General features: G+C 40.0%; 2 protein-coding genes across 3 annotated transcripts in view; one reads left to right on the top strand and one right to left on the bottom strand.

Moving 5' to 3' along the window:
- Positions 1–17,645, bottom strand: part of LOC118827352 (solute carrier family 2, facilitated glucose transporter member 11-like) — a 22,849-nt gene extending 5,204 nt beyond the window's left edge. The window contains exons 1-8 of one of the 2 annotated variants that reach the window (XM_036598680.1): positions 17,517–17,645; positions 14,956–15,054; positions 8,172–8,332; positions 6,652–6,776; positions 4,350–4,479; positions 2,856–3,004; positions 849–1,036; positions 583–693 (exon numbers count right to left, since the gene is read on the bottom strand). In XM_036598680.1, the coding sequence (XP_036454573.1) occupies positions 583–693; positions 849–1,036; positions 2,856–3,004; positions 4,350–4,479; positions 6,652–6,776; positions 8,172–8,332; positions 14,956–15,054; positions 17,517–17,555 (1,002 nt within the window). In that variant the 5' untranslated portion in view covers positions 17,556–17,645. Of the gene's footprint in view, positions 1–582; positions 694–848; positions 1,037–2,855; positions 3,005–4,349; positions 4,480–6,651; positions 6,777–8,171; positions 8,333–14,955; positions 15,055–17,081; positions 17,169–17,516 lie in introns of those variants that run through there. The other variant, XM_036598679.1, reaches the window with a different exon arrangement.
- Positions 17,646–22,343: 4,698 nt separating this feature from the next.
- Positions 22,344–57,994, top strand: LOC118827411 (protein HIRA). The gene is made up of 25 exons (XM_036598764.1): positions 22,344–22,625; positions 23,720–23,782; positions 24,025–24,135; positions 25,641–25,731; positions 26,983–27,077; positions 27,608–27,703; positions 29,218–29,378; positions 30,301–30,468; positions 30,736–30,849; positions 31,072–31,142; positions 32,977–33,082; positions 33,427–33,642; positions 35,160–35,245; positions 37,253–37,426; positions 38,182–38,349; positions 39,213–39,414; positions 41,595–41,693; positions 43,429–43,577; positions 45,602–45,763; positions 46,086–46,144; positions 47,386–47,491; positions 49,542–49,664; positions 51,399–51,562; positions 54,041–54,129; positions 55,680–57,994. The coding sequence occupies exons 1-25, from the start codon at positions 22,589–22,591 to the stop codon at positions 55,794–55,796; spliced, it is 3,027 nt and encodes a 1,008-aa protein (XP_036454657.1). The 5' UTR covers positions 22,344–22,588; the 3' UTR covers positions 55,797–57,994.
- The last annotated feature ends 14,095 nt before the right edge of the window (positions 57,995–72,089 follow it).

Raw genomic sequence — 72,089 nt, 5'->3', positions numbered from 1 at the left:
TACCAAGAGTAAGAGCCCTAAAGACTGCCACTACCAAGAGTAAGAACCCTAAAGACAGCCACTACCAAGAGTAAGAACCCTAAAGACAGCCACTACCAAGAGTAAGAGCCCTAAAGATTGCCACTACCAAGAGTAAGAACCCTAAAGACAGCCACTACCAAGAGTAAGAACCCTAAAGACTGCCACTACCAAGAGTAAGAACCCTAAAGACTGCCACTACCAAGAGTAAGAACCCTAAAGACAGCCACTACCAAGAGTAAGAACCCTAAAGACTGCCACTACTAAGAGTAAGAACCCTAAAGACAGCCACTACCAAGAGTAAGAACCCTAAAGACAGCCACTACCAAGAGTAAGAGCCCTAAAGACTGACACTACCAAAAGTCAGAGGCATAAAGACTGGGACTACCAGCAGTGAAAGCCCTAAAGACTGAGACTACCAAGAGGAAGAGCTTTAGAGAGTGGAGGTTACTGTGGCTGTTAGGTTGTTACTGTTAAAGCCTAACCACTTTACAGTATAAGTACTGCTGTTTATCTGGTGTAGAGCATTGTTGTTGTGGGTCAGTGTGGGTGTTAGGGACTTACACAGGTCAGCGCTGTGATGCACTCACACGCTCCAGTCCCCACAGTAGCATATGGAATTTTTTCAAATGGAATTCCAGCTTCAGCAAATACATACTCTGCATAGAAATAAATCTGAAAAGAGGAAACATGTACCTCAGCTCAGCGTTAGCATTAGCACAAGACAACGAGACACTGAACTATGTAAACCGACTCATCTGACTCATGGTTTATATCAGTTTTGTGTTTAGTTCTGAGAGAGACTGAGAGAGACTGCATATGTAGCGTACAGCGTTAATGCCGTTTAGCTGCTGTGCAGTGCTGATGATGATGATGGCGAAGAGCGGCCAGCGCAGGTTTTTGTCAGCGAAGAGCTCCCACGGTTTCAGCGGTTTGACTCCCGTAGCGCTCGCTCGCTCTCGCTCCATGTCCTCTCTCTCTCCATGATAGTTTTCTCCACCGTGAAGCTGCTTCAGAGCTGAGGGCAAAAACACACACACACACACACACACACACACACACACACACACACACACACACGAGGCAAAGATCAGAACATTCCTCAGCTCACAAGATCATTTTTGTTCATTATGCTTCAGTGAATCTGCAGAATTCAGACAGATCACACCAGGCCTTCTGCTCAACCTCAAGCCGTTAAACAAAAATACAAGGCACTCCATCTAATCCCACACTGACCTTCACTGACCTTCACTGATCATTAGTCATGCATGTAATGTTGAGAGGATGCACATCAAACACGACTAACCAACATGGCCAGTGAGTATTGACCCTGGACGTTCACTACACTATCCAGTTCAGTTCAAGTGTAATATATGTTTAAATAAATATACGTTTAATAGTGTACATTCACTCCCTCATCCATTCATCCCCTACTCATCAATTCATCCTCCCACTTATCCATTCTGTCCCCATTCATCCCCCCAACTCACCCATTGATGCCCCACTCAGTCATTCATTCACTCAAACATTCATTCCTTTCATCCATTTGTGCAACAATCCACCCATTCATTCACCCATTCATCCATCTATTCATCCTATAATCCACCCACTCATCCACTCATTCCCCCACTCTTCCACTCATCTATCCATCCAGCCCCCCTTACCCCAAATGTTGTAGATCACTTAAGACATGTCTGGTATCTGAAGTTTTTTGAGTTTTAGCGCTGGAGCTCAAGGCTAATGTACTTAAGGAGGAATGGAAGATTTATCTGTATGACATTGTTATACATAACAGGGAATCCCAAACTATGCTGTACTGTATGTTAAACAGTGAGCTGTACTGTAAATTGTACTGTATGTTAAACATTGAGCTGTACTGTAAATTGTACTGTAAGATAAACAATGAGGTATACGGTAAACTGTAGTGTAAGATAAATGGTGAGCTGTACTGCAGTGAGATGTACTGTAAACTATACTGTGAGATAAAAAGCTAGCTATAGTGTAAACGGTTCTGTAAGATACACAGTGAGCTCATAATCAATAAACTGTATTGAGAGATGAACAGTGAGATAAACAATCAGCTGCACTGTAAACTGTTGTAAAATAAACAGTAAGCTTTGCTGTAAACAGTACTGTAAGATAAACAGTGAGATACAGTGAGCTGTACTCTTATCTTTAAATAAATAAGACAGCGAGCTGTACTGTAAAGTGTACTGTGAGATAAACAGTGAGCTATATTGTAAACTTTACTATAAAATAAACAGTGAGCTTTACTGTAAACTGCGTTGTAAGGCAAACAATGAGCTGTACTGTAAACTGTTCTGTAAGTTAAACAGTGAGCTCTGCTGTAAACTGCACTGTAAACTGTACTGCAATATAAACAGCAAGCTTTACTGTAAAATGTACTGTGAGTTAAACACTGAGCTCTACGGTAAACTGTACTGTAAACTACTATAAGATAAACAGCAAGCTTTACTGTAAACTGTACTGAAAACTGTACTGTAAGATAAACAGTGAGCTGTACTGTAAACTGTACTGTAAATTGTGCTGTAAGATAAACAGTGAGCCATACTATAAACTGTACTGTAAGATAAAAAGCAAGCTTTATTGTAAACCGTACTGTAAACTGTACTGTAAGATAAACAGTGAGCTGTACTGTAAACTGAACTGTAAATTGTGCTGTAAGATAAACAGTGAGCTGTACTATACACTGCACTGTAAAATGGTACTGTAAGATAAACAGTGAGCTGTACTGTAAACTGTACTGTAAACTGTACTGTAAGATAAACAGTGAGCTGTACTGTAAACTGTACTGTAAAATAAACAGTGAGCCATACCCAGGCTGCAGGCATGGTCATCACTGCGGTCAATCAGCAGGTAGCGTGGACTCTCGGGGAACCAGGGCAGGATCAGGAGCTGCAGCAGTGCTGGAATGCACGTGGTGGAGAGGAGGAGGGGCCAGTAGTCTCCCTTGCCCAACAGCTCACTGTCAATCAAACAGATTTTCTATGCATTTGTCCAAAGCCTTCAGTGCGTAAGATCTACAGCTACATTGAACAAAATCACATACAAGAACAGCAGCGATTCAGATTCAGAATCAAATTCAGATTCAGCCTCAGATTCAGAATCAGACTGAGATTCAGATTCAGAATTACATTAATCGCTGAGTACGTATATGAAATTTGACAGGAAAGAGACAAAATTAAATAAAAAAAAATTCCATTCACACTAAAGTGCTGAGACAATAGAAAAACAGTCATATGGAAAAGTGGCGCTCTGCACATTTTAATGCACAAGTACTGTTTTTTGCTGAATTAAACATTTTGGATAAAACAGAATTTGCAAAAACAGAAACTGTGCACTCAAATTGGCAGAAATGCCATCTTTATCTCATGAGGATGTGCTAACTTATTTGCATATATATATATATATATATATATATATATATATATATATATATATATAATTTCACCAGGGGTATTCAAACTCATATTCGTTGTATACTGAGCATGCACACACTACACCATGGGTGTCAAATTCAACCACATATTAAAAAATCTCAACAAAGCCATGGGCCAGAGAAAAAAATGTTTTTAATTAATGCTGTGCTAAGACCCAAACTGGCCACTGTTTATTCAAAATACGCAAAAACCTCAGCAGTAAAGTAGAGGCACTTGTAGTAGACCTTAAATAATACATGAGTACTTGAAATATTCAATATTTGAATGTCCCCAGGAGCTCAGTCTTTTACACCTAACTCTCTGCTTGATCTAGACACCTGACATCCTTTCTTTACTGTAAGTCCATTAAGACTTGGGCTCAGTTTCTGAGCTGCTGAGCTGGCATTAAGTGTTGGTTGAACTGCAGCTGAAATGAAGCTAGTGTGTTTGGTGATATCACTGGTGTAGAACTGTGTAGAATTGAGGTGTAACTGCTGTCCCATAGATTGTTGTTGGGGTAGGAGAGTCAGAGAGCACATTGTGTTGCAGTGCATGCTGGGAACTGTAGTTTAGAGCATTGTAAAACAGGCTACTACTAATATAAAAACAGGCTAATACTAATATAAAGAGCGTTCTGAAGAGCAGTGCAGTTTGAGTGGTTTAAAATATGATTTTAGTGTGGATGAAAATCCAGAACAGAGGAAAAATACACAACTACATGAGATACATCATTCGTAGTACTTAATAATTCATAATAGTTATTGATTCATTCATAGTAGATACTGAATAATTCACAGTAGGCTAATTACTGCAAAATTCATAATAAGTCTGCAATTTAAGGCATAATATCTGCTTATAAAGGTTTATAATAATTTTAGGAACTTTACTGACGTGAGTCCCATCACCTGTCCCGTTAGAATTCCCCCTGTGATGAAAATGGACGTGCCCATTGCCATGGCGCCCCGCAGAGCCCGGGGGGCGATCTCACCCAGATAGAGGGGCTGCACACAGATTGCTACACCTGCCAATCAATCACAGTAAACCCATCAGAAAACTCTTGAATGTATGATTTTACACGGTTCACGCAGGTGTAAAAGTGCAGCTGCAGAACAAATAACACAGAAAAAACAGAACGCAGAGAGAGAAAGAGGTTTTAGGTGTGTGTTCGGCGTTTGATGATATGACCACACATGCAGTATTAGTGTCGTAGGAATAAATAACTGAATGAAGGAATAAATGAATGAATGAACACTAACAAACAGGAATGGTAATAGAGCAATAGATAATAACACAGTCAAGCCCACAGTGAAGGTTCTAGGTTCTTTTTTTACCCTTAAAGAGTTAAAAAGTTTCTTCAGGCCTCCTAGCGCCCTGGAAATTGGGTATTTTTATCAATAACCAAATAAAAAAGTTAAATTCCAAATATGATTAAGATTTAATTGGAATATTTTTAACTTTTTTGTCACTGTGCAGAGTGTAGCTACAAAGCCAATGCAGTACTGTTTACAGATAAGTGCAAGAAAAGTAGTACCTTAGCAAGCAATGCTATATCTTACAATATGTACAGTTAGGAACAGTGGAAAGTTACAATATACAAATATTACATGTGGAAATATTTGAATGCATATATACAGAGGGGAAGTGGACAGAGTTAGGAATAGAGAGTGCAAATGTATGACTGTATATACAGTACAAACAGCATATGTAAATTTGATTATGTATGCAGAGTATGAAGAACATGTACAGTAGGTTAGATTTAAAGTAACAGATTGTGCAAACTGCATGGTCCTTAAAGTATTGTACACAGTAATTATGCAGTGATGCTATACAGTGGCAGTGTGGAGTTTGGCAGAGTCACAGCTTCAGGGAAGCTCTTCCTGAGCAACATCCTGGATGATGTTTCTCGCCCTTGTGTGGTGTTCAGGTCTGTGGGACCCATTTTCAATGTTTACCAAAATAGAAAATGATGTGATTTATTATTATTTCAACCTCAGATTCTTGTTCTTTGCTCATTTTCTGTGAAGAACATATAAAATAACCCATTTTCAGTGTCTTCACTCTGTTCACCCCCCACACATTTATATTACACATGTGGTGTTGGGTGAACCTGTGGGGAGTAAAAGTGTGGAGGTGCTGTGTCCTTCACTCTGTTCTCCTCCTACATGGCCTGCTGTTAGTGTGTGTGTGTGTTTGTGTGTGTATGTGTTTGTATATGTGTGTGTGAGGGTGGACAACATGGACAGGCTGCTGACTGGCTACAGCTGCTAAAGGAGAACCCCTATTTTAAACATTTGGTATTTTTACATAAATTGTTATGGCTGTATTGATTAAAAAAAAAACAATAATGCGGTGATTCGACCAGACCACTGAGTAACAAACACATCAACACCACATAGGGGTTAAAATAAAAGGCAGAATTGATGGACCTCCAAAACAGGATGGAATCACATTTTATGGTTACCGTGAGACTGGTTGATATGAAGGGTTTAAAGTGATGTATAATATTGCTTTTGTTCATGTAAACTAAATTTTAACTTTGCATTGTTTCATTCAAAGTATATATTTGAGTTGAATTAAACCAGATTGTTACCACATGAAGTGCTCAACTATCTAACAGGCTAAATGGACCCTCAGAGCTACAGCAGTGGGCCTTAAGGTCTAACTTTGTACTTTAAAATGATTTGTAAAGGCACATTATTCAGTTTTTACTATGAGAAAGGTGCACACTTGTACTGTTTTAGCTTTTTAAAAAGGAAAATAAATGAAAAGCCTGGTATGAGGACAGCCTATATGGAGTCAATGCAGCGTAAAAATACAACTTTAACAGAATGTAGTTGTATAATAATGGTATTATGTTCCTTAAGTAAAGGTACTGAAGATGTAAACTTGAGGGAACCACCCCAGTGTTTGCACCTTGTAAAGTAAAATTTCTCCTTATTCTCTCTGACAGCTTTATTTTAAGATAGCAATTGTTAAAAGGCTAGAGTCGAGATACTGGATGGTTAGTTACCATTAGACAAACATTATCCTTATTTAATCCATCATATCAAGACATTATTAGAAACATTATGTATTGGCTGCTTAGGAAAAGACAAGTTGACCAAAGAACTACAGGTAATGCACATCACACACTGCTAACATAATATAAAATATTGTAGAAACTGTAGTTAATTTTTAATATGCTTGAATTTACCTGCATTTACTCCGGACAGAAAGCGTCCGAGAATGAGCAGCTCAAACGCGCTGGCATAATAACTCATCCCCATCAGCAGAGCAGCCAGCAGTGCAAAACTGTTATTAAATAATAAAGTCCCTTTCCTGGAATAAAAAAGAGAGAGAAAGACAAAGAAAAAAAACAAAATTTGAACAAGACAACTTCATGGCAAAAAGAAAAGGCGAAACAAAATTATATATATTTGACATGTAATTGCGCTTTATGTGTGTTATGTGTTAGTCCATTTGAAAATATCATTAGATATTTTGGTAGAGCAATCGGGATATTAAAAAAAGGCATTTGTACTTTGGGATCATGTAGAATAAATATGAAATCAAACCATGCGTGTGATGTTGAACCACAGGGAAGTTTGGGACATAAGCAACTGATATTGTGCCTCTGCCATTTATCTCATGCTTAGAGAATTGGCAGACCTAAATAGCGCAATATATGAAAAACATTAACATGACAAATCTGCACAGTGTAATTTGTGTGAGTTCTGAAGGTCAGATAGTAGTACTGTTAAATTACATCAGCTTAAAATGGCTATAACTAATGCTCTCCGCAAGGGGAAGCTTGCACTTAACTAGGTTTATGTGCATTACTGAAAGAGAGGAAACCGGCTCCTTCGCTAAATGCAGGCTTTAAGCTGCAGTGTTTACTGAAAGACTCACTGTAAAGCCATAGCGGCTGTAAATGGTATTAAAAACATTTGCAAAATCCCTAGAGCTTTTATTATATAGAATTATATAACGTTATAGAACACCATTACATGCATTCTGTAACTGTCCATGTCTGTCTATGCATTAGAATTAAAGAAATAGACTGATGACTGATTTCCACATTTACCCCCCCTTCTCCAAAAAGCAGCTGATCAGCCAATGACACTGTATGAAATGCTGTTATCTATCCAAATGGAAAAAGGTCAAATCATGTAGCTAATAATCACAAAATAATATTGATAATGATAGTAATAATAATAAAAAATAATGTGCTTTATTTGTATAGCACTTTGCTTCACAGACACAGGCAGACAATACAATTGTATAAAAAATAAAATCAGACAAAAACATTAGATCAGTTTATAAAAAATAAGAAAAAATAAAATAATAAAACAATTAAAAGTGAAAATGACATAACAGATAGAAATAATAGTGATAAAAGGTAATTAGCAACAGTAAGAGAATTAAAATAGTAGCAATAATAATAATAATAATAATAATAATAATAATAAAGGAACCACATAATCAAGCCTATTAGAGATACTGAACAAATTACTGAACACACGGTTTGAGGTGAATGTATTGATGATTTAGGTTTGCAGTTAGCACCATGCTAATTGGTGGGCTACAAGATCCAATCCCTGTTTGCTACATTAGCCTCGTAGCTCCAGTGTTAAAACACCAAACATGCCCTGGCTGATCAACTACATTTGGGGTGAGAGAGGGAACTGTTCTGTTTTACTGATAAGCAGTTCAATAATAGAAACATGTCCTCACCTCCCAAACCTGATGGCGAGCGTTCCTCCCACAGACGCCCCGATGAGTCCACCGATAGTGAAGATGGAGACGATGGAAGACCAGAGGAACGTGAGGAGCTGTTCTGGGATTTCATCACCGTAACGCTCCAACCACGTCTCATTAATGAACTCCTGCACCGCCTGATAACCCAAACAAGGAGCACAATGATGCTTTTCATTTTTGTCCCCTTTGCTTTATAGCTCACTTATGTCTATTGCCTAATTATAATATTAGTAATATCTAATAATAATGAACATTATTTACAGAGCACCATTCATTCAGGTAGCAGTTCAAAGAGCTTTATAACCAACTGATTCAAATTCAATAACAGTATTAAAATTACATAGTTAAAATTAAAAGATAAATACAAAAACAAGGTGAAACTTTAATTAAAAGCTAAATTAAACATGTGTTTTAAATTCTTTCCTAAAAGTTTGTTCTAACACTGTGAAAAATTATATCTTCAATGTAATTCGCAAAAGTTATGTGGTAACAAGCAACTGAAGTAGTTTCATTTAACTCAAATACATACTTTGAATGAATGTACAGTGAAGCTTGGTGGCCTAATAGAAGATAATTATTTATGCAGTGCTGCACAAAAGTCTTATGATAAAAAATAATATGTGGCATAATTTTTAAAATGTTCATTTTAAAAGTACATTTGAGAAAAGTCCATTATAATACTTCTAAAAAGTGTTCATCCCAGTAAGTGAAACAGTTTGTCATTTTGTCTTCTGTGTGACTTCACTGTGAAATTTAACTGTGTAAAACAGAAGCCGTAGGTAAAGGGTTTGAACATTAATGTTGGTCCTGTGAAATGTGAAATTTAATTTTCTCTACAATAATTCTGGTTTTCCACAAGGGAGCACTATTAGCATTTATGTAGTTTTTGTGTATCGTTGAGAGGGAGGAAACCCACACCAGCAGGAGCTCACAAATATGTGTATGGTGGCACACATTTCAAAACAGAAAGTAAAAATTATTTATTACCTAAAAGTATGACTCAGTGTCATTTAATGTGCTTTTTTAATTTAAGCAGTTAATTAACTGACACGCTAGTAGCAAACTAACTAGATAACTAATAGACTGCCTAACTATCTACTGCTAGTTAATTATCTCCTTAAAATCCCAGGCTTATTACATACTAAGGCCTGCTATTTAGTAACTACAAGGACTTCAATGCAAACTGGCTGAGCTATTCTTAGGTTATAGAAGTGTGTATTAAAACTTTGGGCCTGTTGGGGGGACCCTGGCCATTTAGGGGGTTAATTGACTACTAATGCTTCACTAGCTAACAAATCAACTAACTAAGTGAACGGCTAACTAACCTACTAACTAACAAATTAACTAACTAGCTACCTACAGAACTAGCCTACTAAATAATAAATAAACTGACTGACTGGATTTAAAATCATAAAAAATGTTGCTGGCTTTATACATAGCATTTCAGTCAATCTGAATTAGTTCTTTTGTGTTCATTACCTGATGGACTACAACTGCCATAAACACTAGAACACTAGAGTTGCAGTTTGCTTGACTATGTTGAGGAGATGGAGATGTTTGATACTGTTCACTACGCAGACCTGATTTATGTATGTTTTTTGTACACTCGTTTATTTCTAATAAGTTTAGGTCTTTAAAATGAGCTGTATAAATAATGTCATGCTCTATTGACCTGATTGAAGGTGCTACTCTACCCAAGTCATACGTTTATCCTCTTACACAAGAGGAGGAGAGAGCAATGGAGGAATACATTCAAAAAGAATTAGCCCAGGGTTTCATTTGCCCTTCAACTTCACCGGTAGCCTCTATTTTTTTCTCTGTTAAGAAGAAAGATGGAGGTTTTTGCACTTGCATTGATTAGCGACCTCTGAACAAACAAAGAAATACCATTACCATCTGCCGCTTATTCCATTTGCCCTAGAACAGTTAAGTGGAGCCAAGGCTTTCACCAGGCTAGATCTCAGGAGTGCCTATAACTTGCGAGAGGGAAATAAATGGAAAACCACTTTTATCACCGCTAGGGGGCACTACGAATACATGGTCATGCCATTCGGGCTCTCTAACGCCCCCTCCGTCTTTCAAGCATACATTAATGACATTCTGAGAGATATGATAGGCCAGTTTGTGATAGCCAATATAGATGATATCCTAATCTACTCCCTGTAGATTAGGATATCATGTAGGTAAACATCAGAAACTTCATTCAGTAGCATTCTGTTCTCATAAACTCCTGCCGGCTGAGAGGAACTATGGCACAGGTGATCATGAACCTTTGGCGTTGAAACTAGAACTGGAGGAGTGGAGGCACTGGCTAGGGGGAGCGAATCATCTGATCTTGGTTTGAACCAATCACAAGAAACTAGAATACTTATGTAACGCAGAGCATCTAAACCCCCGCCAGGGCTGTTGATCCCTATTCTTTTCCAGATTTCATTTTAATATCTTTTATCACCCTGATTCTAGGAATACCAAAGCTGATGTCCTATCTTGGGTTTCTCAGCAAGATGAGGGAGAGGATAGAGACATAGAACCTGAAAACATTCTTCCCCCAAATGTTCAGATTGCTTCGATTCGCTGGGAGATTGATGAGGAAATTGAGAAAGCCCTAACAAACCAAACAATACATAGTCATTGCCCTCCTGATAAAACCTATGTCCCTGAAACATCCCATGATCGACTCAAACATGGGCCCATTCCTCACTCACTACTGGTAACCTGGGGGTGACATGTACATTCCAATTACTTTCTATCAATTACTGGTGGGAATCCGTGAGCCAGGACATACACAAATTAGTTTCTTCTTGTACTGTCTGCTCCCAGTGTAAGACCCCTAAAACTCTGCCCACTATTAAACTTATGCCCTTGCCTATATCTGCTTGCCCCTGGTCTCATATAGCTGTAGACTTTGTAACACAGTCCTCACTATAGTGGACAGGTTTTCTAGAATTGTTTGATTTATTTCTTTTCCTTCTATCCCTACAGCTTTTCAAACTGCAGAAACAATTTATAATTAGGTGTACAGAAATTTCGGCATTCCTGAGGACACACTGTCTGATCGAGGTCCACAATTTACTTCTTGTGTGTGGTCAGCTTTTTTTGAGCATATTGGAGTGACTGTAAGCCTCACCTCTGGCTATCATCCACAATCAAATGGACAGTGTGAAAGAGCTAATCAGGAACTTGGAAAGTTTCTCAGACTATTCTGCCCATAACAACACTTCTGAACTGGACTTGTTTTTCTGGTACGGGCAGAAATTGCACAAAACTCTTCTGCGAGCTCCGCTACTGGTATAAAACCATTCCAGTGTGTTTTAGGTTTTCAACCTCCTGTGGCTCCATGGACAGCTGTGGTGTCTGATGTTCCAGCAGTGGACGAGTGGATGCAATGCATTGAGGAGGTCTGGGAGGAGACACATCAGCACATCCAGACAGCACTCCAGAGGGAACAAGGAGTTTGCTCACCGTCGCCAAGGAGAGACCCACTCTTACCAGCCTGGACATCAAGTCTGGCTTTCAACCCTCAAGTACTTTGGTCCATTTTAAGTTTCTTATAAAGATAAGTGATGTCACTTACCAATTAGACTTACCTCCTCAGTATCATGTGTCCCATTCATTTCATGTGTCCCTTCTCAAGCCTGTGGTTCCAGGTCTATAGGATGAGGTTAAAGCCGATGAGATACCTCCCTCTCCGGTGGAGATTGACAGCACCCCAGTTTATGCTGTTCATTGGTTGCTGGACCTTAGAAGGCATGGAGGTGTTCTTCAGTATCTCGTGGACTGGAAGGGTTATGGCCCAGAAAAACAGTGCTGGGTTCCTGCCAGTAATATACTAGATCCTGGACTGGTTGCCAGTTTTCATAATCGGTACCCAGAGAAGCCTCCTCCTCATTCTAGAGGTCATTCTAGGAGACAAGGTCCCAGTCCACTTCCCGGTTGTTCCCATGGTTGTCGTGGAAGTACCTTTTCGGTCCAGTGCCGCAGCAGTTGAAGAGCCTTGCCTCAAGCTGCGTGGGTGGTGGTCGTGGTGGTCGTCCTCATCCCTCAGCCATCCTGGACTCCTTGCAGGGGTTACTGTCATGCCTCCCTCCAGCTTTGTATGGACACTGATCCTAGACTCCAACTCCCAGAATCCCCCAGGAGAGCAAATAATGCTAACCCAACTGCATCAGCTAATCACTCTCCAGATCCCGGTCACCTGAATTCTAACCGGCCACATGTGATTGTCATCACTGTACCCTATAAAGACTGGTTCGCTTTGTTCTGTACTTTGCAGAGTATTGCCAGTTTGTTCTTGTTCACACTGAGCGTTCTCGCTTTCTGCTACTCTGTGTTTGACTTGGCTACATTTTTTAGCTCATTTTTGTATTTGTCCTTTTTGGCTTGGTCTATTTTTTCTCGTGTTTTGCCTCACAATTTCGACCTCTGTTTGGCCCCTGACTATCATTCTAATGTCTCTAATGATTGTTAGTAGACTCTCTCTGGTTTTGATCATTGCCTGTTTTACCACTTCGTGTTTGATTGATCCTTGTTACATTAAAGCCCACAATTTTCGCATTTTACAGATAAAATCTATTATTATTCCTTCTGTACTTTGTTTAAATGTGTATATAATTTCCATGTCAATAAAACATATCTTGTTAACTCTATTATTAACAGTCAGGGTACTTACTTTAGGCTGTAATCATGTTGATGTCATATATTTGATTAAGGCGGAATCAATGTAGGCGTTTGAATTGAGTAACTTTTTTTTTAAGAGCAGACACAGCACGTGTGTGTCACACTGGAGCAGCCGCATTTGTAGTTGTGGATAATAAGATTAAAAATGTTAATAAAACTCATGATTTATAATGCCATCTCTGTGCACAAGCCTGTGCCTAAGAGTGAGTGTGAGTTATTCATGCCAAATTTCTTCTGGTCACACCTTGCGGGTGTGACGGAGCTGCAGATTCAGTCTGAGATTAAAGCGCATGTGACTGTTTGGCATAAAAGCTCTTAAACCACAGCCTTCACCACACCAGCCTTTTGTGCTCTTAATCCACACTGAATTGTGGGTAAAATCCACTGCAGACATATTCTCATTTTAATTACAATCACGTGGCCCAGATTCAGAAATGTTCCCTATTTATTACATAGAACACTATTATACTGAACACAACTTTCCCCCAATCATGGTTCCCTACATTAGAACACTATTCTTCACCATGCGCACAATTATTCCCTACTCCTTAAACTGGAGAACACTATTATTCCAAGCAAGCAAGCAAAGTTTATTTATATATTATATTACATGTTAATGTCATATATATTTGATTAAGGTGAAACTGATACAGACGTTTGAATCGAGTAACTTTTTTTTTTGGCGCAGGCATAGCACGTGTGTGTCACACTGGGGCAGACGCATTTGTAGTTGTGGATAATGACATTAAAAATGTTAATAGTACTCATGATTTATAATGCTATCTGCGTGCACGTGCCTGTGCATGTGAGTGAGTGAGTGTAATTCATGCCAAATTTTTCACATTATGAAAATAATTATATTATTAACACTGTAATTCCCTATTCCCTACATTGAACAGCACTGTTACTTTCAATATCCATTATTATTCTGTATTCCCTACATCGAAGAATACTGTTACTCTCAATATACATTATTATGTCCCATTACCTACATTGAAGAATACTGTAACTCCCAATATCCATTATTATTTCCCATTACCTATATTGAAGAACACCGTTACACCCAATATCCACTATTATTCCACATTCCCTACATTGGAGAACACTGTTACACCCAATTCCCATTATTATTCATTATTCTGCACACTGGAGAACACTATTACTCCCAATTCCCATTATTATTCCATATTCCCTCTACATTGGAGAACACTATTACTCCCAGTTCCCATTATTATTCCATATTCACTACATTAGAGAACACTATTACACCCAATTCCCATTATTATTCCCTATTCCCTACATTGGAGAACACTATTACACCCAATTACAATTATTATTCCATATTCCCTACATTGGAAAACACTATTACTCCCAGTTCCCATTATTATTCCATATTCCCTACATTGGAGAGCACTATTACTCCCAATTACCATTATTATTCCATATTCCCTACATTGGGGAACAGTATTACTCCCAATTCCCATTATTATTCCATATTCCACACATTGGAAAACACTATTACTCCCAATTACCTTTATTATTCCATGTTCCACACATTGGAAAACACTATTACTCCCAATTCCCAATATTATTCCACTTTTCCCTACTTTGGAGAACACTATTACACTCAATTACCATTATTATTCCATATTCCCTATATTGGAGAACAGTGTTACTCCCAATTCCCATTATTATTCCATATTCCCTACATTGGAGAACACTATTAGTCCCAATTCCCATTATTATTCCATATTCTCTACATTGGACACTATTTTCTACAGTATAGCACTGAATAGAGCACTGCTATACAGACCAGAATTCATTACTAAAGTAAACGATTTCATATGCTGATGTAGCATGTTTGTCCATCACTCTCTAACTGTAGCCACATTCCACTGCATTTGACACTGCATTTTGGGCATTCCATGCCTGCTCGGACACCTATTGCAGTGCATTGTGGGACTGTAGGAGTGCGTTGCATTTTCTCTGGTATGTTTTCAGACCACTACAAAATGGTAGCCTCCCAACATAGTATGCCATACAGTGAATAGGATGCAGTTTAGAGTGAGTGAATAGTTCTTGCCTTGGTTGGAGCATTTATGATGGACACGTTGTAGCCGTACTGGAATGTTCCTCCTATACATGCAGCCCACACAGCCATCAGCAGGGTTTTACTGGGCACCTGCAAATAACACACGACATCAACAAACACGATGACCAAATTTCAGGTGTTTTCGAGAAAAATACAATAAAACACTGCAGCCACAGAACATCTGACAAACACTGAGTCATTTACACAGAGTCTATATCCGTAATATTTCACTGAACATTGAATTATGTCTTGTCGTGTGGTGTGAGCCACAGCACAAACACATACATTTACAGAAAGAGAAAATCATATAAGGTTATATTCCAAAAACACAACAGTGAGTGACTCTGTCAGCAGTGTTATTGAGTTAATTCAGCTGCCCCAAGTTGATTGCTAAACCTCATTATAGAAATGCATTTAACTATTTTTTGAATGGTTAACAAGCTAACTAACCAACTGACAAGCTAGCTAGGCACCTGACTAATTAGCTAACGGGCTCACTAGTCTAGCGAACAGATTAACTAACTAGCTACCCCAGCTAACTGACTGACTAACTAACTACACAACTGGCCTACTAAATAACACAAGAATTAACTGACTGACTACTAGCCAACTACATAACTAGCCTACTAACAAATTAATTAACAATCTAACTTCCTTGCTAACTAGCCTACCAACTGCCAAGTGGATTAACTGACTAACAAGCTAATTAGATTACTAGCCACACGTGTAAACTAGCAACCCAGATAGCAGACAGGTTTGGGCCGATTCTGGCCTCCCTATGTGAGTGTTGGTTGACTACCGGGTAGATGTTAGGCATGTGGGCCAGAATAGGGTAAAATCCTGGACAGCTTCGTACCGTTTTGGCTTGTGTGTACATTTGTGGGACAATTCTGGCATGAATGTTGTGAACCAACAGTGTAGTTAGGCCAGATTAGGACCAGATTTGGTCCATATCCTTTAGTTCTACTCACTTTGCAGAGGACCCAGCCGTATACTGGGCCAGAACAAACCAAGGATGTGGCCCACAAGTGAGGCAGACACATTTTGCTAACTGGGAAATTGCCTCAATGACTGACTAACTTTATAATTACATAACTAGGCTACTAACACATGAACAAACTCACTACTAGTTAATTAACTTCACATAAAATCTTTAGAGTAATACAGTAATTTCTGTGAGCGCTAATGAGCAGTGTTGCCAAGACATGGCCAACCAACCTTTACAAATGGGGTAAGTGTGTGTGTGTAGGGTCAACTGGAATAAAACTGATTAGTATCCGTTGTCAGAAATGTTTTAATGTTATTATTATTATTATTGTTATTATTATTATTGTTATTATTATTATTATTATTATTAATGTTGTTGTCATTCCCTTAAACTGCTTTACAAAGATCATTAGAGCCATTAGGATTAAAACCAGATGGTTTTGCATGGAACTGGCTTAATGGTTACTGTTAACATCAACTAGTTCTCTGCAGAACAGTTTTAGAACCTGTAAGGAAACCATGAAATGCATCTAGCATCAGACTATGAATGGACATTGCAGGCCAAAAGTTTCTCTCAAAACTATCATAGAACAGTGTCTCAGACCTCAGGCAGCGTATTCGTAACCATTTCATGTAGTAACTTTCTGTGAGGGAGCTTTTAGAGGTGGACGTCTGGTTCCTATCACCACCATTGTGAACAATTCTGACTTGGTATGTTTTTCTATAACAGAGCATTTTTGCAGCAAACCACTCTGAATGACTTTATTTACATCTTAACAACTGACTTATGGAGATATTTAGAAAAAAATGGTGGAATTCCTCTTTAAGACATTAGGACACTTTACCCATCAAGAAAAGCTAAAAAAGCACATTACAAAACCACCAGGAACCAATAGAAATGGTTTAATGGTTTCTGTTTTTTTCAGCCAGGGTGGGTCTACATCACTGATAACTACATTCAAACTACATAATGTTGTCTTCTGTACTTATGTACATTGTATTAATTTCAATAACAGTATTAATATTACTCACTGAACCACATGTTGAATAACTAACTGAATAATAGGCAGTTTAAAATAATAATTAGTATTATTATTATTTATTATAATGCCCATTATTTCAGATCCTACCTTTATCTGATGAACTTGCTCTGGTTCTTTGATGTCTTTTAGTAAAGGCTGATATTCCGACAGAGTTCCGTTTTCTTTACCCATTTTTTTTAGTATGTTTGTTCTCCCAGAGATGAAGTGTCAAAGTCTTCTCAGAGCTGTTTATGAAGGCTGCAGTCGGCCCGTCTGTGGGCTGTACGGAGGACGGCGCGAATATAAGAGCAGAAAACAGCAGAAACACAACTGAAGATTTGTTTGCATGACCCGAGTTCATCAAACGCCTCGAAACTGCAGCATGACGGCCGAGTTTATTCGGGGTGATGCTGCTGCTCCTCCTGCATGACCAGCTCGCTCACACTGCACACTCACATCGGCTGTGAATAAAGCATTGGATCTGCCTGGGCTGTAACTAACCCTGTCCTGCAGCCACACATACACATAATCAAGCTGGCTTACCTTCAACCTCACATGTGGAGAATCCTCAGTTTCACTCATTCTGAACTTGCAGTGAATTTGGCTGAAAAACAGCAGCCGGTGGAGGCTTTGGCAGGAGGAAAGGTGCAAACTGTGCTGCTGCTTTATGTAATCCAGACTGAGAAAGCCAAAACTTCATGCAGAGGGGCGGTGTGAGGGTGTATATGTATGGGTGCTTAACCTGCAGCTGATTAACTCTGACCTCAAACCCCCTTCAGCCGAAGAAGGGGGGTATATAGGCTACATGTTTAGTACAACAAAATACAGCATTGAATATTTACCAACTTTTGTTCTGACCTCATATAAAAAGAAATATAATAATTAAAGAAATAAATTTTGACTGGAGTCCTGATTTGCTGATTGGTTTTGATCACAAAGAATTCATTGTTGCTGAAGTCAAGTGACCACCAAAACGCCCATAAACCCTCTTTGACCTGCTGCATGCAGATCACAGTGGGAAGTGTGGTCAGATAGCTCATGTATTCCAGTGTTAAATCTCATAATTAGTCACGCACATGTTGTATATCTGCCCATGCATCTTGACGGATAACCTTTAATAATGAAAATGTACAACCGGGATGTAAAACAAAAGTGGCCCTACAACTGACACCTGTGGAACACCACAAGTGACAGCATCCTATTAACTTTAATGAGCTGCTGTTGACTAATCAAGTAAGAGTGGAACCAAGACCATGAAAATCCAGCAGAAGAGCTATATTGAATGCATTACTAATGTCCTACAAAATCCCCATGCCACCAGAGTCAGCTGAGAAGAAAGTCAGTGATGACTCTGGCAAATGCAGTTGATGCTACAATTCTTCCAAAAAGCAGACTAGAAACTGTCTTAAAGCTCATAGTATGCAAGACTGAAGACACCATGCTCTAGTACTTTGGAAAATTAGTAACTAGTAAGATAGCACCGAGGTCAACTTTTTTTCAACCAGGGTGATGAAGTCCATTTTTGGAACCTCAGGAACATAGAGAAAAATTAACAATGTGAGTAGTGAACAGACTGACCTGTAGCGGACAGACCACAATAAAACCAGGACAGTAGAAATGTGATCAACATAGAAAGTAGGTGAAAAATCTAGATATTCTAGATATAACTTTAGCCATCTCAGTCACACTAACTAAAAAGTTCCATAGCAGTTTAAATAATGCTACAATATCACTAAGGGAAATAAGGTTATGTGTTGAATTGCATTGAATTCTGATGGTATTTGCCTGGCTGTGTTGAATTCAGATGGTATTTGCCTGGCTGTGTTGAATTCTGATGGTATTCGCCTGGCTGTGTTGAATTCTGATGGTATTTGCCTGGCTGTGTTGAATTCTGATGGTATTTGCCTGGCTGTGTTGAATTCAGATGGTATTTGCCTGGCTATGTTGAATTCTGATGGTATTCGCCTGGCTGTGTTAAAATCTGATGGTATTTGCCTGGCAGTGCCGAATTCTGAAGGTATTTGCCTGGCTGTGTTGAATTCTGATGGTATTACCTGGCTGTGTTGAATTTAGATGGTATTTGCCTGGCTGTGTTGAATTCAGATGGTATTTGCCAGGGCTGTGCTGAATTCAGATGGTATTTGCCGGGCTGTGTTGAATTCTGATGGTATTCGCCTGGCTGTGTTGAATTCTAGTGGTATTTGCTGGGCTGTGTTGAATCCTGATGGTATTTGCCTGGCTGTGTTGAATTCTGATGGTATTTGCCTGGCTGTGCTGAATTCCGATTGTATTTGCCTGGCTGTGTTGAATTCTGATGGTATTTGCCTGGCTGGGTTGAATTCTGATGGTATTTGCCTGGCAGTGCCGAATTCAGATGGTATTTGCCGGGCTGTGCTGAATTCAGATGGTATTTGCCTGGCTGTGCTGAATTCTGATGGTATTTGCCTGGCTGTGCTGAATTCTGATGGTATTTGCCGGGCTGTGCTGAATTCAGATGGTATTTGCCTGGCTGTGTTGAATTCAGATGGTATTTGCCGGGCTGTGCTGAATTCAGATGGTATTTGCCTGGCTGTGCTGAATTCTGATGGTATTTGCCAGGCTGTGCTGAATTCTGATGGTATTTGCCTGGCTGTGCTGAATTCTGATGGTATTTGCCTGGCTGTGCTGAATTCAGATGGTATTTGCCTGGCTGTGTTGAATTCAGATGGTATTTGCCGGGCTGTGCTGAATTCTGATGGTATTTGCCTGGCTGTGCTGAATTCTGATGGTATTTGCCTGGCTGTGCTGAATTCAGATGGTATTTGCCGGGCTGTGTTGAATTCAGATGGTATTTGCCGGGCTGTGTTGAATTCAGATGGTATTTGCCTGCCTGTGTTGAATTCAGGTGGAATTTGCTTGGTTTGTGTGTCTGTCTGTTTGCTTTGCTTTTGACCGCTCTGATTCACAAACTGTTTTCACCCACAGGATCGTCTATCTCTGGGAGGTTTTTTGCCTTTTTCACTATTCTCAGCAAACCCTTAAAATAGTCATGTGACTGGTGAGATACAAGTTTTACAGCCAGTCATTCAAAAGATGTCGGATCGTCAGTAAAATGTGTTGGAAGGATATGTAGTGTTGGTAAAAGATGGCCCACTCACCACCTCGCCAAGAAGGGTGGGGTAAGACTGTATAGATGACAGTCAGAAGGAGCTTGATTAAGCAAATAATGCTCATTAGGCTTTTACCAAGTTTCTGCCAGACACAGCGAATCAACATTACTGTCACAGATGTATAAATTCACACCTAATGCCTTGATGTCACTTCAGTACAAAACGCTCTAGTTTTTTTGGTATGCGGTTGAAGATTAGCCAAATTCCTTGTTTTGGTGACCCCATTTCTACCGTCCTGGTTTCAGTATGTCTACAGCAGGTCTGTCTGTTCACTACTCACGTTGTTAATTTTTCTCTATCTTCAGGCTCCAAAAATGGACTTCGTCACCCTGTTCTAAAAAAGCTGACCTTGAGACTAGCTTGCTAATTACTCTTGTTACTCTGAGCAAAGTGCTAGAATGTGTTTGAGTCATCAGTGACCTTCTTCTCAGTGCTAACTCGGGTAGCCTATGTATCTTCATACTGTAAGACACACAGCTCTGCTGGAGTGCCTGCACAGGCTTGTTGGTGTTGTCAGCCTTGCACTGTCTCAGTTCTAGTATTACCTGAGTAATGCTTTCTTTTACAGTCCTCTGAGTTCTAGATATTAACAGGGTATATGGGTGGTACAGAAGGTAAATATTTTTAAATATCATGATGGTGCATTCCAAGACAGTCTGAAATGTCTAACAGGTTCTAGCTAATAACTGGCTAAGTATACGGTACAAAATCTGAAGTGCTGTGTAATTATTTTGGGTAAAATGATAGTAATAAACCAGTAAGTCTAACCAAATTACACTGAAATACCCAACCGGTTCTAGCGATTAAGTTGATAAAGGATAAAGTAAAATATATCGTAAATATATCATACATGGATCTGTATTTCACTGTACAAGACATACAAGTCTTATATAGTTTGCAGCATGGACGCAGCCACGGGGTGGCCAGAGGTGTCCAGAGCCACCCTAGTATGAAGCACTAGGCCAACCCCTCTGGTCATCCCAGTTATGCAAACTGAGACAGCCAGCCATCATTAGAACTCACCAGAGGAAAGTTCTTACCTACACACTTAAAAAGATGGTTCTTCAAGGGTTCTTTACACTAAATACCATTACTGACTGTTAAACCTTAAAAGGTTCTTTGCTTGGAAAAATGGTTCTTCAGATTGATGAAGAATGTGTGGTATATGTTTCTGTACAGAACCTTTTTGAGAAGGTTTCTATAGAGCACCAAAAAGGTTCTGCTATTGCTGCGATGTCAAGCTTGTAACAATGGAAGAACCCTTTTTGGTGCTCTATAGAACCATATTAGCCATTTCAACACATCCATTTCACCATGCAAAGAACCATTTAGGTACCCCTTGTTGAAATGTTGAAGTGTTGATATATATATATTTCATTATGACCACCTCCTTGTTTCTACGCTCATTGTCCATTGCCCACTTTTACACTGTTCTTCAGTGGTCAGGACCCCCATGGACCCTCACAGAGCAGGTACTATTTTAGTGGTGGGTCATTCTCAGCACTGCAGTAACACTGACGTGGTGGTGGTGTGTTAGTGTGTGTTGCGCTGGTCTGAGTGGATCAGACACAGCAGTACTGCTGGAGTTTGTCCACTCACTGTCCACTCTATTAGACACTCCTACCTTGTCGGTCCACCTTGTAGATGTAAAGTCAGAGACGATAGCTCATCTGCTGCTGCACAGTTTGTGTTGGTCATCCTCTAGTCCTTCATCAGTGGTCACAGGACAGGACGCTGGTGGCTGGATATTTTGGTTGGTGGACTATTCTCAGTCCAGCAGCACTGCTGTGTCTGATCCACTCAGACCAGCACAACACACACTAACACACCACCACCACGTCAGTGCTGAGAATGATCCACCACACTGCTCTGTGAGGGTCCATGGGGGTCCTGACCACTGAAGAACAGGATAAAAGGGGGCTAACAAAGTATGCAGGGAAACAGATGGACTACAGTCTGTAACTGTAGAACTACAAAGTGCACCTATATAGTAAGTGGAGCTGATAAAATGAACAATGAGTGTAGAAACAAGGAGGTGGTCATAATGTTATGCCTGATCGGTATATATATATATATATATATATATATATAGAGAGAGAGAGAGAGAGAAGAGAGAGAGAGAGAGAGAGAGAGAGAGAGAGGCAGATGTAGTGTCCGGGCCTGGCCGAGCGGGGGCAGAACTTCAGTCAGGAGGAACCAAACAATCAAAAAACCCACCGCGGAACGAAGCGCTGTGGCCGTGTTTCCGGAGGGAAGAGAGGGAGATGGACATTTCCGCCGTTGTTTGTCTGTTTGGGTGAGACAAAGCGGAGAAATTTAAAAAATAAAAATAAATAAAAACTTGGAAAAATTAAAAAAGCACTGCAACGCTAAAAACTACAGGACTTATAAAAGCCGGGATACGGATTAAAGCTGGAGGAGAGAAACACGAACAGCAGAAACTGAGGATTTTTAACGGAGCCGGAGATGAAGCTGCTGAAACCGAGCTGGGTCTCTCAGAACGGTAACCTAAACGTTTAAATATTCATCAAAATAATTATCATAAACTCTAAACGTTCACCACTGACCCGGACCGGGTCTCACAGAACGGTAACCTAAACATTTAAATATTCACCAAAAATAATTATTGTAAACTCTAAACATTCACCACTAACCCGGACTGAGTCTCACAGAACGGTAAACATTTAAATATTCATCAAAATAATAACTGGTGGTTTTGGATAGTAAATAAAATGTCTATATTTGTGTTTTAGTCATAACAACCATGTTTAATTGGATTTAATGCATTGCAATGTGTGAAATGTTGAATATCATGTATTGAAATCATTGTATTTGTGGTTTTTGATTGTAGTTGTCAAATGTGGCATTACTGGTTGTCTTTTGACTGTTGCAACTGATCAGATATCAGAAAAATATCCAATGAAAATGTCTTATATACATAATTTTTGGCATATCACCCATCCCTAATGGTAGTATCCTGTTAACAGCAGGCTTTATACTAGAGATGCACTGATACGGGATTTATGGGCTGATGTTTTCCGTGTACGTATCTGTGGATGCCAATACATAAACATTTATAAAATGTAGGAATTATGGAGAAATGTCATGTTTAGTTGTAAAGGGTTGGAAATGCCATAAAATGAATAAAACGCAGATGTTTTAACGTAGTCTAAAATTTCCCCTGTTCGAGAGAACAATAAATGTCATCTAAAATCAGTTTCGAACATTGGTCAGATCTAAATAACCGTCCGATTCTGATACATTCTTTTAAACTATTATCTTCCAATACCGATATGATTCTGATATCATCGTACATCCCTACGTCATGCATGAGTAATTAAAATGTGAATTAAATAGTAAAATATGGATGCGTGCTCTGTGTGTCAGCACTATTTTCCCACCCTAAATATCGCCATGCTATGTTGTTTTTTCGCCTCGTCCCACAAATGAATCTAAAAATGATATTCGCTTTTGGGTTTTGATGGTTTACTCCACATTTGTGGCTTCTGATTTAATTTCCGTCATTTGCATAAAAAGAATATGCAGGACAAGAACTGGCTGATGTTTCATAATGATGTAATATAATCTCTTTTGCAGGGAAACCGATATTTTCAGTCGATATTCATCCAGATGGAACAAAGTTCGCCACAGGTGGTCAAGGTATGAAACAGAGTTGAATTACTATTATTAAAGATATTATAGTTTTATTATAGTAATCTGTTATGTTGTTAATTATGTTTAAATTGTAATGTAGTGATTAATTTGTTTACACGTATTATAGTGACTTTTTATTTATTTATTTTTTTTACAAACACACTCAACATTTTCAACATTTTTCTTGAAAACTGAATTCTGTTGACACTGACCCAAACGCTGTGGTGTCGTGTGTGAAATGTTTGCAGGGGAGGACTCGGGGAAGGTTGTCATTTGGAACATGGCTCCGGTTCTCCGAGAGGAGGATGAGAAAAATGAGAACGTTCCCAAGATGCTTTGCCAGATGGACAATCATTTAGGTACAGCAGAACTGAGTTTTACATTTAATTACATTACATTTCAATTTGGTTTTAACAGTTTTTCTCCCTTTATGTTTTATTGATGTTTTTTATTGGTGTTTTTAATGTTGTATGTTACTTTATATTTGTGTTCTCATGTTTGGATTATTGAGGAGCGAATAACAAATAATTTTTATTTTTGTAATCATAATTTTAATTTATTTAGGGCTGTCAGACAAATACAATAATGGATTGCGATTAATTAAGTCTTTTTTCATAGTTAATTGTGATTAATCCTGTGTGTCTTACTTGCTCAGATCTGACCTTCTAATAATTCAGTGATGTTATTTTCATAGTGTGAATGCAAAGCCTGAACATGGAAATCACACAATTTCAGTAGGAACCTTTGGGTGCCCCGGTCAAATTCCATGTTTTGTTGATTTTCTAAATGATTCTCATGCAAAGTTACTGTTTATTTGCTGAATTTAACAAATTGGGGGAAATTAAAACATAAAATATGGCCTTTGCGAAATTTGACACATTTTCTATTTTATGTTTTATTTTTCCAGTATATTAAATTTAGTAAATAAACGGTAATTGTGTATTAAAATGTGCAGGAGTGTGTTCTCTGTAGAGGATGTGTTCACTTGTTTTCACTTAAAAAATCAGCAAAAACGTTCAGTTTGACCAGGGCTGTGCGACGGTACAGTCAGTAGTTCAGCTTCTCCGTGATTGTGGCATCTCAAATTCCTTCATGTAGCTCATGGATTCTTGATCCAGTGGAGGCTCTCAGGAACCTGGAGCTCCACGAAGCTGCTGCTTTTATTAGTTTGCTGGTAGTTAATTTATCTGTTATGTGCATGCTGTCCATTTAGTCTACTGAAGATGATGGAAGTATCGCTTTAAAAACATTTAAAAGCTGTATTTGAATGAGAGCACTACAGTCATCGATTCTCTTATAGTGGTGTTGATTTCTGCATAACTTCTGTATAATTCAGTGAGTAAACAGAGAGATTCAGAGTGGTTTGGTGTGAAATGGTTCAGAGGTCTTTACAGTGGTGGTGATAGGAACCAGGGGTCGCCATGACTACAACACAAATATAGACATTTTATTTCCTATCCAAAACCACCAGTGAACCTACACGAGTCTTCTGAGTTTATATGGAATGTTGATGATGGAAAACAGTGGAAAATCTGAAATAAGAAGTTTTCTTTGGGGACTATTTTGCTTTATAACGCCCTGCATGTTTCCCTCCACTCTGAATGGATTCACAAAGCTATCATAAAACAATGTCTCAGGATTCAGGCAGCGTATTCATAACTAATAATTTTATGTAACAGCTTTCTGTGAGGGAGCTTTTAGAGGTGGACGTCTGGTTCCTATCACCACCACTATGAACAAATTTCACACCAAACCACTCTGCATGACTCTGTTTACATTTTTATCAGTTAATTATACAGAAATTTTAAGTTCTCCTTAAGTGAGCAAAAGGGTTGTGTGTAATGTGACTGTATGTGTCTTTCAGCATGTGTGAACTGCGTGCGCTGGTCCAATAACGGTCTGTATCTGGCCTCGGGAGGGGACGACAAACTGGTCATGGTGTGGAAGAAAGCAGCGTGAGTGACACATGCACACTGTAGGGCTGCACAGTATGCACAAAATACCAGAACTGTGATTGTGTTGTTGTATATTGGAGTTGCGACACGTCTTATGATATACTGAAAATGCACTGGTTACTGATCAGTGTAATGTTTTGTTCATAATCATTGTATTTTAGTCATTTTTATTATTTTATTTAATAATGGCAGTTCACAATTTGGTTTGATTATTTTTATATTTAATTTGGTATATTTATTATTTAATTTGTGTAAGTTGCTTAATTTCATTTTAGTTGCTCTTGGCTAATAGTTTATTTATTTATTTTTAATACCTCTCTTAGTTGCTTGTTTGATTTTAGTTGATTATTTTATTTGATCATTATTTTTAATTAGACATCCACCAAAATGAAAATTCTTGACTGAAATTTAAATTCAGCATGCACTAAGTCGAAAACCGAAAATGAAGCAAAAACGAAACAAAAGAAAGTTCTTTTGTATACAATTTGCTGTTTTATTTATGCTTTTGAGTTAATGTACTAATGCTGGCGATGCTTCAGATGTGATAATTCCTGTGTTGGGAACGAGAGAAACTATAGGACCAGTTTAATTTTAAAGCTTACTAAATATGTATTAAATATTTAATATTAAAAGTTGTAAAATAATGAAAATCTAATACTTGTTAGCTTCCCACAGGCATCTGAAACTAAAATCCCAAGTGCTGTAGTGACAGAAACTCCACACATTATGAATTAGTAAAGTGCATGGATGTGGATTTGCAGTCTGAAGTTTCTCCAGCAGGGGCGCTGTTAGCACACATCGCTATAGTGTTTGTCGGGTAGAGAAGAAACAGCTGTGAACCCACAACAGCAGGATCTAGTTTTAATCCATACTTTGATAACATTCAGATTAATTAAGTGTTAGATTTTGACACTCCAGTGTCGACCTGCTGTGCCACTGTGGCCGAAATTTTTCTAGTTTTGATAGTTTTAGTTGGTTTAGTCGTTTGAATTTCTTGCCCTGTGCAAATGAAGGGCACCCTTAATATATACAAAGCTTAAATAAAGGTTGATTGAAAATGTTAATTCATCAAATTGAAATTCATGCACAGAAACTCATATGGAACTGTGATTGGTCAATATGATTTGTATTTTGCAGGCCTTTTTCTGTATTTCAGTACAGTAAAGCACAGCATTGAGAACAATAAATTGATGATATATCATGCAGGCCACACATGTGCACGCACTAATTAGCTTGTTTGTCGTGTTTCAGGTTTATCGGTCCCAGTACGGTGTTTGGGTCGAGCAGTAAACTGGCCAACGTGGAGCAGTGGAGATGTGTGACCATCCTCAGAAACCACACAGGAGGTGAGGGGGAGTGTGTGCTGCTCGTTGGCTTTCGAAACTGTTGTGGATTTAATTTTTCAGTTGTATGTATTCTACAGTCGTATGGCACCCCTCGTCAAATTCCATGTGTTTCTATGTGAAAATAAGTGAACATATCCTCTACAGAGAACAAACTTCTGCATAGTTTTATGCACGATTACTGTTTATTTGCTGAATGTAACATATTGGGAGGAAAGAAATAAAACATAAAACGTGACCTGTGCAACAGTTATGCCATGTTTTTATATTTAAAGTTTTGTTTTTTCCAGTGTTTTTTTCCAAATAAATACAAATTGTGCACTAAAATTTGAAAAAAAAGTGTGTTCTCTGTAGAGGATGTGTTAAATAAGAAAAATAACAAAACATGCAGTTTGACCAGGGGAGTTCAAACTTTTGCTTTGCTGTTCTGTTTTGGTGTGTGTTCTACTATAATTAATGCATAGTATTTTGTATCAGTGCTGGGCTCTAAGTGTTTGATTTTAGATTTCATGGATGTGTACGTGTGTTTTCAGATGTAATGGATGTGGCCTGGTCCCCTCATGATGTTTGGTTGGCCTCCTGCAGTGTGGACAACACTATCGTCATCTGGAACGCTCGGAAATTCCCAGGTTTGCACATTAGAGGGCAGCAGGCAGAAGGCATGGGAACGAGATACTAATGCGTGGCCATCACTTAGTAAAGCGTTAGAATGAGATAATTAAGCCTTGACCACAGCTTAATAAGGCATAATCTTGTTCCCATGCCATACTAAGTCATGGTCACACATTGTTTGTACTTTGCAGCTGTTGGAAAAAAAACGTGTATCTCCATTTTTGTTGTTTTTCAGTTTTTGACATAGTTTGAAAATACCTGTTGTCCTTTACATTGTTTGTAAATTTAATTAAGAATGGACCAAAAGAATGACCCAAAAAGTCTGGTTCCGTTGACTTACATGAAAAGTAAAGTATGTTTTTTCCTTCTCCTGTAAAGTTACCATTTTGGAGATACGAGGTTTGTGTTCCGACAACAGCTATATACAGGATGTCACCAGCAGGGCTCCGTAGGGTAACCACAGTTAAACAAAACAGCAGTTCTTGTTACTTTTACTTTCCCTGAGGTTTCCTAATATCCATGATGATCAGGTGAAAACTCCACCTTCAAAGCTTTGCTGGAAAAAAATGACCACAAATTCATCCACAAATTCAAAACGATCTGCCAAAAATGATCACAAGTGGCACAAAATGAGAAAACAGACTGAAAATTGTGGCTGAAAAAAATCTAAAAGATTAACTAGAACTAAAACGAAGTGTACAGCAAAGCAATAAGCACAGAAAGGAAAGTCCCGACACCATCTGTAGTCACAGTTTTGGAAAAAAACTCTAAAGACCTAAAATTAATAGAATAATTTGATTTAATCACTAACTGTTCTCTGTTGTTGAGGATGGTGGATTTTCTAGGCACAAAATGTACAAACTCTAACTAAACAAATTAATATTAATGTTTATTTATTTGAAACTGAATATTATAAAGCCTTTTTTCAGTTCAGTTCAAGATTTATTCATTTCAAAATTTATTTGTGTAGAACGTTTTACAAAAAATCCAGGTGCATGAGTGTCGAACGGTGACGGTGGCAAGAAAAACTCACTAAGTAGAAAAAGAAGAAACCTTGAGAGGAACCAAGAGGGGAACCCATCCTCCTCTGGTCCACACTGAATAGCAAAATAATATGTCAAAGCAATATAAATGAAGAATACATATTTGACAGTGAACATACGGTAGTTAATATATAATCAATAAAAGAATCATTTTTTATTGGATAAAAGTGTTTATGATGACTGCTGTTAGTGTTTTTCCTTCATTACCTTGTAGTTATTTTTTAAAATGTTCATCACATTCATTCAGAAACATAAATAAATAAAAAAACAAATGTCCTGAATTTCAGTTTTAGCCAAGAATTTATGAAAACATTAAAGGGGAAGTTTGCTGTTCGGTTTCTGTACTTGCCCACTGACCACAATTATAAGTGAATTTTGAATCCATAGGTCTTCTGCTCTCTTCTACGGAGAAACGGGCTGTGATTGTCGGCCGTGGTAATTGACCGTTGCTCTAATAACATTTCGGAAACTTGTTTCTGTGTGTGCAGAGATCGTGACGACTCTGAAAGGTCACACTGGTCTGGTGAAGGGTTTAACGTGGGATCCTGTAGGGAAGTATATTGCGTCCCAGGCTGATGACCACAGTCTGAAGGTGTGGAGGACTATGGACTGGCAACTGGACACCAACATCACCAAGCCATTCAGCGAGGTCAGCACTGCATCCTGCATCTTACAACGACTACGTTTTGTCCCTGATTGGTCTGGAGGTTCACCCTGATCGATCAGAAGGTTGCTTCTGATTGGTTAGAAGGTGGGAACTGATTGGTCAGGAGGTTCACTCTAAATGGTCAGGAGGTTCACTCTGATTGGTCAGGAGGTAGGCCCTGTTTGATCGGAGGGTTGCTTCTGATTGGTTAGAAAGTGGGAACTGATTGGTCAGGAGGTTCACTCTGATTGGTCAGGAGGTAGGCCCTGATTGATCAGAGGGTTGCTTCTGATTGGTTAGAAGGTAGGAACTGAGGGGCCACAAGGTTCACTCTGATTGGTTGGGAGGTAGGCCCTGATTGGTCAGGAGGTCACCCTGATTGATCAGAAGGTAGAAACTGAGTGGTCAGGAAGTTTACTCTGATTGATCAGAAGGTAGGCTCTGATTGATCAGGGAGTTGCTTCTCATTGGTTAGAAGGTAGGAACTGAGTGGTCAGGAGGTTCACCATGATTGATCAGAAGGTTGCTCCTAATTGGTCAGAAGATTGGCTCTGCTTGCTTAATAGGGTAGGCTCTGACTGGTCAGGAGGTTGGCCTGATTTTCTGACTGAAACACTTTTCCTTTATTAGACAGTCACAAAACTCACCCACTTTCAAAAATGTAACAAGCGTGTTCAGACCTTCTCCTTACAATCACATATTTCGTCCACAACACACACCATTGTTTTAAAATATAACCTAAAAATTCATCCAAGAGAATTAAAGCTCAGTAAAATGAGTTTTACTGCACTTAATGTAGAACTTTATTTAGCCTTAGATAGTTTTACGTTGCTGTTTATTTAAATTTGATGTATTTGTTTTATTGTAATAAACAGGAGCCAGTGCCAACCGCTAAACTTACCTACATTGTCTTCTCTCTCCGTAGTGTGGTGGTACCACTCATGTTCTTCGTTTGAGCTGGTCTCCTGATGGTCAGTATTTGGTGTCTGCGCACGCCATGAATAACTCCGGACCGACGGCTCAGATAATTGAGCGAGACGGCTGGAAGACCAACATGGACTTCGTCGGCCATCGCAAGGCTGTCACTGTGGTGGTCAGTAATAACCAAAATAAGCAGCAAAATAATAATGCTGAAGGGTTTCACTGTTAAATGGATGCTTTAAGATACATTATGGCAGTTACTGTAGGTGGTGTGGCATGTCAGAGTATGTAGATTTGAATGTAAACCTAGAACAAAAGAAAACAAATCTAACAGCAGAATTGTAGCCTGTGTTTCTGAGGATTAAATAACTGTCAATTAGTCACCTCAGCATATATTTGCCCCCCGTTAACATACTTTGTTTAAATCTCCTTCCTGTAGAAGTTTAACCCGAAGATTTTTAAGAAGAAACAGCGTAACGGCAGCGCCCCCAAACCCAGCTGCCCGTACTGTTGCTGCGCTGTGGGCAGCAAGGACCGCTCACTGTCTGTCTGGGTGAGATAATGGTCTTTGTACCTTCGTGACTTTAGGTGCCATGGGGTTATTTTACTGTTTGTCATGATGTTGTGCTTTTAATACATCAAATACTTGCTGCAGAAATAAAAGAAATGTAATAAATTCTGAAACAGACTCTTAGTAAACACATCTAATCAACTGTACTACTGTGTGAAAGCTGTAATAAAATATGTTAAAGTTTGCTCTTTGTTTAATTTTTAGCTCACCTCACTGAAACGCCCTCTAGTGGTCATTCATGACTTGTTTGATAAGTCCATCATGGATATTACATGGTAAGACATTTATTTCTTTCTGTGGTGGTTTTGGACCATGCTATATGTGTTAATGTTTGAATGGTCAGTGTGCTGGATGCCGGTTAAGGTCAGTGCTAGACTGAGGGCTTTTCAACAAGTGCAAATTCATTGACGGTGTAACTTAATCCAAGGCTGGATGTATATTGTGAAATATCTAAGTACTTTTAGTCTATCTATTAACTAGGGCTGGTCATTATGACTGTGTTTGTAGGTTATGTTATAAATTCTGCACATCACAATATGCTTTTCAGAATATATGGTCAGTACTTAAAGAACACTGATCAGCTGCATGTTTCATTATGACCAGAGCATAATTAGTCTGGTTTAATTAAATTTGGTGTGGGTTAGTGTAAGAAATATCTAACACTTTACAGGGTGTCCCAAAAAAATTTACATAATTTGAGATGTGAATATATGAGTAACTACATGTCCTGACAAGCGAAATTAAAAAGGCTTCATGTTGAACAACACAAGATTTATTTATCAAAACTCGAACAAGAAATTCAGAGGGATGTAGATTTTATAACCGATTTCACAGCTTTACAAATGTTCAATATGCGCACTGCCTGTGACTCGACACACGTCAAGTCGGTAGTCCAGCTGTGTTGAATTTTTTGTGCCGTGTCCAAATCTGCTTTCCAGTTGGTGCATTTTTGTTGAATTTTCTGGAAAATGCATGCCGCACACTCTTGTTTGACTGTGTTCTGGCATATTCTAACACACAAAATGCCTTTTTTTATTTCTAGTAAACGTCATTCTTCAACCTGAAAAAAAAAAAACATTTAAAATTAAACTTGGTTAGTTTTTACACATTTTGTTAAACTTTGAGATCATTTGAGGGAGAATTGGCTGTTATTAGACTACGGAATTATGTCAGTTTTTTGGAAACCCTGTACTTACGGTTGTCTGACATTTTTATAATACATACATACATCATCTAATTTCTAATCTAATCTGCATTTTTATAATATCTTACAAAAACTCTTTGCTTGTTAATAAATGTTTTAGTGAGCACTTTTTAATTTTAAGTGTTTTACATTATATTAATATGGACTAGTATGTCATTTTACTGAAACATTTTTCAAAGTAAAAGTCCTTGTTTTTTTATTTTGAAAAACTGTTATTTTTAGTAAAACACCCTCATTTCTGGACAGCCAAAATAAAAATGGCCTCAGTTCCCCCCTTTGGTCATTAAGGGCTTTGACACTCATGTACGTTTCACCTATAGTTTCAGCTTCTCTTTAATTATTGTTTTTTTTCAGGCCTTTGTTGCTCTGCATGCCACCCATTCGACAGTCTTAGTGGGGTGGTGGGACTCACTGCATGAAGGAATTTTACAGGGCTATAATACTCACTCATTCCCTATAGATGCTGAATAGCCACATGAAAGTACATAAACTACTTTATGTTGAAATTTAAAGATCCACATACCACGGATTTCTGTCCGGTTAGCTTCCATCACTTTTGAGGTAAAGGCAAAACAGAATTTAAGGATCGTTGGGGGAAAAAAGTGCAACATATACCGAAATATTCAATACAGATCATTGCAATCATAGTTTTCGATAGTGTTTTGTGGCATTATTAGTTTTTTTTGTCTGTTCCAACTTAACAGATGCCAGAAAAAATAAATATTGCGGCAAATCATGTATTGTAAAACTTTGAAGTACTGTGATATTATATTTTTGCCATATATCACACCTTATATGTACTAAACATGCTTGACTCTAAGGGTACAAGGTGCTGTGTGGAGTTAGCTCGCTGGTTTTTTTGTTGCAGTTTTTGTGGAAGCGTTTCTGTGGTTTATCTCCTGCAGGACTCTGAATGGTCTGGGAATGCTGGTGTGCTCAATGGATGGAACGGTGGCTTTTCTGGACTTTTCCCAGGATGAGCTGGGAGACCCTTTAAATGAGGAGGAAAAGGTAGAGAGACACTCACACACTCTTTCTCTCTCCATTCATGCAATGTCAGTGAGAGTTCCTGGGCGAGACTCTTAATGCTGCAACCACTTACTGCTGTAACACGATAGAAATAAGTTTCTTATTAACCAAATATTAAAAATAGAGTCAGTGCATGTTGCTCCTGACTGATGAGGAGCTACCACAAAATAATTTATACTATTAAAAATGGCTAATTTTCTCCTGAGGTTATTTGAATAAAGCTGTTAATATCAATAAGCGATGTTATTCTCTAAAGGCAGATCTGAGGTTGTTGCTCCTTTATCTGAAATCTGGTGACTTTCCTGCTCTGTTACTCCTGCCTTTAGAACACCATTCACCAGAATATATACGGAAAGAGCCTGGCTATCACCATGGAGACGCAGCTTTCCTCCACCATTATTGAGAACCCGGAGATGCTGAAGTATCAGCAGGAGCGGCCGGGGGCCCAAGCCTCCAGTGGTACCCAGGGAGCCAGTCTGGAGAACCAAACGCCCAAACTGACCAACGTGGTCAACGGCGAGTCTCTGGAGGACATTCGCAAGGTCAGTAACAGACCACCACGCCACAACTTCACCACATCTTCACAACAACTTCACTAGGACTTCATGACATCTTCACATAAACTTCACATCTTCAGTACAGCTTCACTGCAGCTTTACATCCTCAGCACAACTTCAGCACAGCTTTACATCTTCAGCACAACTTTATATCTTCAGCACAACTTCACTGCAGCTTTACATCTTCAGCACAACTTCAGCGCAGCTTTACATCTTCAGCAGAGCTTCACTGCAGCTTTACATCTTCAGCACAGCTTCACTGCAGCTTTACATCTTCAGCACAGCTTCACTGCAGCTTTACATCTTCAGCACAGCAGCACTTTCAGCATCGCAGCTTTACATCTTCAGCAGAGCTTCACTGCAGCTTTACATCTTCAGCAGAGCTTCACTGCAGCTTTACATCTTCAGCACAGCTTCACTGCAGCTTTACATCTTCAGCACAGCTTCACTGCAGCTTTACATCTTCAGCACAGCTTCAGCGCAGCTTTACGTCTTCAGCACAGCTTCACTGCAGCTTTACGTCTTCAGCACAGCTTCACTGCAGCTTTACATCTTCAGCACAGCTTCACTGCAGCTTTACATCTTCAGCACAGCTTTACTGCAGCTTTGTCTTCAGCACAACTTCAGCAGTTTTACATCTTCAGCACAGCTTCACCGCAGCTTTACGTCTTCAGCACAGCTTCAGTGCAGCTTTATGTCTACGCAATAACCTCATGGTCACTTAACATCTTCATGGCACAACAGCTTCACAATAACTTCACTGTGACTTTACAACTTCACAGCTTCACAAAAGCTTCACTGTCACTTCAAGCCACAATAACTTTACCAACACTTCACTGCAGTGGGGGTGGGGTTGTGGTGGGGTCCAGGTTTTTAGGATTAATGGAGCAAACACAGAGACAGATAATCATGCAAAACAAAAGAGGTGCAGTTTTATAGATGGGAATCAATAGACAACAGAAAGAACACTGGCTGTGATCAGGCTGTATGATGGGCTGTAGGCTCAGGGAAACAGGTTTTGTTTTTGCTTAGAGTCAGGATTTGAATATGGAAAGCATGTATGATAGCGTGCTGATTGGAGGGAGCGTACCCCAGAGACACGGAAAATTCTAGAGAAGGCTCATTCAGCAAGGCAGGGAGGTATGAAACTTTTTCTCTCCTGATACCGATTCTAATATTTGGACTCGGGGTAGTGGCTAGTATGCAGCGCCTATCTGATAGTGTTAAAGAGGAATTCCACTGATTTTAAAAAAAATATGCACAGTTCAATTCTTAAGATGTAAACAGAGTCGTTCAGAGTGGTTTGGTGTGAAATGCTTCATTTTAGAGAAACTTGGCGAGTCAGAACTGTTCACAGTGGTGGTGATAAGAACCAGACGTCCACCTCTAAAAGCTCCCTCACAGAAAGTCACTACCTGAAATGATTTGGTATCTGAGACACTGTTTTGAGACTGTCCATGAGGCTTATACACAAGCTCCTCCACTGTTCTGTTTTTGCACAGAATCTGCTGAAGAAGCAGGTGGAGACCCGGACAGCAGACGGCCGGAGGAGGATCACTCCACTCTGTATCGCCCAGTTGGACACAGGGTAACACACACTAATATACACTATAAACAACTATGTGTCAAACACAAGTCAGGCCCGTGACACAGTCCTGTTTGGCCTGTGAAATTATTTAAATTTTCTATTCTAACTAGCCCGTTACACCCTGAGATGCACTACAGTCCCCAGCATGCACTGCAACATAGTGTGTGTTCTGACCCCCAACAACAATCTGTGGGCCAGTGGTTACACAACAAGGAAAAGATGCCTGACATCTAGTTCAAGCAAATAGGCAGTTTATTTTTATTACAATTTATTTTAAATTTTTGAATTATTTTTGAATAAGTGTTCAGTGCCTATTTTGAATAAGCAATGGCAAAATATTTAGTAAATATGAAATAAAAACACAGCTGGCCCACAGATTTGCTGAGATTTTTAATATGGCCCTTTTAGTGGTTGAGTTTGACACCCCTGCACTAACACAAACACTTGCATATCAGTTTTACTTAATTTTAAGGCAATTTTTATTATATTTTCCAAGATCTTTTAATTAAATTGACTTCTTCATCCTCGCCATTTTTCGAATGCTGTTTTTGTACAGTTAAAAGGCTACAACCAGGAAAACCTCCAGACATTTGCATCCTATGCACGTTGCTTTATCCCTCCATCAGTCTGTTCCCCCCATATACTTACCATGTGCGTCTTCAAACAGCTTTCAAGCTAAAATGAGCAAACCTGCTGTAGAGCTTCTGACATATTGATACAGAGAACCCTTCTGCTTGTCACACCACCATCCTTTTTCCTTTTCATCCCTTGCTTTGTGATCCCACTTCAGTTCCTTCTTCCTCTTACGGTTCACAAACTAAAGCCACTGAAGTATAAGTAGTAAGCTGGTCCTGACTTAAGTACACACTTAAGTCCTTTATACTGCTTTCAGTTTTTCATCCAACTATCATCCCGTGGAATTCTTCCGAGCTTAATGGTCTTTGGATTTTAGGTGTGAAATTATTTTGTACAAATTCTTCCCCTTCGTCGCTCTATGGTCCCAAAAACCCCATTGATTTCACTGCTTACTCATCTTTTGACCCAAAACTCTGCTTTCTTCTCTATGATTTTTGCTCTGTCGCATAAAAATCAGTACATTTTCATGCTGTTTAAATTGAAGTTCCTATATTCTTGTAATTGGCTTTTGAAAACCAACTCAGATTTTGCTTATTTATTTATTTATTTTTTTAATCTTCAAAAACGTCTAGTTTAAACATTGCTTAATCTATTGCTTAATCAGTTAAATCAGATTTTATCTCAATCGCCAGTTTGATTTAGGTTTGTGTGTTTATGCTGTTCTGTTTCATTGTTTAATCTTTTAGTGTTGTGTTTATTTTAGTAATGCACTGAGATGAGAATTCTTGGCTGAAACCATGATTCAGGACATACTGAGCCAAAAAAAGAAACCAAAACTATAAACAAATTAAAACAATGTGCTATGAGGTCCAGCTTTCCTTGGCACAGAGAGGTTTTTCATCCAGGGCAATAAATTCCATTATTTTCAGTTTTTCAGTTATTATAGTGCTTGCATGGACTTTTCTTTCTGCTTCTGTTGATTCTGCATATCGAGCCGGATGTTATGCTATTACACCTGTACTGTAGAACGTCTCGGGTGTTGTATCTGCTCCCGATGCTGTTTGAATGCATCTGTACTGACTGGCGCAGGAGAACAAAGAAACAGCATTTTTAATGACTGTTTCTTGTTTTCATTACCATTAAAATTATTTTTGAAGTCCAAGATTTTTACACTTCTTTGGAGGCCTATTTGAGTTTTTTCCTTCAAAAAACAAAGAGCCACTTTTGACTGTTATATCAGTATCAGTGGCTGAAATTTCAGTGCATCCCTATTTTATTTTGTAATTTATTTTTTTTGAAGTTTTATTTTACCTTTTTGTTTTTTTTTTTCTTTCTATTTGTATTTCACCTCTGGCATATGTTCTGTCTGTTATTAAAAGCCTATTAATTGTAGTAATAGTTATATGTATGTGTTTTGTGTGTTTTGTGCAGGGATTTCTCTCCCGCTCTGTTTAACAGTGTACCCATCCTGCCTGGTTCCTCGGCAGCCCCCCAGCTGACCCCCCAGCTCTCCTCTGACTCCAATACAGCAAACTCTCTCTGTCTGAGAGCCAATCAGGAGCCTGCAGCATCGCCCACTAAAACTGCCACTGATGACAAGGACAAGTCAGTATTTTTGTTTTTCCAAATTGCTGATTGGTCTCTGTACTAGGTATTTTCATACATATTTGACAGTGAAAATCTGCATTTTATAATTTGGCCAGATGGTGATGCTGGAGAGTTTCCTGCAGCGCCCCCTAAAGACCATACATTAGCTTGAGCTTAAATATCTCTGAGAGAAACCGTAATTATTTAAAGTTCTGTGTGTGGCAAGAGGAATTTACAAGTATTTATTTTATGGTGCAACGCAAGACATTTTAACTATCTCAGAATAAACACTTGGATCGTATGAACATTATAGAGCTCTTTTTCAATTATACAATAGAAGCCATATCGCCCCCTACGCTTCCTGTAGTGTATTACAGTCTGTCAGAATGACTGTGTGGATCATATGAACATTATAGAGGCTTTTTAAATGAAACAGTAGAAGCCATATCGCCCCCTACACTTCCTGTAGTGTATTACAGTCTGTCAGAATGACTGTGTGGATCATATGAACATTATAGAGGCTTTTTAAATGAAACAGTAGAAGCCATATCGCCCCCTACGCTTCCTGTAGTGTATTACAGTCTGTCAGAATGACTTTGTTAATCATATGAACATTATAGAGGCTTTTTAAATGAAACAGTAGAAGCCATATCGCCCCTACACTTCCTGTAGTGTATTACAGTCTGTCAGAATGACTGTGTTAATCATATTTTGATTATAATATTTAAAAAGTTCCTCTTGTGACTGCATTTTTCTTTGTTTTTGTACATCAGTGGAACTCCAGCCGTAAACTCCGCTGGTCAGAAATCCAATCTGCTACTAACCGCTGCTTCAAAGATCGAGCCAATGAAAGCCCTGGATTCACGGTTCACAGAAAGGTCAAAGGCCACACCTGGGGTCACCAGTGCACCTGCCAACATGGGCATTTCTTCACTTGACAGGTGACCATGTCGCTTGTCTCTGTTCGCATCTTTCAGCAGATCACTGGATGTAAAAATGTTGCAGATATGTTGTCAGTGCAGGGTTCTGGTACATACTGCAGGTTACTTGTTAAAAATATAATCTGTAACCTAATCCAAAGGATTACTATGTTAAAGTCACATAACTTGATTACTTTCGATTAATTTTGGGTCACTCTTTTCAAAGATAAAAAATTAATAACCGTCATTTTAAATTAAATTTCAATAAGATGGAAAACTACACTGTTTTATCAACCGATAGCACAAATTATAGTGGAAAAAAAGAACCAACAAATGACAGAATATTTTCAAGTGAGGAAATATCCTTTGCTTCTCACAAATAAGGCGAAGGGTGCTGTTGGGTGGGCTACTCTTTCCATTTTGGTAACATTCCTCGTTTAGGAGCTTAAAGTGCTTTTTCATGTCACTCGGATGACCGTAGCCCAGTTTAAGCTGATTTAGGAAATGCACTGTGCTGAAGCGGATGACTAATTCTATTGACTTTTTTTACAACCGTCCAGTCAGATTGGCTGTTGCTTTACCAATCACTGGGTGAGTTTATGTCGCCTGCGTAAAATTCCAGTAAAATAATGTTATGTATTCACCGTCTGAAAAACCTTTGTTTGGTGTCGGAGTGATTCCTGCTCGTTATCACATTATTTTTTACACTGTAACTCTAATCTGATTACTCACTGATTATTCTCTTTTTGTCTATAACGTTAATGGAATACAGTTACCTTCTAATAGAATCCTCATTATAGTGCTGTTACATGCATTCTGTTACTGCCCAAGTCTGTGGGAATGTTTTGTGAATATGTAGTTTTTTGTGGCTTTCTGTCTGTCAGGGTGAAGGACAGCGGAGGCGTGAAGGACTGGAAGATGAAGGAGGAGACGAGCAGCGACAGCGAAGATAAAGTGCAGAAAGCGCCACCTCTGGCCAAACGGAAGGCTGACATGGAGGGGGCAGAGGTGGTGGAGAAGAGGAAGAAGGGAAGACCCAGAAAAGATGCTAAACTGATGATGGCTGTGCCACAGGCGTACCCACAGGTACACAGAACCGTAGTCAAAAGCCTGTACAAACCTGTAGGAGAGCAGAGTGTAATCTATTACAGATGACCACTATTACAGATCATCAATACCTCGTAACTCCATTTTTTAAAATGTTATTTTCTCCACCATTTGAAAATGGCACATTCCCCTTCACATGGATCATCTCATGACCAACCCACTGCTTTTTCACATTACCACTGTATTTCGACATAAGGGCCGAAATATATGGTTGGGGAGCAGAAGTGGTGTTCCTTACTGCTTTAGCTAAGTCAAGGAACGTGTGCTTACTTATTACTTATTAACGTTTTATCACAGCAATGTTTGGAGCATGAACATTGACCCATCAAAGGACGTATGAACGTGGCTTAGTAATCGCTGCTTGAAAACGGCTAGTTGTTACTGTTGAAATGTGTCCATTAAATGTTTCTATTTAATGCCAATGCTTTACTGTTTTAGGCCTGTATGAGGAATTGGTGTAGACTATAAATAGGATCCTCTGACTAAAGCATTTCTCTCACATATGTTCAAATTTTTGTTCAGAGATCAATTAGACATCGGCATGAAAGCATCCCAACCATAAAGATTATTTACATTTTTAGTTATTTCCACATTTCAGTCATGTTGGGATTTCACTAGCATTTAACATATTTACGCATCGTAGGGCACAAGAATAAGCTGGGGTTACACTGGGGTTGACTTTTACCCCTATCTTTGCCCTGATTCTCAATCTGGCCCAGTCTGAGCTGGTCGGCTCCAGTCTGCAGATTTTTGGGTAAGTCGGAGTCGACAGTTGGAGAGAGAATCGAGTCGTGTGTGAGGGGTGTAGACTCCCGATCGTGTTTCAGGCCAGTCTGAGTTTATCAAACATGTTTGATTATTTTGGGCCGACTCTGAGCGCCATCTAGTGTAAACCGATCAACAGCTCAATATGAACTGATTCCTGCAACAGCCAATGAAAACAGAGCACAGAAGAAGAAAATACAGCAAGTAAACAAAGAAAAATGGTGAAAAGTCTCTCACGTGTGGAGCGAAGCTTTTTATTTAAGTTGAGTTTAAGGCCCAATTGAGTTTATGTACGTTTAAAACTCTAAAAATACCAACTGATCACATTTTTAAATCAGTGAGCCTCTTAAACATGTTTACCTGCTGCTTCTTTACTGCGTCAGCACAAACGGCAGAGAAAACAGCAGCAGCTCCATGTTTGTTTATTTGGATCTCCTAGTAAAGGGAGAACGCGAGAGTTTGCGTGAGTTCAGTGAGTTCCGTTCAGTTCTGCAGCAGCTGAAAAGTTGAGGGTGTGTGATCCCAAATCGTTTAATGTGTGTGATCCCAAATGTTTCATTTGCCCAAAAAAAATTTGAAGGTTGAAGGCTAGGAGATGCTTCCTCCGAGAAACCTCAGGCTCCACTACATCTTTTCAAATGGAGCTCAACACGCTTGGAGGAGAATGCTAACTGCTATCTCTGTTACATCAGCTAACAGATGCTCATGTTGGCTAGTGTCGTACTTAGTGACGGGGGGGAGAGGAAGGGTCATTTCGTCACTTGAGAGCCCCACAAAAGCTTCTTTGAGTGATGCTATAGAAAAAAAAACACTTTTGAAAACACAGTTTGAAAATGAGATTTGTGAGTGTAAAGAACCTTCTTTACTGAATGCAAAGGTTCTTTACCAGTTTAGGGAATCTTTCTGGAACTTTTTCATGATGTGGAGGTTCGAAATTTTACACAAACATCTCATTTACAAAAATGGTTCTCTAAAGCAGTGGTTCCTGAGGACTGGTTTGAGAACCAGGTATGGTCCACAGTTTGCTCTCTTGTGATTTGTTGCAAGTTAGGTTGGAACAAAAGTCTGGGAGTTTGAGAGCTCTACTCTGAGGAGCCGAAAGTAGTACTTCTGTGGCTTTGTGCAAAAAAAACCTTTTTGGCACCTTTATGTCTGAGTGTACTAAAGAAAAGCAAACAAGATTTTAAGTTTTTTCTTTTCCTGTAAAGTTACAAGGTTTTCTCAGACTTACTGTCCCCTAAATCACAGCTCTTCACCATGTTGCCACTGAGACAGTTTAATGTGCAAAAGGTTAAAACCTCTTGAATCCATTATGTTTGATTGAATCACCTCCTGAGTGTCTGAAATCATACATGACTTTCTGTTTGTTTGTTTTGTGTGTGTGTGTGTTTTAGACTCCAGTCTCAGTGGAGAAGGAAACGGCGCGGATCCCAGCTCCTACAATATCATTAAAACTCCACACCCCCGCAATACAGAAATCTTTCACCATACAGGTATATACATACACACAGCACATGCTGCTGTACTGACCTCTGTCACCATACAGGTGCCAACAGGTTTTGTGTACTTGTACTGATTAGCGTCACATGGTTTATTACATATGACGTGATGTTTTCTGTGACTTGTGGGTGTTTACTTTGGTGCTTTGGATCTTGATTCAAAACTTGAACTTGCTTGTTTTGATCTAGAACTGACATGATCTTGAATCTGTGTCCGTCTCCCTTGACTTGGGACATGCCTGATTTTAATTTGCGACTTGCCTGATTTGGGACTTGCTTGATTTGGTACTTGCCGGGTTAGTGACCTGCCTGATCTTGATTTGCAACTTGCCTGATCTTGATTTGTGACTTGCCTGATTTGGGACTTGCCGGATCTGGATTTGATCTTGATTTGGAACTTGCTTTATTTGGGACTTGCCTGGCTAGTGACTGGCCTGATCTTGATTTGGGACCTGCCTGGCTAGTGACTGGCCTGATCTTGATTTGGGACTTGCCTGCGGAGTGACTGGCCTGATCTTGATTTGGGACCTGCCTGGCGAGTGACTGGCCTGATCTTGATTTGGGACTTGCCTGCGGAGTGACTGGCCTGATCTTGATTTGGGACCTGCCTGGCGAGTGACTGGCCTGATCTTGATTTGGGACCTGCCTGGCTAGTGACTGGCCTGATCTTGATTTGGGACCTGCCTGGCTAGTGACTGGCCTGATCTTGATTTGGGACCTGCTGGCTAGTGACTGGCCTGATCTTGATTTGGGACCTGCCTGGCTAGTGACTGGCCTGATCTTGATTTGGGACCTGACTGGCTAGTGACTGGCCTGATCTTGATTTGGGACCTGCCTGGCTAGTGACTGGCCTGATCTTGATTTGGGACCTGCCTGGCTAGTGACTGGCCTGATCTTGGTTTGGGACCTGCCTGGCTAGTGACTGGCCTGGTCTTGATTTGGGACCTGCCTGGCTAGTGACTGGCCTGATCTTGATTTGGGACTTGCCTGTGGAGTGACTGGCCTGATCTTGGTTTGGGACCTGCCTGGCTAGTGACTGGCCTGATTTTGATTTGGGTCTTGCCTGGCTAGTGACTGGCCTGATCTTGATTGAGACTTGCCTGTTTTTTCTGGACTGACCTGGCCTTAATATGGAGCTTGCCTGGTTTTCATTTGAGACTCGCCTTGATTCGGGTGTTACCTGACCTCAATTTGGAAATCACCTGGTCTTGATTCAGGACTCTCTTGGTCTTGATTCAGGACTCTCTTAGTCTTGATTCTGACCTGGTGTTGATTCAGGACTGGCCTAGTCTGAATTTGGTACTGATGAAGTCGTTATTTGGGACTTGCCTGTCTTGATTTGTTAGTTTTAATCCAGACGTGTTCTGATCTTGAGTCAAGTCTTGCCTGATCTTAATGTGGAATTTGCCCATTTTAATTTGGGACTGACCTGATCTTAATTCTAGACTTGTCTGTCTTGACTCCGAACCTGCCAGCCATAACTGAGAACTCACCCGTTCAATTGGGATTTGACTTGAGACTAGTCTCCCTTGACCTGGCACTTGGCTTGAAGCTTGACGGTCTAAACTTGAGCCTTAGTTGTTACTTGCAACTTACATGCCTTGAGGAGGAAAAAAGGTTCTGTTTTACTGCTCGTTGTGTGTGCATGTATTTGTGTTTGTGCACATGTGGATGTGAGACCCCCATTACGTGACTGGAGACTGAATGAGTTATCTGTATGTATGTGTAGGTAGGTACGGACCCTGTCTTGTACCTGGAGGTGGAGAATGAGGCTTCTGTTGTTGCTGGGGCTCGTATTAGCCAACTCAGGTGCAGCAGAGAAGGAAGAGAGTGGGACACCTTTCTCCCCAGCCGCATCGCAACGGCAACAGGGAGCAGGTAAACACAAACATTTGATTGTTTTGAAGAAAAAGTAATACTTAAAGACCTCTTAACAGTACTGGGGTGGGAACTGCTGCAGACTCCACGGTAGTTGAGCCACAGTGCAATTCTATTGCGAAATTTTTGAAGATTTTGCTAAGTATTGCGATTTGGCATTTTACCAAATGTTGCGATTCATTACTTTTAACTACGGTTTATTCAGTGTTTGTACTGAAGCAAAACAGAACTGTAAAAAAGACAAATCAACTTTTAACGAAATTGGCCTTACAATTGTACATTTAGTCAGTGCCGTTATTTGTAAAGTAGAAAAACGACACTTAAAACAGACTTTATATATTTAGAAAATGCTTTTATTCAGAGCACTTTGCAGTGGCAGGTGAATGTAATGTTAAAAGTCTTGCCCAATGACTCTTATCGGTTTATTATAGTGATGTTTTTGATCCCTGACTCATCTGAACACTGTCCTCCCAGTTCATTATAACTCCACTGACAAAAGCATCGCCATCTAGTCATTTAAGACAGAAGTGCATTGTGGTAATCTGTTAGTCTGACAATGGGCTTAATACATATTAAAATATCAAATGTCCATAATTAAATAAAAGGCAATCAATATACAGGCCTCATTGTATCAATACTATATTTAAAACCCTAGCAATATTATGCAGCATGAACGCTCAAAGAATCCTTGGCGTGATTAAAGGATAAAGTTAAAGGGCTCTTCAGGTTGATAGAGAATATGCTCTACACTGTTAGAAATAAAGGTTCTGTTCAGGTACATTTTTTTTGTTCTTTCAAGGTAAAAACAATGTAAATATTCCCTCAAAGGTATAACAGTGGTTCTAAGGTCTGATTGTGAACCTTAAATAAGTGTTTCCAGGTGAAAAGTTTGTATTTGTGCCTTTTCATAACCGAATGTTTTAAAACAGAACAGTAAAATAAAAGCCTGGAGACGAGACGGGGTGTGTGGAGTCAGTACAGCTTAGAACATATCATTTCAGTGGATTATGGTTCAGTTATGTTCCCTGACTAAAGGTACTGAGATGGACCCTTGAGGGTTCCACCCCAGTGACAAGAGGGGAACTGCCCCAGTGACAGTTTACTACCTGTTGTGTAAATGGTTTCATATAGAACCTTTTTGTTACACTATCAAGCCCGTAACAATAAAAGATGCCCTTTTTGGTGCTATTTAGAACTCTTTTCGCTAAGGTTCTGTATAGAACCATATAAAACAGTCTCCATCAATCTGAGGAATCGTTTCACCAAGCAAACAGTCCTTTAATCATGCAAAAGATTCTTTGAGTGTTTACAATTCGATATAGAACCATTTTCTTTACTAAAGAACCCCTGGAGAACCTTCTTTTTTTAAGTGTTTATTAGCTTCCTCTCTCAAACCTTATACAATAGGAGGCAAAATTGTTTTGATACCTCATAGGTTTGATCCTTTCACCAAAAAAAGGGCAGCGTTAGTTATCAAGGCATTACTTTGATTCTTAAAAAATGCTGTATTGCATCTGTCCGAAGCAGCTTTCTGTTATGGTAACAGAAGCACACTCCCTGAACTGTCGAGTGTTTAGACCAGTGGTGGGCAATATGACGATATTTTATCGTTATCGTGATCAATTATGGCACAGTACATCTTATCTGAGCGTATTGTGTATATCGTCAGTTTTAAAGAAGACTGACTACATATTTCATTAGAAAGTGAGCATAATTAGGCATGTTTAACTGGATTTAGTGCACAAAAATATTGAAATAAATTAATTTTAGTTGTAGACATTATTATTATTATTATTATTATTATTATTATTATTATTGTATTTTTATATGAGACACTACAGGTTTTGTTTTATCTGCTTCAGCTTATTAAATCTCAGAAAAACTTTGTGATGCATTTTGTATTTGATGAAAATATGGAAATATTGTGATATTTTTGCCACATTGCCCATCCCTTTGTCTTGAAGATACGAACTCTCTCTCTCTCTCTCTCTCTCTCTCTCTTCTCTCTCTCTCTCTCTCCGTAGCGATGTGGTTGCCGTGGCGTGTGAGGACCGAACGCTGTCTGTCTTCTCAGCGTGTGGGCGGAGACTTCTTCCATCAATCATGCTGCCAGCCCCCATATCATCACTGCATTGCTCAGCCTTTTTCGTCATGGCCCTGACCGCATCGGCCACCCTGTCCGTCTGGTAGTGACCGCCTTTCTGTCATTATGGTTCAACAACTGTTTTTAGTTTGAAGGGAAAACAAAGACCACCCTTATTCATTTGTTAGGGGGTTTAACGGTTGTGTGAGGAAGCCTGTCTGGCCTTTCTTTTATTTTTGACCAGAAAAAGGATGTGGAGGATTGTGCTGTAAATTTGTTGTGTGCCTTTTTTGTCATTTGTATTATCATTCCTATGCTTCTATGATTGTTAATTATAGTTAATGTTGTGTGTGTGTGTTTATGTGTGTGTGTGTGTGTGTGTGTGTGTGTGTATACTAAAGAAATGTTATTGTTTGTTCTCGTAGGGACGTTCAGAAACAGGTGGCTCTGGTCAAAAATGAATCTCTGAACTCCATCTTATTAGGTGAGCTGTTTCCAAACACCGAGTCAGCGGGCGTCTGTTCACTGTCCCCGTCCAAAAATAATAAATTCTGCTCTCAGCGATATTAAGACTTCTTCCTCTCTCTTTTTTCTCTTCTCTGTCTTTTTCTGTCTCGCTGTCTCTCTGCCTCTCTTTTGCTGTCTATCTGCCTCTTTGTCACCCTCTGTATCTCGCTCTCTCTGCCTCTTTTTTCCTGTCTCTCTTTGCCTCTTTCTCACTCTCTCTGTATCCCTCTCTGTACCTCGCTCTCTCTCTGCCTCTCTTTTGCTGTCTCTCTACCTCTTGCTCTCTGTGCCTCTCTTTCTGTTTCTTTCTGCCTCTTTCACACTCTCTCTCTGTATCTCTCTCTCTCTCTCTGCCTCTCTTTTGCTGTCTCTCTCTGCCTCTCACACTCTCTCTCTGTATCTCTCTCTCTCTCTGCCTCTCTTTTGCTGTCTCTCTCTGCCTCTATCACTCTCTATCTCACTCTGTCTGTGCCTCTCTTTCACTCTTTCTCTCTGCCTCTTTCTCTGTCTTTTTCACTCTTTGCCTCGCTCCTTTTTGCCCTCCGCCTCTCTCTCGCTCTTTCTGCTTCTTTCTCTTACTCTCTCTACCTGTCTCTCTCTCTCTGCCTTTCTCTCCCTCCCTCTCTCTGCCTTTCTCTCGCTCCCGCTCTCGCTCTCTTTCTGTTTCGTTCTCTTCTTTGCTCTCTCTCTGTCCCTCTCTGCCTCTTTTTCACTCTCTTTATCTCACTCTGTCTGTGCCTCTCTTTCACTGTCTCTTTGCCTCACTCCTTTTTGCCCTCCGCCTCTCTCTCGCTCTTTCTCTGCCGCTCTTTCTGCTTCTTTCTCTTCCTCTCTCTACCTGTCTCTCGCCCTTTTCCTGTCTCTCTGCGTCTATTGCTTTCTCTGCCACTTTTGCTCTCTCTGCCTCTGTCTCTCTATCTCTCTCTGCCTTTCTCTCCCTCCCTGTCTCTGCCTTTCTCTTGCTCCCGCTCTCGCTCTCTTTCTCTCTCTTTCGTTCTCTTCTTTGCTCTCTCTCTCTCATTCTGTCTCTCTCGCCTCTCTCTCACTCTTTCTCTGCTGCTCTCTCACCCTGCCTTCTTTCTCTTACTCTCTCTACCTGTCTCTCGCTCTCTCTGCCTCTCTCTCTCCCCCTGTTTCTCTCTTTCTCTCTATGCCTCCCTCTCACTCATGCTCGCTCTCTCTCTCCCTCTCTCTCTCTTGCTCTCTCTCTCTCTGTAGGTTCTGATGCTACAGTAAGTCACTCTATGTTGACTGATCAGGGTGTTCCTGTGGTTGGACTGTCCAATGGGAAATCCTTCTGTTTCAGCTCTGCTATGGAGACGTGGTGAGAGATGCACACGTTTAATTCACACTTTTATAAACCGCTGATGCTGTACGTTTATATTTATGTACACTCAGTACTGCTTTATTAGGTTTACTTACTCTGTGTGGACGGCTGTACCTTTTACAGCCTGTTATAAAGTGTAATGCACATTTTTTTGCAGCACTTATGGTCAGTAGTTTGCTGGCTGATGGTAACTGGGCTTATTTGGTGCACCACTGTTTTACGCTATGTTCACATTACAAGCCTCGTTGCTCAAATCCGATTTTTTGCTCAAATCCGATCTCTCTGACAGGATGGTTCACACTCGTTTAGGTCAGTGATTCAAATCTGTCATTAATGTGACAAACCGGCATCCTGAAATGACCCTCATGAGCTCATCCTACTCAGTAACGTCACGTGAATGAATCACGTTCATCATCAGCACAAACTAACGAGCAGAACGAGCTTCGCTGAGAAGATCATTAACTCTGATCAGCTCTCAGCTTCATTATTAGAGCGAGACGAAGGAGAAAAAAGGTGAGATGAGCTGCTTTTCCACCGTTTACAGGCTTTAACGTCTGTTCGGCGCTGCTGCCATGGTAACGCTGAATGATGGCACACGCATAGAGGAATTAAAGCACATGAATTCCGATCTGAACGTCACATTAAAGTCGCATGGCCACGAATTAGATACGTATCCGATCTAAGACCACATATGAAAGTGGCTCAGGTCGGATTTAAAAAGATCAGATTTGTGTGTCCACACAGCTCTGAAAGCATCAGATCTGAGTCACATTAGGACATAAAATCTGATTTGTGCCACTTCAGCCTGGTAATGTGAACGCAGCCTTAGTGGCCTCTCTTTAGTGATGAATTGCATGCTGGTTTTAAAGTGAATTCTGGTGCGATGTCCGGTTGTATTGTATTGTAAATTTTATTGCAACCTAACATGATAAACCCAGTAAAACTGGACTACAAAACACCCCACCACCAAAGTAAAACTAACAAGCTTAAATCATTCTTGTAAACTTAAAGCTGCACTATGTTAGATTTATTTAAGATTTTTAAAACTGAAAAATAAACTATGGTGAGCGTGTACTGCTGTCGGTTGTCCCTGTAAAGCCTGAAATAATCATTTAAAAGTCAGAGGCGTCAGGTTGGGAGTTTTTCACACCACGTTGTACGTCTTTACGTATTAACGTCACACGCACAGACTCAAAAGAAGGTCCGGCTGGATGTTTAGGTCTCAAATGATCTCAAAATCAACATTATACCGATGAAGATATGGTGACTATAGTAGATAATTCACTCACATCCTCAAAAGTCGTGTCCTTCACCAAGTTTAGACTGAGTTATCTTTGAATTCTCTTTCAAGGGGTCCAAAGCACAATTGCATGTTGCATGCAATTACACATTTCCACCAGAGAGGTCTCCAAATCTCCCAAAACGTAGTTTTGTAGCTTTAACAAAACCACATTTTAGGCCGTGAAAATATACCTGTGCTACATTTTGATTCAAGACTGATATAAAAGAAGAAGCTTCACAGAAACAGTATGTTTATTATTGGCCACTCTGCCTTTTGTGGCCTTAATATATGTGATTTTACTAGGGTTGAAACTAACGATGACTTCTTTAATAAATTAAAGAATCAGCTGTTTAATCAACTGTTCTGCCTTTGGTTCCTCTCCTTTTGCCGCCACCATCAAAATTATCGCCCCCTACGCTTACTGTAGTGTACTACAGTCTGTCAAAGTGACTGTGTGGATCATATGAACATTATAGAGCTTTTTAAATGAAACAGTAGAAGCCATATCGCCCCCTACACTTCCTGTAGTGTATTACAGTCTGTCAGAGTGACTGTGTGGATCATATGAACATTATAGAGGCTTTTTAAACGAAACAGTAGAAGCCATATCGCCCCCTACACTTCCTGTAGTGTATTACAGTCTGTCAGAATGACTGCGTGGATCACACACAGATAATATTTGCAGGTTTTTTCCATTATAATGCTGTATGTTCACACTCTCTCTCTCTCTCTCTCTCTCTCTCTCTCTCTCTCTCTCTCTCTCAGGAATCTGATAGTAGATAAGCAGGATGCTCTAGTGCAGTGTGCGGACTTCAGGAACTGCGTCTCTTCCCAGGAGGCACTGGGCTCCACAGGGCCACTGGCTGCTACGCAGGGGCGGAGTCTGAGGTAGGATTTTTGTGATTGGCTAACAGCCTGCCAAGGACTTTACAAATAGTAGATTCTATACTAATTGTAAGAACTGAAGGCTGATTTATATTTCTGCATACATATTTGTGTAAAGACACAGTTTTTGTGGGGGTTTTGTGGCTAATTATAAATTGTAATTATACACTCTACTCCAAAATCTGCCTTGCATGAATCTATGGTGCTGTGCTCTGATTGGTTGAGCAGATCCAGTAGCTCTGGCCTGGGACAGGACCCAGAACAGAGCTAAAAAAAAAAAAAATACAGCATGGGAAAAACATTCTTATCCAAATATTTTTTGCTGCTTTTATCACTTCTTGCTCTTCCATCTTCAGTGGGAGTTAGACAGGCATTTCTAGCATTCTCAAATCATCATCTTTGCATTCTGGTTCACTGAATGCGGCACTGCCCTCTAGTGCACACTAATGTTGCGTGCACTTGTGTTAGTGTGCGTGTAGGCTGAACATCTGGATAGATTTGCAGGAGCAGAAGTATAATTGGGTTTGGATTTACCTGCATTCACTCCAGTCGGAAAGCTCTAAGCTGTTCATTGAAGCAGCTGAGGGCCAGGTGCACACTGGCAGCCTCTGAAAAATCTCAAACTGCATCTCTACTTAGTAAGTTTTCATTTTGTACATTTTTTTTTTAATCTGCAGTTGCCCTTGCTGTCAAAGGGGACCTCTGGGAAATCTAAATAGCCTTTTTTGCCTTATTAGTTCATATTCATAATCATATTAAAGGGGAATTCCACTGTATTCCACTGTGTTATGTAGTATTTCAAAATTCCCACATAATTCAGTGGTTCAGATGTAAACGGAGTGATTCACAGTGGTTTGGCATGAAGTGTTTGTTTGTAGAGATGTCTTTACAGTGGTGATGATGGGAACCAGGGGCCGCCATGACTACGACTCAAATACAACCACTTTTATTTACTACTGTTTTAATTAATTTGCCATTTTATTTACTACTATTTTAATTAATTTTATTAAGTCATCTCACTATATTGGCACTATATTGAGATAAATGTACTTAATAAAATGACCTAAAATAAGTAAATATAGAAATAAGATAAATAGTCTTATAATAAGTGCCATCGCAAAATGGGAAATATTAGATATATCAGCTAGATTTAAGATCATTTTACTTGACAAGAACTAAGTAAATTATATTTATATAGCACTTTTAAAACCAAAGTGGTTTACAGTAAAACAGGTTATATGTTAATGTCTGTTAAGTTTCAAATAAAACGTAGATAAATAAAAAAATGAATCTTTTTGAAGCTTCGTATAGGCAGTGCTGTTTGCTTTGTGCTAAAATACTACTGGAATATTTTATCCCATTTTTAATTTTTAATTTGATTTAATTGAGTGATTTTTCTCTTTTAAATATTGTTTTAATGATGTTTTTAATTTCTGTTCGCCTTTACTTTTTAAAATCACTCTGTATTTTCTCATTTGTAAAGCACTTTGAATGACAGCAGTCTATGAAAGGTGATACATAAATAAACTTGCCTTTCCTGGAATCCCATGGGGCACTGTCAGGAATGAGCATTGTCATAGAAGTGGATTTTTCCCACTCTTTGTTTGTGTGATCTTTGATATTTATGGTCTGATTGAAGGTCTTGCACTAACCGTCACGATTCACCACTGTTTTTATTGTATGTTTCGTGGCTGCTTTAATAAATATTCCCCCTCCCTCCCTCTCTACCTCCCCCAGTGCGAGCCGGCTGGCGTCCCGTCTGTCCTCCGCCCCCCACCACCTGCAGCAGGGGATGACCCTGGCCTTCCTGGAGCAGCAGCTCTCCTCCGCACTCATCCTGCGCTCCACCGCTGAGTATCGCCACTGGCTGCTCATCTACACTCGCTTCATCGTCAACGAGGGTGAGAGACACTAGTTTGCTTTAACTAAAGACACAAATCCACTGTGTGAGTTTGGACCTGCTTTACACAACGCTGATAAATATCACACCAAAGCTGGATTATTGTGGAGAAAATTAATTCTGTGTATTTTATAAAAAAAAAAACATTAAAATTCAAACATTTTACGTGCTGCTTCTGTTTTTACACAGTTCCACTTATGAGGATTAATACTTTTTAGCAGTACTGTGATGGATCTTTTTATAGCAGTACTAAAGCTCAGTACTAAGCTTTTTAAAGGGTCCATGTCCAACATTTGTCTTGTGTTTTATTTTTCTCTTTGACATTTATGTAAGGATCAAAACTAGGGCTGGGCGATAAAACAATAACAATAATAATCGCGATATAACTTTACATAAGAAATGTTCGCTAAATGTTCGATATAATAGAGCGTTCTCACACTTCCCATTGTAGCGACAGCCCTGGTGGCGTTTCTACTGCAAGAAAAGTGACACTACTCTGCTGTCGCCACAAGAGGGCGCACTTCTGTGTTTTTCAATATAATTGGAGAGGGAGGGGGGGCGACGGGTAAAAATAGTCACCAAATATACTTCAGCAACGTCTGAAACATGGAGTTATACATTCCCTGTTTGAGTGGAGCGACCGGCGATCTGTTCTCCTGTGACCGAGTGTGAGTGACGAGGTCAGTGGTGTAACTATACTGTCCTACAGTGAACTCACCTTTCCTTACATCCTAACCAGCTTTAGCAGCGTTAAATCACGTCTGCTCCGCACAACTACAGCGTGTTCATATTTTAGTGTTAGTGCATTCCCAAGCAACGAAAGTGAAAGAAAGAAGTGGGTTGATGTAAATTACAGCCCTGATTTAAGTGAAAGTAAACTGAGGATGCTGTATGTGTGACGTTGGAGAGCGGGAGAACACTAGCTTCCCACACTAGCTGCTTTTAGCAGCTCACTAATTCACACAGCATGACGAATAGATGTTACTGTAGATCAAACAAGACAAAAAAGTACTGATTTCAGTTTAGACGTACCTTAAAGGAGGGTTCTGTTTGTCTGGTGCGGTTCTTCCATCCCTCAAACTACTATGATAGAATAGAGAAACCCAGTCGTCTGCTAGCTGGTGTCTGAATACTGTGATATGCTCTGACATGGATGTGGTAGGAGTGATGGCAGTGAGGCGGTGTGATCCATCACTGACGTACCGAGCCAGATAACGTTTGCTGTTTCGTATTAAGCTGACGACGCTGAGAAACTAAACAGTTTAGCACTGTTGTTGGCCACTTGTTTAGCATTTGTAACAGGACAGCCGAGTGCACGTCACCAGACAGCTAAAACAATCTGTTTTCTTTCTTAACTTATGAACATTACAAAAATTTCCGCTGTGCTTTTCCAGCTGGTAAAAACAGCCAATCAGGAACTTTCTCCCACTCTCCCATAACAGATCTGTGAATTGTTCCACTGTTTGGGGAGTGTTTATCATGTTCTGAGCATAAAGGATCATTTAAAACAGCAATTAACCACCCAGGAGAAAAAAATCAGCCTTCAAACTTGAAAGAAATAATGATTTGACCTTTATGACAATAAGTATCGATATCGACTGACATTTTTTATCGTGATAACATTTTTGGCAATATCGCCCAGCTCTAATCAAAACTAGTCATGACCCATTTTCTCTTTATCCCTGACAATTAAACAGGCTGTTTTCGTTACTGCACCTTGAAGGCTGATGTATGTAAATGAGCTCTGTTCTGATTGGCTGCTCTGTACTGTGCCTTATTCACAAAGCAGTCCAGGCTGAAACACTCCTTATAACTTCGGTGTGAATGGGTGGGGCTAAAACGCTGTAGGCTGAATAAGCAGATATATATAAATTGTCGATGTCCCCAAAAAAAGTATCTCAATTTTTCTTTTGCAGTCTTTAGTTTTCTGCATAATTTGCTCAGCAGCTCTCCTTTACATTGTGTTAAATTTCATGATGATCAGACCAATAGAAATGCTCCAAAATTGCTTGAGTAAAAGTATCTTAACTTTAACTTACATTGAAAGTAAAGAAAGTTTTTGCCTTCTCCTGTAAAGTTATCATTTTGGAGACACTTGTTTTTCTTTGGACAGGGGCGAAATGCATTGGTTTTCATGACATCATGAATGAGTTTTTATGCAGATTAGTTTCCCTGTAAGGACTGGGGAGCAGACGATGTGTTATGAAACTTTCACTGTGTACATGCAACTCTAAATTAAATTTCAAACTGTTAAATAAAAAAGTAAAGAAAATTCAGTTTTCTGTGATATGGCCCTTTAAGCAGGAAACCCAATGTTATGTAGGGACTCTAAAGATCTGTGAAGCTACGAATGTAACTGTGTAACTCTGAATGAACATGCTTGTTGATTGTATAAACTGTGTTTGCGTGTGTTCACTGGCTGCTCGTGGGGGATAAGGAGGACGATCACTCACTGGGGGGTGTCTGTGTATGTTTGTAGGATATGAACAGCGTTTACGGGAGTTGTGTAAGGATTTGCTGGGACCAGTACACAAATCCAGCAGCAGCTCCTGGGAGCCCACAGTGCTGGTGAGTCTGACACTTTCTGTTAATGTCAGTTAAAGCGAAAGTTTAGTGAGAAATCAAATTTACAGTTTTCCACACGCTTAAACCATAAAACCATGAACGCTCAGAGAACCCTTTGCCTGATTAAAGGGTCCTTTGCATCATCAAAGCGTTCTTTAGGTTGATGGAGAACGTGTTGTATACGGTTCTATTCAGAACTTTTTTGGAAAGGGTTCTATATAGCACCAAAAAGGATTCTTTTATCATTACAAGCTTGACATCATAACTATAAAAGAACCCATTTTGGTGCTATATAGAGGCATTTTTCCAAAGGTTCAGTATAGAACCATCTACAGCACATTCTCCATCAATCTGAAGAATGATTTAATCATGCAGAGAGTTCTTTGTGTGTTCATGGTTCTATATGGAGCCATTTCCTTTACTAAAGAACCCTTAAAGAACCATCATTTTTAAGCGTGCACTTACCCTGAGTGTAGTCGATAAGCCGGGACATGCTTGGCGTCTCCATGCTCATTGGTGGGGTGTTAGCTTACATTACATGTTAACTACATTAGACTCATTGATTCCGTGCACAGAAGGTTGCATAGAAATTATTGTGCATGCAACTCAACATGCAACTAGTTTCGATGTGTAAAGCCAGCTTTATTGAAAAGAATTTTAATGTTAAAAATTACATGAATTTTTTACGTTTTAATGCCTCAGTTTTTTTTTTTTTTAATGTAGGCTATGGAAACAGAAATTGGTAATATTTTATGAATTTCAACAAAAAATGCTTTCTTTAGTACCTGAAACGTTGCAAAAACCTACACTGGCAGTAGCAGAAACCACATGTCCACAAGCCTAAGGGGACTTAATAACTCCTTCATTTCAATGTAAACAAAGTCATTCAGAGTGGTTTTTTGCAAAACTGTGTTTGGTGTGAAACGCTCTGTTCTAGAGAAACTTACTGAGTCAGAATTGTTCACACTGGTGGTGATAGGAACCAGACGTCTGAAAAGTTTAATGCCCCTAAAAGCTCCCTAACAGAAAGCTGTTACACAAAATGGTTATGAATACACCAGCTGATGCCCAAGACATTGTTTACAGTAGTTTTGGCCTAAAATGTCTTATTAATCTGTTTATTTTAATCCATTCATGGCGAAGGGGAACATGCAGGACAAAATAGTCCCCCAAAAACGTATTCCTTTCAGATTTTCCACTATTTTACCATCACAAACATTACATATAAAAGCTCAGAAGACCTGTGTAGGTTCACTGGTGGTTTTGTATAGTAAATAAAATGTCTATATTAATGTTGTAGTCATGGCGACCCCTGGTTCCTATCACCACCACTGTAAAGACATCTGAGTCTGTATGTCTCTCTACAACAGAGCATTTCACATCAAACTACTCTGAATGGCTTTGTTTACATTTTAACCATTTAATTATGTAGACATTTTGAAAAATTGGTGGAGTTCCCCTTTCTTATTGTTTACGACAGTTTTAGTCTCTAGTAAAGATGCCACAAGCACTAATATTTTGTGCCTCATTTCTCTTTTCTCTCTGTCCTGTAGGGTCTGAGGAAGAGAGATGTCTTAGCGGAGGTTTTGCCTGTGATTGGTCAGAATCTGCGCTTTCAGAGGCTCTTCACCGAGTACCAGGACCAGCTGGAGATAGTCCGCCTCAAATAGCACTTTTGACCCCATCGTGCCCTTTTGACCCCCCTGTCCCGGTCATCATTAACAGTCTGCCTTAGGCCTCAATATGCAGAGACAGTAAACTTCCATGATCCTCACTGAGGACCCTGACTCTGTCTGTGTAACAGACGAAAGAACTCTAACGAGAACAGACACTAGTGCTGATATTTTTAAATAATGAATTTGGTAAATAACAATAATGAGATAAGCGTGTAAATGTGGCGCCGGTGGAAAACGCTGGAGTCTCCTGCTGACGAAGAGAGGATTCAGTGTTCGTTTGAGTGGTGCTTCTTTTTCATCCCTCCATCCATTTCTCTCTTCGTTTTGCTTTCATTTCCGCGTGGCCAAGACTCATCTCCAGAAACCAATACTGAATCGTTGGAGCCGATGTTCGCATCTGTGGAACCGATAATGAATCAGAGGAGCTGACACTGAATCATACTGAATCTGGCTCAGTGCTACTGAATCAGTGGAGCAGATTCTGAAACATTTTGAATCATACCGAGTTGGTATTAATCATACTCAATCAGTGGAGCCAGTACTGAATCAGTGGAGGCGAAACAGAATCATACTGAATCAGTATGAATCACATTCATATGCTGAATTCTACTGAATCAGTCACACTAATGGTAATCATGCTGAATCAATGGAGAATACACTGAATGAGTATGATTAAGTGGAACCCCTACTGATTCGATAGGATTCAGTGGAATATGGAATCAGTGGAGATGATACTGAATCAGTATGTATTATACTCAATGTTGAATCGTACTGAATCAGCCGTATACTGAGCCAACAGAATCTGTATGATTCGGTGGAGCTGATACTGATTCTGTGCTGAATCACTGAAGCCAACACTGAATCATACTGAATCTGTATGAATCACACTCGCTCAGTTGAACACATACTGAATCCTCCTGAAACAATGGAAGGAATACTGAATATCAGTATGATTTGGTGGAGTCAATATAACTGTAGAGCGGATGTCGATTCAGGAGGATTCAGTAAGGCCGATGTTAGATCACCGTAGCCGTAACTGAAATAATGGAGTCATTACTGAATCATACTGAGTCAGTATGAATCAAACTCACTCAGTGGAGCTGACACTGGATCCATGGAGCTGACGCCGAATCTTGTTGAATCAGCAGTGGAAGCAAAACTGAATCCTGCTGAATCAGTGGAGGGAATACTGAATATTGGTATGATTCGGTAGAGACGATACTGACTCAGCAGGATTCTGTGGAGTTGATACATTTGTGGGGCTGATACTGATTCAGTGTAGTTGATGCTAAATCAGTGTTGCTGGTACTGATGCAGTGGAACTGAGTAGAAGCTACACTGAATCAGTGGACTAAACACTGAATCTGTATGATTCAGAGGAGTTGATACTGATTCAGTAAGATTCAGTGGAGCTGATGCCAAATCGCTGTAGCTGGTATTGAATCAAGTGGAGGCGACACTGAATCGTAACTGAATCATGCTTAGTCTGTGGAGCTGAATTTGAATCAGTAGACCATGATACTGATTCAGTATGATCAAATGCCTGGTTCTGCGAGGGTCTCTCTCTCCCTCTCTCTCTCTCTCTCTCCCTCTCTCTCTCCCTCTCTCGGATCTATGAAGCCATCATTTTTGGATCAGGCCCAAGCCTGGCACAGCGGCCATTTTACAGCTGGGAACGGACATTTTGTATCTGTAACGGTGTCCCTGTGAAGCGAAGGATGAGCTGAGTAGTGAGAGGAGGAGAGGAGCGGGGGGGCTGGAGTCATGGTGTGGTGTGTGAATATTCACCCCCTCTCCTCCCTGCTGTCCGGACAGACACCTGTGAGTTACCTGTATTTGTAAATGTTTGTAAACACTTTTTTCTTTGTGTTTTTTTTCTATAAAATGAAGCAGCGAAGGGTGAAATATTAACTTAGAGAAAAAAAAATAAAGAACTGACCAACTCTAAAGGCTCTCTCGCTCTGTAGTACGTAAATATATTTTTACTATTCTTATTATAAATCTTATTTTTAGTATTAACCCCCCCCAATCTTAGTTAGGGCCAGTTCTATTGAGTGGTAGAGATGAGCTGCATTTTGAAAATTTTAAAACAAAGAAAAATTATGACAAGTAAAAAGGAGAGATATTCACAATTCTGCACCGTTTCTAGGTCACTACTCAAACTGAAGCAGATTTGTGACACTGTGACCATGTTAAAGGGGAATTCCACCAATTTTTTTTTTAATTTCTGAACAATTCAGTCCTTGAGATGTAAGCAGAGTCATTCAGAGTGGTTTGATGTGAAATTGTTCATTGAAGAGAAACTTACAGACCAACATTTCTTTACAGCTGGTGGTGATGGGAACCCAGGGGTCGCCATGACTACAACATAGTAGCCATTGTACCATCCAAAACCACCAGTGAACCTACACGTGTCTTCAGAGTTTATATGGAATGTTGATGATGGTAAAATAGTGGAAAATCTGAAACAGTAAGTTTTCTTTGAGGATTATTTTGCCTCACGGCGCCCTGCATGTATCCCTCCACTATGAACGGTTTAAAATAAATGGATTTAAATACGTTTTAAGCCAAAACTATCACAAAACTATTATAAGGTAACGTGTCAGACATCAGGCAGCATCTGTCTAACCACTTGATGTCATCATTTTCTGTGAGGGAGCTTCTAGAGGCATTAAACACTTCAGACGTCTGGTTCCTATGACCACCACTGTGAACAATTCTGACTCAGTAAGTTTCTCTACAACAGAGCATTTCACATCAGACTACTATGAATGAATGTTTACATCTTAACCTATTAATTATAACCCAATTTCCAAAAAAGTTGGGACGCTGTGCAGAATGTAAATAAAAATAGGATGCATGATGTGCAAATCATGTAAACCATATTTTTAAAGGAAAATACTACAAAGACAACATATCAAATGTTGAAACTGAGACATTTTATTGTTTTTTGATAAATATTTGCCAATTTTGACTTTGATGCCAACAACACATTCCAAAAAAGTTGGGACGGGAGCCTGTTTACCACTGTGGTTCATCACCTTTTAACAACACTCTGTAAGCGTTTGGGAACTGAGGAGACACTGCTGTAGTTTAGAAAGTGAAATATTTTCCACTCTTGTCTGATACAGGATTTCAGCTGCTCATCAGTTCAGGGTCTCCTTTGTCGTATTTTTCATTTCATAACGCGCCAAATGTTTTCAGTGGTGACAGGTCTGGACTGCAGGCAGGTCAGTTTAGCACCTGACTCTTTTAATACGGAGCAATGCTGCTGTAATACATGCAGAAAGTGGTTTTACATCGTCTTGCTGAAATAATCAAGGCCTTCCCTGAAAAAGACGTCGTCTGGATGGCAGCACATGTTGTCAAAACATGTACATATCGTTCAGCATCAATGGTGCCTGCACAGATGCACAGGTCACCCATGCGCCCCTTATACCATCATGTATACTGGCTTTTGAACTGTGCACTGATAACAAGCTGAGTGGTCTTTACCCCGGAGGACACAGTGTCCATGATTTCCAAAAAGAATTTCAAATGTTGATTCGCTGGACCACAGGACACTTTTCCACTTCGGCTCAGTCCATTTTAAATGAGCTCGGGCCCAGAGAAGGCGGCAGCGTTTCTGGATCCTGTTTATATTTGGTTTCTTCTTTGCGTTTTAGAGTTTTAACTTGCATTTGTGGTTGCAGACAAACTGTGTTCACAAATGAAAAGCAAAAGTTCTTTGCTATTTTACGTTGAGAAACATTCTTGGATTGCTGCACTATTTGATGGTGCAGTCTTTCACAGAGTGGTGAACCCTCCTCATCTTTACTTCTGAAAGACTCCGCCTCTCTGAGATGCTCTTTTTGTACTCAATCATGTTAATGACCTGTTACCAATTAACCACCAAGTGTTTCCCTCAGCATTACCCAATTTTACCAGCCTTTTGTTGCGCCCGTCCCAACTTTTTTTGGAACGTGTTGTTCCCCCAATACTAAGACATTCTGAAATTCACATTCAAATTTCAAAGATTCCGCTTTTCACTGACGTTGTTATCCTGATAATAGAATATGTAATTATAAAGTGTTTGTATTAAATTACAGAAGAATGCAAAATAGCATTTTCACAAGTGCTCTCAGACTTTTGGACCCCACTGTATATCTGCCAGTTCAACCTACAGCAGTTTAGCTCCGCCCATTCACACTGAAGCTATAAGGAGTGTTTCAGTCTGGACTGCTTTTGGAATGAGGCACAGTACAGGACAGCCAATCAGGACAGAGCTAGTTAACGTATAAGTCGTAAAGTCACAGAGACAAAAACAGCCGGATTAATTCTGCAGGATAAAGAGAAAATGATTAATTATGACTGAATTAATTTTGACTGTTTTTTGGCACATAAATCTGCAAAACAACAGAAATGTGAACTCTTTAAAAATAAATAAATAAATAAATAAAAGGTTCTTCAAGGGTTCTTTAGTAAACACAATGGTCATGGTTCTATTGTAAACATTCAAAGAACCATTTGTATGCTTAAATAGCTCTGCATGGTGAAATGGTGCTTCAGATTGATGGAGAATGTGTTGTGTATGGTTCTATATAGACCCTTTTTGTAAAGGGTTCTAAACAGCACCAAAAAGCGTTCTACAATAGTTACAATACCAAGCTTGTAATAACAGAAGAACCCCTTTTGGTGCTTTAAAAACATATGCAACACATTTTCCATTAATCTGAAGAACCATTTCATGATGCAAAGAACTCTTTAATTTTGCAAAAGGTTCTTTGAGTGCTCATGGTTCTGTATAGAACCACTGTCTTTACCAAAGAACCCTTGAAGAACCATCTTAAAAGATAAGGCCCTTTTAAACTAGTTTCTTTGTGCTGCCACTAGATGGCAGTGTAGCACTGTTTTTTGTGGTGTATTTTTATTTGTTTTGTTGCTCTTTTCACTGTAAGAGGTGAATCCTTGTTTTTAAGACTGAGTTACTCAGATTTGACTTACTGATATGTCTGTGTTTATGCTGAATGTTGAGTGGCAGGAGTCGAATTAATCATCATTGATAATCGTGCCAGAAACAAATGTGAGATTAGATAAATCCCTGTCTGGTTTAAGATTGTCAATAACATTAAAAACACTGCTTTTTTTCCTTAGACCTCTCTGACAAACCTCACCATCTGCCCAAGAGCATCATTTTTTTTGTTTTTCTTGTTGACTGGCCTATTTTCACCCTCAGAAATCATCGTTACACAAGCCGCATAAATGGCCTGGCTATTTTCCTTTGGCTGCTTTGTTTCACACAGAAAAGCAAAAGGATACAGATTGATGATTAAAGAGCCCATATCGGACATTTTCCTAATATTTTTAGCTCCACTTACATTTTTTGTGTGTTTTACACCAAAGTGAGCCCTAGTCCATGTTTGTGTGACCACTCTTTATCTCGCAGAATTAAACAGACTGTTTTTGTTACTGTGCCTTTAAGATTGATATATGTAAATGACCCCTGTTGTGATTGACTGTTGTGCATCACTCAAAAAGCAAAAGCAGTCCAGGCTGAAACACTCCTTATAACTTCAACTTGGGTGGGCGGGGCCAAACTGCTGAAGGCTATATAGGCTGATGCGTGTCAATGTGTTGGTTTTTGTGACATCACAAATTCAGAAAGGGATGTTTGGCAGGTTATTTATATATATATATATATATATATATATATATATATATATATATATGGTTTACACGCAATGTAAAAAACAGGCATTTTATATAAATTCATATTTTTTTATATATATACACACACACACATATTGGACTAAAGTGATTAAATTCTGTGGATGTACACCTTAGATAAAGTTCTAGCTGTAAACAATTGATTTACCATTGACTTATTATTTACTCCATAATGTTTATACTTTAATTCACAATCAGATTATGATTTTTTGCTGCTTTGTTAAAAATTAGCAGTGCCATGTGGGACCAAATAACTACATGTATTATGATAATACGTTTAAGCCTTATGGTTTGATAAATTATTAGGGTATTTGAATTATAAATAAAGATTCTGATCGGTTCAGTTCATGTGAGGTGGCTGTGTACGGTGAAAAAATGGGGAAACAAATAATTGAACAAATATATAAAGTAGCTCAATATTGGAAGCTTTTCACTCTGATGTGGCGTTCAGTGTGTAAACCTGCAGTCTTTTACAGGAAGAAGAGTCAGTATTGATCCACTCAGCATTGACGGCTTCAAACAGCTCAAAAACACTGCCGAGCTCATTTGTGTTTAATGTGAGACCAAATATTCTCTACAGGGTTTAAATCTGGACTCTGACCAGCCAGAACCATCAGTAAGAACCGTTAGATTTTGGGCTCAGCCCTTTTTGGTCCAGGAGTGAATGTATAAACTGTAAATACTGCATAAATTCTGTCCTGACTGCAGGCTTTTAAACCTGCAGCCTGGAGCTGTGCTCTCTCAGAGCAGAGTGCAGGGTTTAGGGCTCGGTTTGGGACGCGCCCGCAGGCCGACACCTCGGAGCCTCAGCGTCTCCGGCAGGAACAGCTGAGCTTCAGTTAATGAGCTCAATCACCACAGGACCAACTCCTCCCTCGCTCGCTCGCTCGCTCACTCAGTCAGTCACTTCGTGCTATAAAAGACCATCTTTTAAATCCTTTTGTTCTTTTCTAAATGCAGTTTAAATACAGTACTGTTCTTTCTTTTATCTTTTCTTTCTTTTTTCACTTGTTCTATCTCTCTCAGTAATCCTTCTCTCTCTTTTTCATTCTCTCTTTTCTCTACCTCTCACTGTGTTTTCTGTTTTAATATATTCCCCCTTCTCTCTTTTCTCCCTTTTTTCCTTTTTTCCACTTTTTTCTTTACCTCACACTGTCTCTCAGTGATCCTTCTCTCTCTCTCTCTCTCTCTCTCTCTCTTTCTTCATTTTCTCTTTTTCATTCTCTCCACTTTTTCATTCTCTCTCTCCACTTTTTTACTCTCTTTCATTTTTCTGCTGTATTTTTACTTCTTACTGTCTTTTCTGTTTTTTTTCTCTCCCTCTTTTCTTTTTTTTACTTTTACTTTCTCTTGATCTCTCTTTCATTCCATCACTCCCTCCTACTGTCTCTTGTCCACTTTTGTGTCTCTCTTGCTCTTTTTTCATTTTTCCTCTCTCCTGATCTTTTTCTAACTCCTGTCTCTCACTGTCTTGTTTCCTTTCTCCCTCACTCTCTCACCCTTCTCTTTTCTCCTCTCACTGCTTTTTCGTTATCATTCTCTCTTTTCTCTTTCTCTAACTCTGTTCTCTTTTATTTCTCTCTCATTCTTTACTCCCTTTGTCAACGCTGTCTCCCACTTCTCACCCTTATTTCTCATTAACCCCCCCCATCTCTCTCTCTCTCTCTCTCGCTCTCTCTCTCTCTCTCTCTCTCTCCCTCTCTCTCCCTCTCTCTCCCTCCCTCTCCCTCCCCCTCCCTCCCCCTCCCTCCAGGTGTTGTCCCTCTGGTGTAGTGAGTCTTTGTGTTTGATCTGATGGTGTTAAACTCTTTCTGCTCTGCTGCTCAGTCAGTGTGCGAGTGCTGGTTAGATAAACGCCTGCGTCCTCACAGCTGAGACTCCATCAGTGCTGCTGGATTCTTTAATGCTTCATCACGCAGGTGAGAAAACGCCTGCATATGAACAGCCTTGAGGCAGACGCTGATTAGAGAGGATTTAAGTTGAGGTGCTGAAACTTTAGAACTTGTGTGTGATACAGAACCAGCGATGTCAGAATCACGAACAGTCAGTTCTTTCAAACGGGTTCTTTTAAACAGACTGGATGAACCTACTTGAACCTGTTTTGTATCTGCACATTGACATCTGTGTTACAGGCTGAGACCACACCCACCTGCACTGTCCTACACCAGACCACACCCACCTGCACTGTCCTACACCAGACCACACCCACCTGCACTGTCCTATGCCAGACCACACCCTTCACTGTCCTACACCAGACCACACCCACCTGCACTGTCCTACATCAGACCACACCCTTCACTGTCCTACACCAGACCACACCCACCTGCACTGTCCTACACCAGACCACACCCACCTGCACTGTCCTATGCCAGACCACACCCACCTGCACTGTCCTACACTAGACCACACCCACCTGCACTGTCCTACATCAGACCACACCCTTCACTGTCCTACACCTGACCACACTCACCTGCATTGTGCTACACCAGACCACACACACCTGCACTGTCCTATGCCAGACCACACCCTTCACTGTCCTACACCAGACCACACCCACCTGCACTGTCCTACATCAGACCACACCCTTCACTGTCCTACACCAGACCACACCCACCTGCACTGTCCTACACCAGACCACACCCACCTGCACTGTCCTACACTAGACCACACCCACCTGCACTGTCCTACATCAGACCACACCCTTCACTGTCCTACACCTGACCACACTCACCTGTATTGTGCTACACCAGACCACACACACCTGCACTGTCCTACACTAGACCACACACACCTGCACTGTCCTACACTAGACCACACACACCTGCACTGTCCTACACCAGACCACACCCACAGGCACTGTCCTAGACTAGACCACACACACCTGCACTGTCCTACACCAGACCACACACACCTGCGCTGTCCTACACTTGCCCACACCCAACTGTATTGTCCCATTCAAGGCCACACCCACCTGCACTGTCCCACTCTAGACACCAACCACCTGTGGTGTCCTATGCTAGACCACACCCACCTGTACTGTCCCACGCTAGACCACACCCATCTGTACTGTCCCACACTCACCACAACCACCTGTATTGTCCCATTCAAGGCCACACCCACCTGTTCTGTCCCACACTAAACCATACCTACCTGTACAGTCTCACATTAGAAAACACCCACCTATACTAGACCACACCTTCAGCATGCTGCCCAGTCCTTCTGCACAGGCTGTTGCTGTTGCCCCAGGAGATGGGGGCGGGGCAAAGTAGACAGGTACTGCCTTTCTATATATATATATATATAGGCCAAACAGGGCGTGTTTGTGTCTTAGCGTTTGAATTATTAATGTACAGGTGACGCTTTCGACAGACAGGTCAAAGAGCGGGCAGCCTGTCAGCCAGGAAATGCTCTGGACACTCTGGAAAGTTCTGGAAATCTCGGGGGAGCGGGGGGCTGTCAACCTGCTCTCTCTGGAGTCCCCCGGCGGCCATGATGAATGTGACGGCCTCCACACGCACAACAAGGTTAAATCGAACGGCAGCGATCAGGCTTCATGAAGGCGCCTGCTACTGTTTCAGCCCTGCATGTTTATATGGAGGATATAGATGCTAATCAGCTTCAGGTACTCGTCAGCTACATTAGCCTTGCAGCTCCAGGGAAGCAAACTTCACACACTAGACATCTCGGCTGATGGACCACGGCTGGAGTGAAGAGGGGAAGATGGGTAAATTAGGTTCTTTCACCAAACTGTCACTCTGAGCTGGTTATGAATCTCTCTCTCTTTCTTTCCATTATCTCTCTGTTTCTCTCTCATTCTCTTCTTTCTCTCCCTCATTCCTTTCTCTAAATATTTCTCCCTATCTCTGGTTTTCATCTCTCTGCTCTGTCTTTCCCCTCTCTAGTTCTCCCTCTTTTGTTCTCCCTTGTTTCTCTTCTTCATTCTTCTCTCTTTCTGTTTTTTCTCTCTCTCCTTCTCTCTCTCTCTCTCTCTCTCTCTCTCTCTCCTTTTTTCCTCTTATCTCTCTCTCTCTCTCTCTCTCTCTCTCCTTTTTTCCTCTTATCTCTCTCTCTCTCTCTCTCTCTCTCTCTCTCTCTCTCCTTTTTTCCTCTTCTCTCTCTCTCTCTCTCTCTCTCTCTCCTTTTTTCCTCTTCTCTCTCTCTCTCTCTCTCTCTCTCTCTCTCTCTCTCTCTCTCTCTCTCTCTCCTTTTTTCCCTCTTCTCTCTCTCTCTCTCTCTCTCTCTCTCTCTCTCTCTCTCTCTCTCTCTCTCTCTCTCTCTCAAGGTTGTGTCCCTGTGTCAGGATCAGTTTTAATACTCAGTATAAATCCTCGAAGGGAAAAGACTCAGAGTGATGTATAACTCACTCTGTCTCCTCTGTCTGCTCTACTGTACTGGATCACACAGACTCTTACAGGCTCTGTGTGAAAGTTACTGTATGTGTTTCCTGTTTATGCTGATGAGGTGACGGTAATATCAAAGGATATTGAGGAGAACTTCCACTCAGTAATGCGTTCCTGGTTGGTCAGACACTAGAGGGCGCTCCTGAGTCCAGAATTGCAGTCTGTTTATAGTTCAGAAATTTGCACTCGTTTATTCAAAACAGAACAGGATAAAATATAATAAGAACTGCTGTTATGTGTGTGAGCACTAATGAGCACTAATGAGCACTAATGAGCACTAATGAGCACCAGTTATAGGACTTTTTAAGTGTCTTGTGTGCATTCTTGATATCAGTGAATGCCAACCAATCAGCGCTCAGTAGCAGTAATGCTACCCAATTAGCGCTCAGTAGCAGTAATGCTAACCAATTAGCGCTCAGTAGCAGTAATGCCAACCAGTCAGCACTCAGTAGCAATAATGCTAACCAATCAGCGCTCAGTAGCAGTAATGCCAACCAATCAGCGCTCAGTAGCAGTAATGCCAACCAATTAGCGCTCAGTAGCAGTAATGCTACCCAATTAGCGCTCAGTAGCAATAATGCTAACCAATCAGCGCTCAGTAGCAGTAATGCTACCCAATTAGCGCTCAGTAGCAGTAATGCTAACCAATTAGCGCTCAGTAGCAGTAGCAGTAATGCCAACCAGTCAGCACTCAGTAGCAGTAATGCTAACCAATTAGCGCTCAGTAGCAGTAATGCTAACCAGTCAGCGCTCAGTAGCAGTAATGCTAACCAATTAGCGCTCAGGAGCAGTAATGCTAACCAATTAGCGCTCAGTAGCAGTAATGCTAACCAAGCAAACCCATTTTTTTAAACCTTCAATTATTTTAAATGGAAACGGCTTGAAATAAAGATTTTATTGAAAACATTTTGAGTGAAACAATGTTTCTACTTTCCTTTCTGCTGTACTTTGTATCCTTTCTATGTTTTTTTTCTGCATTAATATCAACTAAATGGCGAATATGATCTGAGTTCAACCCTGTTATTTAGTCATTCATGGTCAAAACAACTCGTATAGTCTCTGATTTGACAGGCTGAGATGGAAAAATAGCATTTTCTGAAGGTTAAGCACTGACTTTGATTAACACCTTGTCAAAAACACCGGTGAAAAAAGTCAATTTTTAAAGTGTTTCGAGGCATAAAATGAACTCCATTCACAGAAATGAATGTAAACCCATTTCAGTTTAAGAAAAGTAATTTGTATCCGACGCTGATGGAATAAATCATATGGGGCGACACCTATGTTTATAAAGAAGTCTTTTCAGCCTACAGTACTGCTGCCAATTGGCAGGACTTTTCTGGCTAATTTAAAATAGCAGCCTCCTCCTAACGCAGCCTGTATGACGCTCGTATACACCTGCCCAAAAGTCTGGTTTTAGAAGAGTGGCTGAAGTGCTGCTGGCTGAGAGTGATGGGTGTGCGCACGTATCTCTGGAGAATGGAGTATTAATACTGCGCGGTGTGAAAGGTGTTTGGCTAAGCGTCTGTTTGGCAGGCTGTCAGCGTTCAGACATGGCCGTCGTCCCTGAGGATTCACGGCAGGAGGTCTGCTCAAACACACTTTTATTTTCAGAACACTGACATGTCACCAGCGCCAGACGGCCAAACAGGCGGCTGTCAATCAAAGCATTGTTGGATCAAGTCAACCTGCCATTGTGCAGCTCATAGTGAACACATCTAAGACAGCCAGTCTGGGCTGATCTACACACAACGGAACTCCAACAGAGCTCTAGGCTGGGTTCTGATTAGCATACTGACGTGGTCTGAACATGACAACACTAACTAGGGGATTCTGTTAACAGTTCTGGTCCGTTCTAGATCAGCGCTCCCCCACCTGGTCCTCAGGGCCCTCCAGACTGTCCACATTTTTCCATTTGTTCCTATGTGTAGTGAGTTAGGTAGGAGCAAAAATGTGAACCAGATTTGGAACCACTGCGCTAGACAGTTCATTCATTCTGTAAAAAGATATGCTAACCAGTCTATTCATTCTGTATACTGGGATGGTAGCTAGTCTACTCATTCTGTATACTGGGATGCTAACCAGTCTATTCATTCTGTATACTGGGATGCTAGCTAGTCTACTCATTCTGTATACTGGGATGCTAACTAGTCTATTCATTCTGTATACTGGGATGCTAACTAGTCTACTCATTCTGTATACTGGGATGCTAGCCAGTCTATTCATTCTGTATACTGGGATGCTAACTAGTCTACTCATTCTGTATACTGGGATGCTAGCCAGTCTATTCATTCTGTATACTGGGATGCTAACTAGTCTACTCATTCTGTATACTGGGATGCTAGCCAGTCTATTCATTCTGTATACTGGGATGCTAACTAGTCTACTCATTCTGTATACTGGGATGCTAACTAGTCTACTCATTCTGTATACTGGGATGCTAACTAGTCTACTCATTCTGTATACTGGGATGCTAGCCAGTCTACTCATTCTGTATACTGGGATGCTAACTAGTCTACTCATTCTGTATACTGGGATGCTAGACTAGTCTACTCATTCTGTATACTGGGATGCTAACTAGTCTACTCATTCTGTATACTGGGATGCTAGCCAGTCTATTCATTCTGTATACTGGGATGCTAACTAGTCTACTCATTCTGTATACTGGGATGCTAGCCAGTCTACTCATTCTGTATACTGGGATGCTAGCCAGTCTACTCATTCTGTATACTGGGATGCTAACTAGTCTACTCATTCTGTATACTGGGATGCTAGCCAGTCTACTCATTCTGTATACTGGGATGCTAACTAGTCTACTCATTCTGTATACTGGGATGCTAGCCAGTCTACTCATTCTGTATACTGGGATGCTAGCCAGTCTACTCATTCTGTATACTGGAATGCTAGACAGTCTACTCATTCTGTATACTGGGATGCTAGCTAGTCTACTCATTCTGTATACTGGGATGCTAGCCAGTCTACTCATTCTGTATACTGGGATGCTAGCCAGTCTACTCATTCTGTATACTGGGATGCTAACTAGTCTACTCATTCTGTATACTGGGATGCTAGCTAGTCTACTCATTCTGTATACTGGGATGCTAGCTAGTCTACTCATTCTGTATACTGGGATGCTAGCTAGTCTACTCATTCTGTATACTGGGATGCTAGCCAGTCTACTCATTCTGTATACTGGGATGCTAGCTAGTCTACTCATTCTGTATACTGGGATGCTAACTAGTCTACTCATTCTGTATACTGGGATGCTAGCCAGTCTACTCATTCTGTATACTGGGATGCTAGCCAGTCTACTCATTCTGTATACTGGGATGCTAGCTAGTCTACTCATTCTGTATACTGGGATGCTAACTAGTCTACTCATTCTGTATACTGGGATGCTAGCTAGTCTACTCATTCTGTATACTGGGATGCTAACTAGTCTACTCATTCTGTATACTGGGATGCTAGCTAGTCTACTCATTCTGTATACTGGGATGCTAGCCAGTCTATTCATTCTGTATACTGGGATGCTAGCCAGTCTACTCATCCTGTATACTGGGATGCTAGCTAGTCTACTCATTCTGTATACTGGGATGCTAGCCAGTCTATTCATTCTGTATACTGGGATGCTAGCTAGTCTACTCATTATGTATACTGGGATGCTTGCTGGTCAACTCAATTCAGTATACTGGCATACTAGCTGGTATCTTCATTCTTTATACCACTATGATAACTCTATTCATTCTGAATACCAGGATGTTAGTCTATTCGATCTGTATACAGGTATGCTTGCTAGTCCATTCATATGTATGTCATTATGCTAGCTAGTCAATTCATTATGCATTATGTATATTGGTATGCTAGCTAGCTCATTGATTCTGTGAAACAATATGCTAGCTAGTCCATTCATTTCGTATACAGCTACACTAGCTGGTCAACTCAATTCTGTATACCAGTACGCTAGTTAGTTAATTCATAATGTGTGCTGTTACACTAGCTAGTCCATTCTGTACGTCAGCATATTAGTGAGTCCATTATTTTTGTAAACTGATGCTTGATAGTAAATTCTTTCTCAATACCAGTATGCTGACTGGTCCATGCATTTTTACCAGTATGCTCACTAGTTCATTCACTGTGCATACCAGTATGCCAGCTAGTCTGTCCATTCCGCGTACCAGTATGCTAGGAAGTCTGTTCATTCTGAATATTGATACACTAGATAGTTTATTGATTTAGAATACAGGCACATTAACTAGTCCATTGATTTCGCATTGATTTGCTCTCTATTAAATTCTCTCTGTATACTGTATCCTAGCTAGTCCAATCTCTTTGTTTACTGGTATAGGCGAGCCTATAACTTATTGTTGGCTACTATTAAAGTCCACATAGCATGAAAACAGGACTTTTTTCATCTTATTAGTTTATGTCCTTGGTCATGTCATATTTTGAAGACAAAATTATTGTTTTCCCCTCATCTTCCATGAAAATATAATGATTTTTGTTTATCTCTAAAATATCTTTACATTTTTGTTCCGCCACTGTGTACCGGTGTCATATTTACATTAAGTAGGGTGCCATTTAGAAACGGCCCTGACAGAGTGAAACTGATTCACAGCAAAATTCTTGGACTGTTTCAGAGCTCTGGTCATTCCCAATGTTCTTTGTAAAATGTTATGAAGCCTGTAAAAATGCTATGGCTGATATACAGAGGGAATAACTTTAGATATCTGTCATAAATCAACATAAATACGCTTAATGCTTCTTTCATTGCTTTCTGACAGCAGAGCTGCTAAAGACTTCTTGTCTCACTGCTGTGTTTTCATTACTTAAACCAGTTAATCTGCTATTTTGGAGGCTTTTTGCCCTCCCTCTTAATTAGACATGCAGTCCCCTCCCGTCTCTGGCTGCGATTCTCTCTCTCCTCTGTTGCTATTTGCATTGCAGAATGTTGAGGAATCGTTCACACCCCCACGTGGACGGAATTCAATCCATCAGATGGTGCGCTGCAGAATCTGAAATGTTTGTGGACACAGCGTGAGAGGGTTAGAAACGTACAACTGGGATTATCATTATTATTTTTTGCTCCACTGTGGCTTTGAGCAGGTCAGACTTTAAAGCAATAGTTTGCCAAACAAGATTACAGCGTTATCCCAGATGTACGTTCTCAAAAATGATGGTTTTTTAAGGGTTCTTTAGTAAAGAAAATGATTCTATATAGACATGAATACTCAAAGAACCCTTTGCATGATTATATGATTGTTACATGTTTATATCACAATACCTACATTTAGAGTCGGTTATTCATTCAACCTAATGAGAAACTGTAGAACAGACTCAGTTTATATCACAATACCTACATTTAGAGCCAGTTATTAATTCAGCCTAATGAGAAACTGTAGAACAGACTCAGTTTATATCACAATACCTACATTTAGAGTCGGTTATTCATTCAGCCTAATGAGAAACTGTAGAACAGACTCGGTTTATATCACAATACCTACATTTAGAGTCGGTTATTCATTCAGCCTAATGAGAAACTGTAGAACAGACTCGGTTTATATCACAATACCTACATTTAGAGTCGGTTATTCATTCAGCCTAATGAGAAACTGTAGAACAGACTCGGTTTATATCACAATACCTACATTTAGAGTCGGTTATTCATTCAGCCTAATGAGAAACTAACAGACTCAGTTAATATCACAATACCTACATTTAGAGCCAGTTATTCATTCAACCTAATGAGAAACTGTAGAACAGACTCAGTTTATATCACAATACCTACATTTAGAGTCAGTTATTCTTCCTACAGCTTTCAAGCTAGAACCAAGGAACATGGAACAATGGCCTAGCAACGCCTTAACAACCACCTGGAATAGTATTGCAATGGCCTAGCAACATCTTAGCAACCACCTGGGACAGTATTGCAATGGCCTAGCAACACCTTAGCAACCACCTGGAATAGCATTACAATGGCCTAGCAACACCCACCTTAGCAACCACCTGGGATAGTATTGCAATGGCCTAGCAACACCTTAGCAATCACTTGGGATACAATAGCAATGGCCTAGCAACACCTTAGCAACCACCTGGAATAGCATTACAATGGCCTAGCAACACCCACCTTAGCAACCACCTGGGATAGAGCTCTGCTTCGTTGGAATTCTGATTTTTTCTGAAAATT

The sequence above is a fragment of the Colossoma macropomum genome, unplaced genomic scaffold, assembly GCF_904425465.1.
Source record: "Colossoma macropomum unplaced genomic scaffold, Colossoma_macropomum, whole genome shotgun sequence".
Classification (NCBI taxonomy): Eukaryota; Metazoa; Chordata; class Actinopteri; order Characiformes; family Serrasalmidae; genus Colossoma; species Colossoma macropomum.
Note: the sequence above shows the minus strand (reverse complement) of the source record. Positions and strands in the feature narration are given on the sequence as shown.

Bases quoted from the DNA above. Each gene is read 5' to 3' on its own strand.
- LOC118827411 (XM_036598764.1), top strand. From the start codon at position 22,589: ATGAAGCTGCTGAAACCGAGCTGGGTCTCTCAGAACG. The intron at 27,704-29,217 runs GTTTGCACATTA...CTGTGTGTGCAG, and splicing joins GAACGCTCGGAAATTCCCAG to AGATCGTGACGACTCTGAAA. The intron at 45,764-46,085 runs GTAGTGACCGCC...TTGTTCTCGTAG, and splicing joins TCGGCCACCCTGTCCGTCTG to GGACGTTCAGAAACAGGTGG.